The sequence below is a fragment of the Phyllobates terribilis genome, unplaced genomic scaffold (assembly GCF_046119375.1).
Source record: "Phyllobates terribilis strain yellow unplaced genomic scaffold, ASM4611937v1 Scaffold_9__5_contigs__length_417890890, whole genome shotgun sequence".
Taxonomy (NCBI): domain Eukaryota; kingdom Metazoa; phylum Chordata; class Amphibia; order Anura; family Dendrobatidae; genus Phyllobates; species Phyllobates terribilis.
Window position 1 is genome coordinate 379,205,774 of NW_027362769.1, and position 72,089 is coordinate 379,277,862.

Consider the following 72,089-nt stretch of genomic DNA (forward strand, 5'->3'; position numbering starts at 1 on the left):
ACTGGTGCCTGAGTGTGAGGAGTAGTGCCACACCAGAGTGTGAGGAGACGTATGTCTGAGTGTGAGGAGGAGTGCCACGCCAGAGAGAGCGAGGATACTGGTGCCTGGGTGTGAGGAAGAGTGCCACACCAGAGAGTGTGAGGACACTGGTGTCTGAGTGTCAGGAGTGTCACACCAGAGAGAGCAAGAAGACTGGTTCCTGAGTGTGAGGAGGAGTGCCACACCAGAGTGTGTGAGGATACTGGTTCCTAGGTGTGAGGAGGAGTGCCACACCAGACTGTGTGAGGAGACTGGTGGTTGAGTGTGAGGAGGAGTGCCACATTAGAGTGTGAGGAGACGTATGTCTGAGTGTGAGGAGGAGTGCCACACCAGAGAGTGTGAGGAGACTGGTCTCTGAGTGTGAGGAGGAGTGCCACACCAGAGTGTGAGGAGACTGGTGCCTGAGTGTGAGGAGGAGTGCCACACCAGAGAGTGTGAGGAGACTGGTGCCTGAGTGTGAGGAGGAGTGCCACACCAGAGAATGTGAGGAGACTGATGCCTGAGTGTGAGGAGGAAGGAGGAGTGCCACACCAGAGAGGGTGAGTAGACTGATGCCTGAGTGTGAGGAGGAGTGCCACATCACAGCCTGGTACATTAGTGTGAAGAAGAGTGCCACACAATGAGAGCAAGGAGACTGGTCCCTGAGTGTGAATAGTGACACACGAGAGGAAGCGAGGAGACTGGTGCCTGAGTGTGAGGAGGAGTGCCACATCTGCGAGTGTGAGGAGACTGGTGCCTGAGTGTGAAGAAGAGTGCCACACCAGAGAGGCCGAGGACACTGGTGCCTGAGTGTCAGGAGTGCCGCACCAGAGAGTGTGAGGAGACATATGTCTGAGTGCGAAGAGGAGTGTCACACCAGAGAGCGCAAGAAGACTGGTGCCTGAGTGTGCGGAGGAGTGCCACATCTGCGAGTGTGATTAGACTGGTGCATTAGTGTGAAGAGGAGTGCCACACCAGAGAGAGCAAGAAGATTGGTCCCTGAGTGTGAGGAGGAGTGCCACACCAGAGAGTGTGAGGAGACTGTTGCCTAAGTGTGAGGAGGAGTGCCACACCAGAGAGTGTGAGGAGACTGGTGTCTGAGTGCAAAGAGGAGTTTCACACCAGAGAGTGTGAGGAGACTGGTGCCTGAGTGTGAGGAGGAGTACCACACCAGAGAGTGTGAGGAGACGTATGTATGAGTGTGAGGAGGAGTGCCACACTAGAGAGTGTGAGGAGACATATGTCTGAGTGTGAGGAGCAGTGCCACGCCAGAGAGAGCGAGGACACTGGTGCCTGAGTGTGAGGAGGAGTGCCACACCAGAGAGGACGAGCACACTGGTGCCTGAGTGTGAGGAGTGCCACACCAGAGATTGTGATGAGACTGTTGCCTAAGTGTGAGGAGGAGTGTCACACCAGAGAGTGTGAGGAGACTGGTGTCTGAGTGTGAGGAGGAGTTCCACACTAGAGAGTGTGAGGAGACTAGTGTCTGAGTGTAAGGAGGAGTGCCACACCAAAGAGGACGAGGTGCCTGACTGTGAGGAGTGTTACACCAGAGAGGGTGAGGAGAGGGAACAGGCTGCCACGAGAGGTGGTGAGTTCCCCTTCAATGGACGTCTTCAAACAGAGGCTGGACAGACATCTGTCTGAGATGATCTAGTGAATCCTGCTTTGAGCAGGGGGTTGGACCAGATGACCCAGGAGGTCCCTTCCAACTCTACCATTCTATGATTCTATGATTCTATGACTTGTGTCTGAGTGTGAGGAGGAGTGCCACATCAGAGAGTGTGAGGAGACTAGTGCCTGAGTGTGAGGAGTGCCGCATCAGAGAGTGAGAGGAGACTGGTGCCTGAGTGTGAGGAGGAGTGCCACAGCAGAGAGTGTGAGGAGACTAGTGCCTGAGTGTGAGGAGTGCCGCATCAGAGAGTTTGAGGAGACTGGTGACTGAGTGTGAGGAGGAGTGCCACACCAGAGAGTGTGAGGAGACTGGTGCCTGAGTGTGAGGAGGAGCGCCACACCAGAGAGTGTGAGGAGACTGGTGTCTGAGTCTGAGGAGGAGTGTCACAGCAGAGAGAGCAAGGAGACTGGTGCTTGAGTGTGAGGAGTGCTACACCAGAGAGGGCGAGGAGACTGGTGTCTGAGCGTGAGGAGGAGTGCCACACCAGAGTGTGAGGAGACTGTTGTTGGAGTGTGAGGAGGAAGGAGGAGTGCCACACCAGAGAGGGTGAGTAGACTGATGCCTGAGTGTGAGGAGGAGTGCCACATCAGAGAGTGTGCGGAGCCTGGTGCATTAGTGTGAAGAAGAGTGCCACACAATGAGAGCAAGGAGACTGGTCCCAGAGTGTGAATAGTGACACACCAGAGGAAGCGAGGAGACTGGTGCCTGAGTGTGTGGAGGAGTTCCACATCTGCGAGTGTGAGGAGACTGGTGCTTGAGTGTGAGGAGGAGTGCCACATTAGAGTGTGAGGAGACGTATTTCTGAGTGTGAGGAGGAGTGCCACTCCAGAGAGAGCGAGGACACTGGAGCCTGAGTGTGAGGAAGAGTGCCACACCAGAGAGGCTGAGGACACTGGTGCCTGAGTGTCAGGAGTGCCGCACCAGAGAGTGTGAGGAGACTGGTGCATGAGTGTGAGGAGGAGCGCCTCACCAGAGAGTGTGAGGAGACGTATGTCTGAGTGTGAGGAGTGCCACACCAGAGAGTGTGAGGAGACTGGTGTTTGAGTGCGAAGAGGAGTGCGACACCAGATAGTGTGAGGAGACTGGTGTCTGGGTGGTGAGGAGTAGTGCCACACCAGAGATGGTGAGGAGACTGGTGTCTGAGTGTGAGGAGGAGTGCAACATCAGATAGTGTGAGGAGACTGGTGCCTGAGTGTGAAGAGGATTGCCACACCAGAGACAGCTAGGAGACTGGTGCCTGAGTGTGAGGAGGAGTGCCACAACAGACAGTGTGAGGAGACTAGTGTCTGAGTGTGAGGATGAGTGGCACACCAGAGAGGCTGAGGACACTGGTGCCTGAGTGTCAGGAGTGCCGCACCAGAGAGTGTGACGAGACTAGTGCCTAAGTGTGAGGAGAAATGCCATATCTGAGAGTGCGAGAAGACTGGTGACTGAATGTGAGGGTTTGTGATGTGGTAAGTGTAAGTGTGGGCAGCAGGAGGGCACAGATGCCAGAGAGGCTTTTGAAGGACATTCCTGCTGTGGATGTGACATAGACACGAGCTTGTGCGGAGCGTGTGCTGTGCCGAACACGGAGTGTGTGCTGTGTCGAAAGCAGAATGTGTGCTGTGCCGAACGCGGAGTGTGTGCTGTGCCGAACGCGGAGTGTGTGCTGTGCCGAACGCGGAGTGTGTGCTGTGCCGAACGCGGAGTGTGTGCTGTGCCGAACGCGGAGTGTGTGCTGTGCCAAGCGCGGAGTGTGTGCTGTGCCAAGCGCGGAGTGTGTGCTGTGCCAAGCGCGGAGTGTGTGCTGTGCCAAGCGCGGAGTGTGTGCTGTGCCGAACGCGGAGTGTGTGCTGTGCCAAGTGCGGAGTGTGTGCTGTGCCAAGCGCGGAGTGTGTGCTGTGCCAAGCGCGGAGTGTGTGCTGTGCCAAGCGCGGAGTGTGTGCTGTGCCGAGTGCGGAGTGTCTGCTGTGCTGTGTGTGACACTGTAAGTGTTCGCTGTTTCAGATATTAACCCCTAACAACACACACATCAGGGGGGTTTTACCCACCTGAAAAAGTCCAATCTGTGAAAATATAAAATGAATGTGCAGTAAATATAGTAAAAAAAATGAAAAATCAACAGAAAAATAAATCAGAAAATGGCGATAGAAATCCATTTTTTTTTTTACTTCTGCTTATTTTTTTCACCTCTTAAATAATTTAAAAACCTGGATGTGATTTTGTTGCGGCTCTAATGGTACCGACCGGCAGGATCACGTTACCGGGTCATTATTACCCTACAATAAACATTGTAAAAAAAAACAAAATAAAAAAAAGAAGATGCAATTGTGTTTTTTTGGTGTTTTACCACCTCCCTCCCCCAACTGAAATTTTTTTGCATTACATGGAAAAAAAATGGCGGCGTTCAGTACAATAACGGGCAAGAAAACGATGCCAGCAATGGGGTGCCTTTCGCAGTGTTTTTTTTGGGGGGGGAGGGGGGGGTGACACATGACTTATCTGTGATTATACCTGCACACTATGTACTGCTTTCCTGGCAGTGAATGGTTACATAGTTGATTAATGAACGCGCTGCAAGAAGTTTGCCTCTTCCTTTCGCCGTAGTTACTGGTTACTATGGTCGGCGCGTCCCTTAGCAACGCCCAGCACAAAGCAGAATCTCCGCCACAGTCCGGGCCTCAGACCTTCCTCTCTTCCAGGGGTCTCCGGTTACGGTGCTGGAAATGGCTTCTAATCCGAGCATCTTCCTCCTGAACGTGAACGGACAGATTGAGAGCGGCGAGGTGAGGCCTAGTAGTAGTGACGAGCCGGGCCGTGGAGTAGCTCTCTGCTAGCGCGCAGCACAGGGCATGCTGGGAGTTGTAATTCTACAACTGCTGGAGGTCACCTATTGGGGTCCTGGCCCCGCCGTGTGTGGCGTTTTGCGCCATGTCCGCCATCTTTAATGTGTCTTTCGCTTTTTTCCCCACAGTTCCCGGAGTTTGACGATCTCTACTGCAAGTACTGCTTCGTGTATGGCCACGACTGGGCCCCCACCTCTGTAAGTGTCCACGGGTACGGGGTCACCGCTGTCCACCCCGCCACGTACGTGACCGCCATCATCCTCGCGATACAAGACGTCGTGTTTATCGTCAACGATTTGGGGTCCGTACGACTTTGTTATGGGGGGACGCTGCGGTTATCTCTGTTATGGGGGGGACGCTGCGGTTATCTCTGTTATGGGGGGGACGCTGCGGTTATCTCTGTTATGGGGGGGACGCTGCGGTTATCTCTGTTATGGGGGGGACGCTGCGGTTATCTCTGTTATGGGGGGGGGACGCTGCGGTTATCTCTTATGGGGGGGGACGCTGCGGTTATCTCTTATGGGGGGGGACGCTGCGGTTATCTCTGTTATGGGGGGGGGACGCTGCGGTTATCTCTTATGGGGGGGGACGCTGCGGTTATCTCTTATGGGGGGGGACGCTGCGGTTATCTCTTATGGGGGGGGACGCTGCGGTTATCTCTTATGGGGGGGGACGCTGCGGTTATCTCTTATGGGGGGGGACGCTGCGGTTATCGCTGTTATGGGGGGGGGACGCTGCGGTTATCGCTGTTATGGGGGGGGGGACGCTGCGGTTATCGCTGTTATGGGGGGGGGGGACGCTGCGGTTATCGCTGTTATGGGGGGGGGGACGCTGCGGTTATCGCTGTTATGGGGGACGCTGCGGTTATGGGGGGGACGCTGCGGTTATCTCTGTTATGGGGGGACGCTGCGGTTATCGCTGTTATGGGAGGGGGACGCTGCGGTTATCGCTGTTATGGGAGGGGGACGCTGCGGTTATCGCTGTTATGGGAGGGGGACGCTGCGGTTATCGCTGTTATGGGGGATGCTGCGGTTATCGCTGTTATGGGGGGGACGCTGCGGTTATCGCTGTTATGGGGGGGGACGCTGCGGTTATCGCTGTTATGGGAGGGGGACACTGCGGTTATCGCTGTTATGGGGGACGCTGCGGTTATGGGGGGGGACGCTGCGGTTATCTCTTATCTGGGGACGCTGCGGTTATCTCTTATGGGGGGGGGGACGCTGCGGTTATCGCTGTTATGGGGGGGGGACGCTGCGGTTATCGCTGTTATGGGGGGGGACGCTGCGGTTATCTCTTATGGGGGGGGACGCTGCGGTTATCTCTTATGGGGGGGACGCTGCGGTTATCGCTGTTATGGGGGGGGCGCTGCTGTTATCGCTGTTATGGGGGATGTAATGCTCAGTTCTACCACCAGGTGTCGCGTCGTTAACAGTTTTTCACTTGTCTTTTTTAGGGGGTGGAGGAAGGAATATCCCAAATCGCTTCTAAAAACCGATCGGTGACGCAGAACATCGTGTGGAACTTCCCTGTGGAGATCACGTTCAAAAGCACCAACCCGTTCGGCTGTAAGTACCGCCATGACACGCCAGAGACGCAAGGAATTACGTTTTCTCTCTCTGGTCGCGCCACAATTCTACCACCAGGTGGCGCACACTCTTCACTTTTCTCATTGACTTTATAGTAAAAACTTGTCCTTACCAGTAATTGTGGAGGACAGCAAGGAGCAGAATGTACATGGACATTAACCCCTTAATGGCAAGGCCTTGTTTGGCTTTAATCACTTCCATCATGCCACTGTGATATTTCTATACCGCAATGTATTTTGCAGGGTCTAATAGGTTCTGGTACATGGCAGGAATTTAGGCTCTAGAAATACATTATGTTGTCTTTGATGCCTCTCGGGGGTGGCGCAGAAGTTGGGGAGAGCCTGAACCCCTGCTGGCAGACAATATATTGATACAGACAGGACTCGACGCGTTTTAGGCTAATGTCAGAATTCCTTATTTTATCTCTTGAGAGGATGCATCACGTCACCCTGATGATCTGTACGAGTCCTTGTTCCTACTTATCCGCACTCACTACTTCACATCCCGCTGCAGTTTACGCTTCCTCTTCGCTGTCATTAGGATGCGTAGACTCCTCCGCTGCTCGAATTTATAGACTGCAGATTAAACATGTCGTCTGCATCAGCTGCAGACATTAACTCTTCCTAGATGGTTGTTAGTTCTTTTTTTTTTTTTTTGTCCCATCAGTCCTGACCTAGTCATGTTCGCACAGCTGAAGGCTTGTGACAGTGTACCAGTATTTTTTACGGCTCACTAACAATATTTATGTACTATCTCTGGGGGGTCTGGCGGTTGGGACCCCCGTCGATCCTGAGAGTTCCCATTATCTATGGGAATTGTGGTCACGCTTGCACCAGCGATCGTACAGTTATCACCTATCCTATGAGTAGGTACTGAATGTATTTAGTGGGTAAGCCCTGACCAGTAGGACCCCCACCAATCCTGATAATGAAGGGGCTGCAGCGTTATACTCCTTCCCTGAAAGTGATACCCAGGTAAATGGAGCCGTGGTGCAGTTCCCTGCACAGCCAGGTGACCGGGGTGGCACTGTGCAAGATCAGTGGGGGTCCCAGATGTCATATGCAATAGTATTTCCATGTCCTAAAGACAGGGCACACAAAACCTGTGCTCCGTAGTGATAGTGATCAGATCTGCTCAGATCCATATTAACAGTTTTTTGGGGTTCAGGGGGGTGGATTTTGGTCCCTTATTTCATACTTTCTCCCTCCTTTATGTTTCAGGGCCTCAGATTGTGATCAGCGTCTACGGACCGGACGTCTTTGGGAATGACGTAGTGAGGGGCTACGGAGCAGTTCACCTCCCCTTTACACCCGGCAGGTAAACGTATCCGTCCATCATAATCGCATCCATCTATGAATACGATTTGGGTAGAGTTGCCCTTTAAAAGAGGCACATTGTCAGGAGGGATAGGAGGAAGACGGCCGAGTCAGGAGGGATAGGAGGAAGACGGCCGAGTCAGGAGGGATAGGAGGAAGACGGCCGAGTCAGGAGGGATAGGAGGAAGACGGCCGAGTCAGGAGGGATAGGAGGAAGACGGCCGAGTCAGGAGGGATAGGAGGAAGACGGCCGAGTGAACAATTATTTTCTCAATGCGCATTAAAAGAGAAATGAAGCAACTTTGCACCAGGTCCGTTTTTGTGTCTTCAGCTCCTATACGGAACTATGCGTCTCCATGGTAACATACCCGGTATAGAATAATCCTGCCGGCATGTGCCCTTTTTATTTGTCCAAAATAAAATGTTAGAAAGAAAAAGGCTGCTGACTAGACACGGCGTGTTTGTAGTCTGTTACCATGGAGATGCATCAATCTGCATAGGAGCTGTAGAAACAAAATATTTTTTTTTTGTAAAATCTTATTTCATCATCTTACATAGTCTTATTGATCGGATATAGTATGAACGTCTTATTAGTGATGGTCAATACGTCTTAAGTCTGCGGGGCGAGAACCATCCATCGTCTTCTGCTATTACGTTCCCTTCATTCATAACGACATCCGCCACCGGAGAAGACGGCAGATCGAACCTTTCTCGCTGCTGACCGTATGGAAGGAGACGGCGCGGGGCGAGGAAACCTCCCATTATACGCGGTTAATGACATTTCCATCCAGAGGGAAAGAGATTATTACTTTCCCTTATTAAGATCTACCAGGAGAGAAGTATCCGGAGTCTAGACAGGCGGTGGACAATTATTCACACCACACACCGACGCTGCTCTTTGCCTTTCCTCTGTTATTCCTCTTGGAAATGCACATGTAAAGTTTTGCAATCCCCCTCTGTCAGTGCACAGGACAATTATTAATATAGGGAATGGGATCGCACACATTTATTGTGTTTGTTTAGTTATTCATTTACAGGAGGAATAACGGGGAGAACACAAGACAAAGGTCTAAAAAAGATGTACAGGCGGAATTTTTTTAATAAATAAATGAGACATGCCTTGATAATTGAGGGAGATTCCTCAGAAAAACAAAAGTAGACAATTATTTTAAGGGCCTGCTTAGCGATGGACACTCTGTATGACTTGTCAGAAGACACAAGCAAAGGGAATGTAATGCTACATAATTACTCTAAGTAACTGCCATTAAGGATTCAAGAACATGAGTAGTAGTCCCTATGCCGGAGGACAGGTTGGTTGGAGAAGTCACTATGTACATACATTACTGATCCTGTGCTGATCATGAGTTACATCCTGTATTATACTCCAGAGCTGCACTCACTATTCTGCTGGTGCAGTCACTGTGTACATACATTACATTACTGATCCTGAGTTAGGGGGCATAAGCTGACCCTAAGCTGGGGCCCTGACTAATCCCTCAACCTGGAGGTACTGTTAAAGGTACAGAGGTCCAGGCCGCCAGCGTAACCCCTACCTCCTGAGGATCCCTGCACCAAAGTAATCTAGTCCTGAGAAGGACCCCGATCACAACAAAAGAGGACAAGTAATAATATGCCCACACACAGTACTTAGACGAACGAGACAGTACAAGGGAAAAACCAAAACCACCTTGCATACAAAAACTACACAACTACAACAGAGGGAACACGAACGGGAAAGGAGATAAATGATAAAGCGAGGAAGGGAAAATACACTCCAAATACACTTATCTCAGAAACTCCAAATACCACGATCCGCTCTGTAAGTCTGTATGAAATGCTTTCACCGACACTTCCCAAACAGACCAGCAGGCATTTGAAGGAGACTCACTACAGCAGCATTGATTGCAGCTGGGCGAGGCTGGACCTCGTCTAGCACAGAGAGAGAGAGAATTAACTCCCTCACTGCCGAAAACACAAAGCACCAAAAAGTCAGCTGCGAGAAGTCAGGCTGTGTAATCGTGACGATCTTCGTGGCGACACACCCGTGACAGTATTATGCTCCAGAGCTGCACTCACTATTCTGCTGGTGCAGTCACTGTGTACATACATTACATTACTGATCCTGTGTTACATCCTGTATTATACTTCAGAGCTGCACTCACTCTTCTGCTGGTGCAGTCACTGTGTACATACATTACATTACTGATCCTGAGTTACATCCTGTATTATACTCCAGAGCTGCACTCACTATTCTGCTGGTGCAGTCACTGTGTACATACATTACATTACTGATCCTGAGTTACATCCTGTATTATACTCCAGAGCTGCACTCACTATTCTGCTGGTGCAGTCACTGTGTACATACATTACATTACTGGTCCTGTTGTTACATCCTGTATTATACTCCAGAGCTGCGCTCACTATTCTGCTGGTGCAGTCACTGTGTACATACATTACATTACTGACCCTGAGTTACATCCTGTATTATACTCCAGAGCTGCACTCACTATTCTGCTGGTGCAGTCACTGTGTACATACATTACATTACTGATCCTGTTGTTACATCCTGTATTATACTCCAGAGCTGCACTCACTATTCTGCTGGTGCAGTCACTGTGCACATACATTACATTACTGATCCTGTACTGATCCTGAGTTACATCCTGTAGATCTTTTATTATAAAAATGAAAAACAACAATAATAATAACAGAAACATAACAAAATAAATAACCACAAAATAATGTAATGAACTGGTCCAGACGCTCCCTCTCTCCTCACACACATATACATATATACACAATAAACAACTACTTACACTATGACATCTGGTCCGGTTACCAAACAAATAATAACAATATAATAAGTAAAATAAACAATAGCCGACAAAATTATATACAAACTAATATATACAAGACAAAACAAAACCCCCCACACTCGAGCCCACCAGTCCCTCCCCGGCACTGACCTGAGAGCTGGTCCTGCGCCTCATGCCTCAGTCAATATCCAACGTCCATAGGCCAGATCAGGCAGTGCAAGTTTTTCACCCAAATAACCAGTGTCCCACAAGATGAACCCACCTCCCCCCTTTTCCCACCACCCAACCTAACACCTCCACCCAAACCCATATATACAATATATACAGAAACAAACAATACAATAACCACAACTGACAAAGCCCAAGTTCGGCGCCTGCAGCCCTACATCACTGTCTGCTGATCCATAGGCCCATTCCGCATAAGAGAGACCGGCCAGCCGGGGCCAACCAATGGAGGCACCCACCCTGTTGTACACCTCTGTGTTAAAGGGACAACGAAGCAGGAAGTGGTCCATGCTTTCAAGCATGGTACCACAATGCTCCCGAGGACAGTTCCTGTCCTCAGAGCTCCTACACTTCAGATTGTCCCTCACACACAGTTTCCCATGGAAGCAATGCCAAGCCAAGTCCCAAAACTCCGAGGGGATCCTGATACAATTCAAAAGATGCAGACCCACCCCAAGATCCCGACTTGGGCAATCCCTGAGCGCCAGAGGCCTCTGAAAATGGGTCAACAGAACCCTTTTGTCAAGGAGCTTCCTTGGCAGAGTCCTGACCTCCCACATTCCCAGACCCCACCGGCGAATTACCTTCAGAACCACGGCAGCGTAAGCCGGGAGATGTCCATGCGGTGTGCGGAGATCCTTCAATTGCCCTCCTGTCTTCCATTCCTGGAAGAAAGGCTGAAACCATCCCTTACAGGAGAATACCCACGGAGGAGCCCTCTCTTTCCAGAGGTTTGCTATATTGATCTTAATGAAGGTATTCACAAGGAATACCACAGGGTTGACCATACCCAACCCTCCTAGTCTCCTCGTACGGTAAGTAACCTACCTCTTGACCAGGTTCAGTCTATTCCCCCATAACAGTTGGAAGAACAAACTGTAGACCCGAGTCCAGAGAGGCTCCGGCAAGATGCACACACTGCCCAGATAGATCAGCAAAGGGAGCAGGTAAGTTTTGATCAGGTTTACCCTTTCCCTTACGGTCAAAGACCAACCCTTCCACTGGTACAACTTCTGAGTGGCGATCTCCAGCCTGCTGTCCCAATTTTCTTTGGGGTAATCCCCCTGGCCAAATTCGATGCCAAGAACTTTTGCAGAGACTTTGGGTCCTGGAACGGTGTCCGGGAGATCAAAACCAGGATCTCCCCCTCCCAGCCAGAGACTCTCACACTTATCCTGGTTGATCTTGGACCCGGATGCCTCCGAGTAGCGATTTACCTCTGACATCAGCCATTCTGCCTCCCCATCAGAGGAAACAAAAACGGCGACGTCATCGGCATACGCCACCACTCTGATTGGCTTCCGGTGCTGCCCAGTCCATCCCGATCCCAGCCAACGGTCCACGCTCCACCCTCCTAAGAAGCGGGTCAATCGCAAACACGTACAGCAGCGGGCTCAAGGGACAACCCTGGAGAACAACACACCCAACCTCAAAAGAGCTGCCAAACCAACCATTCACAAGCGGGAAACTCTGCCCCAGCGTACAAGGTCTTAAGCCAATCAACAAACCCCTCTGGCAGGCCATACCTCAGAAGGACAGACCAGAGGTACTCATGATTAACCCGATCAAACGCTTTTGCCTGGTCCAATGACAGCATGTACCCCTTCCAGTGACCAGCCCTACCCTGCTCCACCGCCTCTCGGACACAGAGTACAGCACTAATTGTACTGCGGCCCGGAACAGAGCAATGCTGGGCTCCCGAAAGGAGTCGGGGCACAAATTTCACCAGCCGATTAAACAGCACCTTTGCCAAAACCTTCCTGTCTGCATTGAGAAGCGCTATGGGATGCCAATTCTCAATGCAAGATGAGTCCTTACCCTTTGACAAGATGATCAGGGCAGACCTCCTCATTGACTTTGGCAGAGTGCCCGAGGAAAGACACTCATTGAATACCTCAGTCAAGAGGGGAACCAAGGCGTCCTTAAAGGTCTCATAGAATTCAGATGTTAAGCCACCTGGACCGAGAGATTTCTTTAGGGCAAGCCCTTCAGTCGCCAACTTAACTTCCTCTTCCCTGATCATCTCTGTCAAAACGCCAAGAGAGGGGTCTACCCCTGGTTCGGGGACGGCTTCAGCCAATAAAGCCGACATCTCTTCCCCAAGAGGTGCGAGTAGAAGGATCTGACGAGCTCCAGAATCCCTGATCTGGATCTTTTCAGGGACCCCGCAGTGTCAACCAGTCCTGTAACAACTTTACTATTCACTGACATCTTGCAGTTTCTGTAAGGGTCGGGCGAGCGGTACTTCCCATAATCCCTCTCAAAACCCAAAGATGCATGTCTATCATACTGACACCTCATTAGCAAAGATTTCACTCTGGAGATCTCCTCTCGGCTACCTCCAGTTGAGACAAGATGCTCGAGTTTCCTGCTCAGGCCCTGATACAGGCGATACCTGTCCAGGCTCCTGAGGCTCGAGAGCTGGCGGAAGAATCTCGCCACCCTTTTCTTAAACATCTCCCACCACTCTGACTTACTACTACAAAGATCCAGTAAGGGTACCTGGCTCTGAAGAAAATCCTCAAAGGACTGTCTTATCTCCGCTTCTTCCAAGAGAGACGAATTGAGCCTCCAAAAGCCTCTTCCCATCCGGGGGGTCTCTGTAACATTCAGGGAAAACAAAATCAAACAGTGATCGGAGAACTCCACCTCAACAACAGATACTGCTGAAGAGACAGCTTCCTCCTTTAAATAAAACCTGTCTATCCTGGACCTACAGTTACCTCTATGATAGGTGAACCCCTCGTGGCCTGCGGTGTGCCGGATGTGGACATCCACCAGGCGAGCCTCACTAGCTATACTATTAAGGGCGACGCTATCATAAGTCAGCTTGTCTCTGGAACCTCCTCTATCCCGGGGCCTCGTGACAGTGTTGAAGTCCCCTCCAAAAACGACCTGCCGACTCGTAAAAAGGTAGGGCTTGATCCTCATAAAGAGACACTTACGGTCCCACTTAGATTGGGGACCATAGATTTTAATGAGCGAAGCTCCTGTCCCTTCATGAGGACATCTAATCTCAGGCACCTCCCCATTTCTAACTCAATAACCCGTCGGCATTCTACCGGTGCGGTAAAAAGGACCGCCACTCCGCTATACGGCTCAGCCACAAGAGACCAATAGGAGGGCCCGAGTCTCCACTCCCTCTTAGCTATAAATACCTGCCATATTTGGCAGCCTGGTCTCTTGCAAAAAGAAAATGTCAGCTTCAACCCGGCTGAGAAAATCAAAGGCCGCAAATCTAGCCATATTTGACTTAATGCTGGCGACATTAATGGACGCCAGTGTCAACGGAGTGGGTACCGCCATCATTGGTGATTGAGTTAGATGGCTTTCTTCTTCCCACGCCCCTTATCCTCTGCCTCAGACGAGGAATCCTTCCCCCTCTTTAATGATACAGACATGTCCATTCCCACATTTTTTCCTTCTTTTTTCGTCCTCGTCTCCGGATTCTTGGCCAGTCCCTCCCACCCAAGGACCTTGCATCCCCAGGAGAAGGAGACTCGGCGCCCCCTGTAAGCTCCGCCAAAGCCGGAACCTCACCCTCGGCCTTCTCTTCAGAGGAAGAGATGTTATCAAGGGCTTGGAACCGGTTAGAAAGACCAACTAGAGGGGAGTCAGTTTTACCTTCCTTAGGTACCTTGGTCAGAGCGGGAGAAGATGTTTTATCTCCCTTCTTTCTCTTCTTTTTGGTGCCGAGCTTACGCTTGTCCTCTAGCCACCGCTTATTATCCTCATCCATACTTTCATAATGGGAGGATTCTGAGGCAGAGGCGGTTTCCTCCCTGAGGATCCTCCTGACCTCCTCATCCAACTCATCATCCCTCGGGGCCTCAGCAGCAAGACTGGCATCCAGGACTGGGGCCTCCCCCGGTAGTCTGGGGCTCGCCCCACTCCCTCTCCTGTCTGCGCTTGTCTAGACGCCTCAGCTGGGCAGGCGTCTTTTTATTGCTTTTCTTCCCTGGCCCCTCAGCTCCCCCATCCCTGCTAGTCCCCTCCCCAGAATCGGCTCACGGCTTTCTCCCACCGGGGTCTCGACTGCATTAGCGAAGGAGCGAGGACAACGGCTGAATGGGTGACCTAACTCACCACCCAGGTGGCACCTAATCTCCACACAAGAGGCATTAAGATGGCCGACACCCCCACACAACGCACATTTCTGCACAGTGCAATTTGCACTGAAGTGTGTGGGGTCGCCGCACCTGTGACAGAGCTTCGGTTGCCCATGGTAGAAGACCAGGATACGATCCCTACCCAGGAAGGCAGATGGTGGAATGTGGGCAACCATACCACCTGAACGCTTAAGTTTTACCATAAACGTCCAGGCCCCTGACCAGATACCAAACTCGTCGCGGTTTTTCTTTGGCATCTCCACCACCTCTCCATACCGACCAAGCCACGTCATGATGTCATAACAAGAAAGCGACTCGGTACGAGTCATCACGGTCACTTTCTTGATTTGGTTTTGGCGAGACACTGCCTGAACGGCAAAGTCTCACCAGCCGGGCTTCGCCAATGGCCAAACAAAGCTGACATCAAACTCAGGCGTGGAATAGGGATGTATCAAGGCGTAGATGTCAATCCCCTTGAATCCCATCCTCAGCAGGAGCTCCACAACTTTAGACCTTGGAGGACATGCATCACTGCCCTTCCACCGAAGACGGACCACATTCCTACGCACACTGCCTGGCCCAGCTGTTGGGAGGGACCACACTGTATCCCCCCCTTTTTTCTCTCTGAAGGCCTCGAGGCCATGCCTCTCTATCCAGAAGGATAGATCAACCTCTCGAACCTCTACCATTAGTGATCTCTCCCCCTTTTTTAGAGCCTCCAGAAGGCGCCGTTGCAACATGCCATCCCCAAAGCCCGGAGACGCAGAGGAGGATGCCCTATTTGCCCCGGAGGTGACACTGGCATAACTCTGGACAGGCGTTGCCACCACTGGGGGGGCAACCGGTCCAGTGACTACATCAGCCCCAACAGCATCACCATTACCCACCTTCATCTCACCCTCCACCAAACCAGCAACCACAACACTAGACAATGAATTGGCCTCATTCACACCCACCAACTGGAGGCAACCTCACCCCTGGTCTTGTGTGTGCCCTCCACATCATCAGTCGGTAATTTCCGCTGTTTTGCATTTGTAGCGATGCACCGCTGATCTTTAGCTGTTGTGAGGCTCCGCTGATCTTTAGCATCAGGATCTTCCTGACCAGTGGCGCCAACACAAAATAACACTTTGGGAGGACTGAAACGCGCTTTCCCACAGTCCCCTCACACTGCCTCCTCAACTAAGTGATCAGCGGCAACAGCATTCAGAGGCGCCGAGGCTACCGGAGCTGCCCCCGACACCGTGCTGCTCCCCCCTTCCACTGAGGAGTGCACCACAGCATCGTGGCCTGACCGAACGCCCGCCGCCGGGCCGCCCTCACTGTCCAGCCTCTCGGCTGATGCACCTCCTGCTGCCTCCCCGCTTCTACAAGCAGAGACGGAGCTCTGCGCCTCACTACCACGCTGTGTAATCTCCCCGCGCCTTTGCACCGATCCACAGCAGAACCCAGGCTGGGCCGGGCAATGGGGCTTATACAGCGAGCTGACCCTGCAGCCGACTCAGCGGGTACAGGAAGGGAGGCGTATACATAGCTTACCGCTTCCTGCAGCTTTGGCTTGTTCTTCTTAGTCTTTTTGTGGCCCCCAGGTGCCTCTTCTGGTAGATCGTCACCAAGATGGAAGTTTTGGAGGCACACTGGGGACTCCAGAAGCTTTATTTCCACCATTAGCGCCCCTCCTTGGCCGCTGCTGTCACTGTCCTCACCAAAGCCGGCAGAACTGTCATGTCATTGTCGCCTGTCCTGTAGGGAGCTCGCTGCACGTGGCCTGCGGGTGACTTTGCAGGCTGCCAGGTGGGGCTTTCTGCTTGTCATCATCCACCTGGCTCTCAGGCTGCAGCCCCATCTGCCTTTGCTCTCTGTTATCAGCCATTTCTCTGAATCGGTCTTCATTAATTAGTTTTTCCTTTTGAATGGACCACTCTGCTCCCTGATGATGGCTTTCCTTCGTTCCAGCGCATTAATTTCACTTGTGAGCCTCTTTACCTCCGCCTGGAGTTTAGTCTTCCTCGGTTTGGAGGCACCTGCAGCTTTGGCGCTTGTGCAGCGCAGCTCCTCCCAGAGTTTCCTGACGAGCTTACTTGCATCTTCATACTCACGGAGGTGGCTCATGACCCAGGAGGCATAGGTGGACACAGACTCCTGGGGACTTTAAATCGCCCAACCTTCCTCAGTGAGGTCGGCCTCACCTCCGTGAGCACTCAGCTTTCCTCCGGAAGGAACGCCATCATGCACGCTATGAGACTTACCCTCCATGCTGGAAGCCTTGCGGCTTCTCTGGGTCTCCACAAACCCAGGGGGAGTAGGAGCCACATTGCTGCGACTCCTGGTGGAGTTTCTCACCCCCTAGTCCTCCGATATTCAGGCCGGTTGCTTGTTTCTCCTGCCCACCTGCCGGCCTGGTTCGGGAAGCAGTAGCCTGAGATTTGGCTCCATCACTCATCCCAGGAAACCCACTCCCTCCCTGGGTAGGAGAGAGAGCAGATCCCCAGGTGGAGAGGAGTTAGTTCTCAGGAGCACACAGCAGGATCTGCAGCTACCACACCCACAATCACCACAGTGAGCAACAGCTGATCAGAGCTGCACTCACTATTCTGCTGGTGCACTCACTGTGTACATACATTACATTACTTATCCTGTACTGATCCGGAGTTACCTCCTGTATTATACTCCAGAGTTGCACTCACTATTCTGCTGGTGCAGTCACTGTGTACATACATTACATTACTGATCCTGTATTATACTCCAGAGCTGCACTCACTATTCTTCTTTTCCAGACATAAGAAGACTATTCCCATGTTTGTCCCGGAGTCGTCATCGAAGCTGCAGAAGTTCACCAGGTTTGTGCTGTCTCCTTCTCTTACATCAGATGATGTGCGGCTCGGGTGCTCGGCGTCTTTGTGATTTCTGTGAATTTTCTATGACCCCTTTCCCTCCATGTCTGTTGTGGTCTTCACCTTATTCCGGCACTAACCCCAAATTGATCCACGTTGCCCAATCCCTGTGCTGAGAAGCCGGGTATGTAACGTTCACATTCTACTGGGGGTCTCTGGATATGAAATCGGGGGTGACACAAACCATGAGCGTTCCCCACTGTATAGGTGTAAAATTGCTGTACCCCATAGATATTGGCTGCACCAGATCTATACCCCAGAAACAAATAGCTGCAAGGTGTGTACCCCACAAATGTATTCTGCAGGAGGACAGTATCCCAGTGTTATTCCCTGCACCCAGACTGTATCCTATAGGTATAAGCTGCATCATTGTAGAGTGTGCGGACTGTTGGGGGTTATAGCCCGCAGACATACAGGACTCAGACTGTAATTACATGTTTGTATCACCAGCGTAGTACCAGTACCATTGCCCCCCACAGGCCCCGCAGTGCGAGGGTCTCATTAATACCTCGCAGACGGCCTGTGTTATTCATCACCCAGCGCTTTTATCTTCTGCCTCCGGGAACGTTTCCTTCTTGTTGTTTCTATTATTGATCCTTCCATAAATGAAAAGTAATGTAATTATCAGGACCGGCAACAGAACAAGGGGGCACCATCGGGGGCCAGATGATGGCCTTCTACATCTGCTCCGCCACTTGTGAGACCACACAACAATTTAACTAAACCAGGGGAGACCCCCTACAGGGATGACTCCTTAAGAACCAAACTAGGGCTGTGATAAGGTGATGGCAGGTCCTAGGAACGGGCTAGTGGGAGTCAAAGTGAAGGTTCTCATCACCTCAAACTGAGCCCTTTGAGGGTCCTTCCCCCTCTGAAATACAGACATAAGAGCTGCCGAAGTACCTGAGTAATGTCAGGGGTTCTCGGATATTGCTTAGTACTTCTGTCATGTCACTCATTTCCAGATGTTCGCTAGTACCTTCATGATGTCACAGGTCCCCAGACATTGGATAGCACCTTAGTGATGTCACTCGTTCCCAGATTTTGGAATATTACCACCATGATGTCACAAGTTCCTATTCGTCTGATGGCACCTCAGTGATGTCACTGGTTTACAGAAGTTGCTTAGTACCCCCGTGATAACTCTGGTTCCCAGACATCAGATCCTTGACTACGTCACTGGATAGTACTTCAGTGATGTCACCAGTTTCCAGACACCCAAAGGTTAGCCTGTAATGTCACTGGTTCCCATGCGTCGGACGGCACCTCTGTGATGTCACTGGTTCCCATGTGTCGGACGGCACCTCTGTGATGTCACTGGTTCCCATGTGTCGGACGGCACCTCTGTGATGTCACTGGTTCCCATGTGTCGGACGGCACCTCTGTGATGTCGCTGGTTCCCGGGCAGCACTTCTGTGATGTCGCTGGTTCCCGGGCGGCTCCTCTGTGATGTCACTGGTTCCCGGGCGGCACCTCTGTGATGTCACTGGTTTCCATGTGTCGAACTGCACCTCTGTGATGTCACTGTTTCCCGGACTGCTCCTCTGTGATGTCACTGTTTCCCGGACTGCTCCTCTCTGATGTCACTGTTTCCCGGACTGCTCCTCTGTGATGTCACTGGTTCCCATGTGTCGGATGGCACCTCTGTGATGTCACTGGTTCCCATTTGTCGGACGGCACCTCTGTGATGTCGCTGGTTTCCATGTGTTGGACGGCACCTCTGTGATGTCGCTGGTTCCCATGTGTTGGACGGCACCTCTGTGATGTCGCTGGTTCCCATGTGTCGGACGGCACCTCTGTGCTGTCGCTGGTTCCCATGTGTCGGGTGGCACATCTGTGATGTCGCTGGTTCCCATGTGTCGGGTGGCACCTCTGTGATGTCACTGGTTCCCGGACGGCACCTCTGTGATGTCGCTGGTTCCCGGACGGCACCTCTGTGATGTCGCTGGTTCCCGGTCGGCACCTCTGTGATGTCGCTGGTTCCCGGGCGGCTCCTCTGTGATGTCGCTGGGTCCCGGGCGGCACCTCCGTGATGATGTCGCTGGGTCCCGGGCGGCACCTCCGTGATGATGTCGCTGGGTCCCGGGCGGCACCTCCGTGATGATGTCGCTGGGTCCCGGGCGGCACCTCCGTGATGATGTCGCTGGGTCCCGGGCGGCACCTCCGTGATGATGTCGCTGGGTCCCGGGCGGCACCTCCGTGATGATGTCGCTGGGTCCCGGGCGGCACCTCCGTGATGATGTCGCTGGGTCCCGGGCGGCACCTCCGTGATGATGTCGCTGGGTCCCGGGCGGCACCTCCGTGATGATGTCGCTGGGTCCCGGGCGGCACCTCCGTGATGATGTCGCTGGGTCCCGGGCGGCACCTCCGTGATGATGTCGCTGGGTCCCGGGCGGCACCTCCGTGATGATGTCGCTGGGTCCCGGGCGGCACCTCCGTGATGATGTCGCTGGGTCCTGGGCGGCACCTCCGTGATGATGTCGCTGGGTCCCGGGCGGCACCTCCGTGATGATGTCGCTGGGTCCCGGGCGGCACCTCCGTGATGATGTCGCTGGGTCCCGGGCGGCTCCTCTGTGATGTCTCTGGTTCCCGTTTGTCGGGCGGCACCTCTGTGATGTCGCTGGTTCCCGGGCGGCTCCTCTGTGATGTCGCTGGTTCCCGTTTGTCGGGCGGCTCCTCTGTGATGTCGCTGGTTCCCGGGCGGCTCCTCTGTGATGTCGCTGGTTCCCGGGCGGCTCCTCTGTGATGTCGCTGGTTCCCGGGCGGCTCCTCTGTGATGTCGCTGGTTCCCGGGCGGCTCCTCTGTGATGTCGCTGGTTCCCGGGCGGCTCCTCCGTGTTGTCGCTGGTTCCCGGGCGGCACCTCCGTGTTGTCGCTGGTTCCCGGGCGGCACCTCCGTGTTGTCGCTGGGTCCCGGGCGGCTCCTCTGTGTTGTCGCTGGGTCCCGGGCGGCTCCTCTGTGATGTCGCTGGTTCCCGGGCGGCTCCTCTGTGATGTCGCTGGTTCCCGGGCGGCTCCTCTGTGATGTCGCTGGTTCCCGGGCGGCTCCTCTGTGATGTCGCTGGTTCCCGGGCTGCTCCTCTGTGATGTCGCTGGTTCCCGTTTGTCGGGCGGCTCCTCTGTGATGTCGCTGGTTCCCGGGCGGCTCCTCTGTGATGTCGCTGGTTCCCGTTTGTCGGGCGGCTCCTCTGTGATGTCACTGGTTCCCGGGCGGCTCCTCTGTGTTGTCGCTGGTTCCCGGGCGGCTCCTCTGTGATGTCGCTGGTTCCCGTTTGTCGGGCGGCTCCTCTGTGATGTCGCTGGTTCCCGGCGGCTCCTCTGTGATGTCGCTGGTTCCCGGGCGGCTCCTCTGTGGTGTCGCTGGTTCCCGGGCAGCACTTCTGTGATGTCGCTGGTTCCCGGGCGGCTCCTCTGTGATGTCGCTGGTTCCCGTTTGTCGGGCGGCTCCTCTGTGATGTCACTGGTTCCCGTTTGTCGGGCGGCTCCTCTGTGATGTCACTGGTTCCCGGGCGGCTCCTCTGTGATGTCGCTGGTTCCCGTTTGTCGGGCGGCTCCTCTGTGATGTCGCTGGTTCCCGGGCGGCTCCTCTGTGATGTTGCTGGTTCCCGGGCGGCACCTCTGTGATGTTGCTGGTTCCCGGGCGGCACCTCTGTGATGTTGCTGGTTCCCGGGCGGCACCTCTGTGATGTTGCTGGTTCCCGGGCGGCTCCTCTGTGATGTCTCTGGTTCCCGTTTGTCGGGCGGCTCCTCTGTGATGTCGCTGGTTCCCGTTTGTCGGACGGCTCCTCTGTGATGTCGCTGGTTCCCGGGCGGCTCCTCTGTGATGTCTCTGGTACCCGTTTGTCGGGCGGCTCCTCTGTGATGTCGCTGGTTCCCGGGCGGCTCCTCTGTGATGTCGCTGGTTCCCGGGTGGCACCTCTGTGATGTTGCTGGTTCCCGGGCGGCTCCTCTGTGATGTCGCTGGTTCCCGTTTGTCGGACGGCTCCTCTGTGATGTCTCTGGTTCCTATATCTCCCAGGGTTTCCTTACTTTCTAATCCCTAATCAATTGATTGCCTCCTCTGTTGTATTTTCTTTAACACCTTGATGGCTGGCCAGCTTTAATCCCAGCGCTCCACCTCCTTATTAAACTATTTCCGTCACTATTTTAATTCCCGAGAGCTCCGCAGATGGGAATCTTCCTTATTTAGAAGAAAGTCTCAGATGACTAGAATGAAAAACTGCACTGACTCCTCTGTCGTGTGCGAGTGCACGACACCGAGCGCGGGATCCATCTCTTTATTACCAGGAGGGAGCGAGAAAAGACCTTTGTGGAGAGAGAAAACAGGACGGGGCCTTCATCATCTCCGTGCATTCACTGATCTCAAGGCGAAAGACACCTTGTGACACTCCTGAATAATACAGTACAGCGTGTTCTCCATATTCCACCCCCACGCTGTGGACTGGAGCTGACAGCCGGGCGAATGAATGCTGATTTATTATAAAAGGCCTGAGCACGGTATGAGGCGCAGAGGATATAGAAAGAGCTGCAAAACACTGCAAACTTTTAGGGGGAATTTTTTTATTTTCTTTATACAGAGAGTATACTGCACACTGATGATGAAAAATATGATATAAGATTTGAAAATGCACGCTGGTTTATAACTTTAATGTAAATTTACACGTTTTAGGCCAACTTTATATTGGAAGCAGTGCTTTTTTTAATATATGCATACATAAGCAAAGCATGATAAATATATATTATATGTATATATAAAAAAACAGCACTGCTTTTTTAATTTACATTAAAGTAATATAAATAGAGAGAGACGTATAAACTGTGTACAATCAGCTCCCTCTAGTGGTGACTGTAGGCAAGTAGAATTTTTACATTTTTCACTACATCTACCCTGGGGATTTGGAAAAAAAAGAGGTCCGATGACATAGGCTTTAAAGGGATTGTCTGGCTGATCAATTATTTTTTAATAAATAAAAGGTATTAAATAGGAGCATAAAAAGAAAAGAAGTAATCCTCCGATCCCTCGATTTTCATGTTCTGACGATTCTCAGACTCGCGACTTTTGTTCTGGTCCCTTTCAACCAATAGGAAATGCCTCTCAGCCAATCGCTGTCTGGGGCGTGTCACCACTGAGGCTTGTGATTGGCCACAGTGGTGACACATTTCCTGTGCGTCAAGAGGAAGCAGAAGTCAGCATGGATCCAGAGGGGTGTCAGAACAGGAACGGCGCGGGATCGGTGGAGGTATTGTTACTTCTTTTGTTTTTCTCTTTTTTTTCATAGCACTCTCACCCTTCTTGCAACAAAAATCGATCGGCCGACAAAACCTTTGATGTGATAATTCTTTGTGAAGAAGCCATGTGTGTCTTATATATTGCGGTATAGGGAACATTGTCACATTTTACTAGAAAACCGTACGGTGCAATGACAGACAGGTGGGTGCGAGGCGTGATCCTCATGTGCCTCCATGTTTTCCCTTTCTTTTTTAAGAGCTATTTCAGCAGTCTTCATAGATCAAGTCAAGAGGTATAAACCCATCATGTTTCCCTTTAACGGAGCTTTGTTCATCCTGAGATTCCTGGTTCATGAATGGAAAATCAATACTACAGTAAAGAGCTGTAATAGATGGTGACAACTCCTGCATTTACTGTACGGCCAACACTTGTAGTTGTCCAAGCCACAATAAGATCCGATGGCGGATAACCCTGCCTGTTGATGGTTTCCAGCAATGATTTCTTGGAGCAAAGTCATCATCTACAATGGTAGTTGACGAGTCTGTCCCTTTAGGTGATATAGATTTGCTATCAGGTTGACTCTTCCTCCAGCAGATGTATCCGCCCGCCTGACGCACGGATGCGCTGACTGCTTTATTACTGCTCGCTGACATCCCAGGGGGTCTTTTTGTAATACGGCAAATGAAGTCAGGACGGGAAGATGTTAAGAAGATTATCGGGAGCGTGGAGCGTGCCGAGCAGAGTCGTCTTGTGGTATTTAGGATGTGTGGGTGGACTTTGTAAAGGGCAGGCATGAAATCCCGCAGAGCAAAGCTCCTGATCTCAGGGAGCGGGAAATCTGACTGCGCACGTCGCGGACTCAGCTGGAGCTGTATTCATTCATTTACCAATCAGCACTCAATAAACCTGTCTGCGACAACCTTAAAAGAAAATTGCATATAATGGCTTCCAAACCTCTGCTTTTTCCCAGTCTCTGCCTGTCTTCAGGTGCATTGATATCAGTACGTACTCCTATGAAGTACTGATGATGGCAGGGATGGCTCAGCTCCGTGTCTCGCTAACTCTGGGGAGAAGCTTTTGCAGGAGATTGTTCTGAGAAGCACAAAATGCAGAGGAGAGGCAGCATTTCACCGCCATCATCTGTACTCCAAATCAGTGCATTCTGATATTGATGCAGCTGACAGCAGGCTAATAAACTGGGGAAAAGCTTTCCATGCGGGACAAACTCATAGAAAAACAAATGTCAAGTTTAATCACTCTTTAATGCACTGGACTATTTAGGAAAGAGCTGCAGACACAGGGAGAGGTCTGCTCTGGGTGACTTCTCCCTAGTGGATTGGTCTTGATTAACAGGTGTTTCCTTATATGCATATAGGGTAAAACTTGTCAATCAGAACCAGCGGTGTAACAAGAATCCAGATTGGGAGACGTCCAGCAAACTCTTCCTATCCCCCTGCATTTACTGTTCTTCCCCCTGTGTGGACAGTTCTTTCCCTGCCTGGACTCTTCCTCCTCCTGCCTGGATTTTTTTTTTCCTTCATGAACTCTTCTTCCTCCCTGGACTCATCTTACACCGGCCTGAATACTTTCTCTTGCCTGTGTTCTTCTTTCTTCCTACCTGAACTCCTCTTCTCCCCTTGCCTGGACTCTTCTTCTCCCTTCCCCAGGACTCTTCTTCTCCTTGCCCTGAGCTCTTCTTCCCCTCCTTGCCCTGAGCACTTCTTGCCCGGAGCTCTTCTTCCCCTCCTTGCCCGGAGCTCTTCTTCCCCTCCTTGCCCGGAGCTCTTCTTCCCCTCCTTGCCCGGAGCTCTTCTTCCCCTCCTTGCCCGGAGCTCTTCTTCCCCTCCTTGCCCGGAGCTCTTCTTCCCCTCCTTGCCCGGAGCTCTTCTTCCCCTCCTTGCCCGGAGCTCTTCTTCCCCTCCTTGCCCGGAGCTCTTCTTCCCCTCCTTGCCCGGAGCTCTTCTTCCCCTCCTTGCCCGGAGCTCTTCTTCCTCTCCGCCTTGCCCGGAGCTCTTCTTCCTCTCCGCCTTGCCCGGAGCTCTTCTTCCTCTCCGCCTTGCCCGGAGCTCTTCTTCCTCTCCGCCTTGCCCGGAGCTCTTCTTCCTCTCCGCCTTGCCCGGAGCTCTTCTTCCTCTCCGCCTTGCCCGGAGCTCTTCTTCCTCTCCGCCTTGCCCGGAGCTCTTCTTCCTCTCCGCCTTGCCCGGAGCTCTTCTTCCTCTCCGCCTTGCCCGGAGCTCTTCTTCCTCTCCGCCTTGCCCTGGGCTCTTCCTCTCCGCCTTGCCCTGGGCTCTTCCTCTCCGCCTTGCCCTGGGCTCTTCCTCTCCGCCTTGCCCTGGGCTCTTCCTCTCCGCCTTGCCCTGGGCTCTTCCTCTCCGCCTTGCCCTGGGCTCTTCCTCTCCGCCTTGCCCTGGGCTCTTCCTCTCCGCCTTGCCCTGGGCTCCTCCTCTCCGCCTTGCCCTGGGCTCTTCCTCTCCGCCTTGCCCTGGGCTCTTCCTCTCCGCCTTGCCCTGGGCTCTTCCTCTCCGCCTTGCCCTGGGCTCTTCTTCCTCGGACTCTTCTTCACCTCCTTGCCCAGAGCTCTTCTTCCCCTCCTTGCCCGGAGCTCTTCTTCCCCTCCTTGCCCGGAGCTCTTCTTCCCCTCCTTGCCCGGAGCTCTTCTTCCACTCCTTGCCCGGAGCTCTTCTTCCCCTCCTTGCCCGGAGCTCTTCTTCCCCTCCTTGCCCGGAGCTCTTCTTCCCCTCCTTGCCCGGAGCTCTCCTTGCCCGGAGCTCTTCTTCCCCTCTTTGCCCGGAGCTCTTCTTCCCCTCTTTGCCCGGAGCTCTTCGTCTCCTCTTTGCCCGGAGCTCTTCTTCCCCTCCTTGCCCGGAGCTCTTCTTCCCCTCCTTGCCCGGAGCTCTTCTTCCCCTCCTTGCCCGGAGCTCTTCTTCCCCTCCTTGCCCGGAGCTCTTCTTCCCCTCCTTGCCCGGAGCTCTTCTTCCCCTCCTTGCCCGGAGCTCTTCTTCCCCTCCTTGCCCGGAGCTCTTCTTCCCCTCCTTGCCCGGAGCTCTCCTTGCCCGGAGCTCTTCTTCCCCTCTTTGCCCGGAGCTCTTCTTCCCCTCTTTGCCCGGAGCTCTTCTTCCCCTCTTTGCCCGGAGCTCTTCGTCTCCTCTTTGCCCGGAGCTCTTCTTCCTCTCCGCCTTGCCCTGGGCTCTTCCTCTCCGCATTGCCCTGGGCTCTTCCTCTCCGCCTTGCCCTGGGCTCTTCCTCTCCGCCTTGCCCTGGGCTCTTCCTCTCCGCCTTGCCCTGGGCTCTTCCTCTCTGTCTGCCTTGCCCTGGGCTCTTCCTCTCTGTCTGCCTTGCCCTGGGCTCTTCCTCTCTGTCTGCCTTGCCCTGGGCTCTTCCTCTCTGCCTTGCCCTGGGCTCTTCCTCTCTGCCTTGCCCTGGGCTCTTCCTCTCTGCCTTGCCCTGGGCTCTTCCTCTCTGCCTTGCCCTGGGCTCTTCCTCTCTGCCTTGCCCTGGGCTCTTCCTCTCTGCCTTGCCCTGGGCTCTTCCTCTCTGCCTTGCCCTGGGCTCTTCCTCTCTGCCTTGCCCTGGGCTCTTCCTCTCTGCCTTGCCCTGGGCTCTTCCTCTCTGCCTTGCCCTGGGCTCTTCCTCTCTGCCTTGCCCTGGGCTCTTCCTCTCTGCCTTGCCCTGGGCTCTTCCTCTCTGCCTTGCCCTGGGCTCTTCCTCTCTGCCTTGCCCTGGGCTCTTCCTCTCTGCCTTGCCCTGGGCTCTTCCTCTCTGCCTTGCCCTGGGCTCTTCCTCTCTGCCTTGCCCTGGGCTCTTCCTCTCTGCCTTGCCCTGGGCTCTTCCTCTCTGCCTTGCCCTGGGCTCTTCCTCTCTGCCTTGCCCTGGGCTCTTCCTCTCTGCCTTGCCCTGGGCTCTTCCTCTCTGCCTTGCCCTGGGCTCTTCCTCTCTGCCTTGCCCTGGGCTCTTCCTCTCTGCCTTGCCCTGGGCTCTTCCTCTCCGCCTTGCCCTGGGCTCTTCTTCCTCGGACTCTTCTTCACCTACCGGGACTCCTTAGGCCACATTCACACGTGCAGTATTTGGTCAGTATCTTACATCAGTATTTGTAAGCTAAAACCTGGAGTGGAACAATCAGAGTAAAAGTATAATAGAAACACGTCTCCACTTCTGTATTTATCACCCACTCCTGGTTTTGGCTTACACAAACTGATGTAAAATACTGACCAAATACTGAACGTGTGAACGTGGCCTTAAGCTTGGAACTCAAATCAGGCATAGAGAAGCAGATGAAGAGACGCCCAGCAGACTTTTCCCTCCTTCCTGCCTGGTCAGGTCTTCCTCTGCTTGGACTCTTCTCACACTCCTTGGACTCTTCTTTCCAAGCCAACTCAAATTCACACCATGTTTTCTCTAAAACACCACAGTTTTCAAAGTAGCCACCGTCACACCAGTAAATTTCACAAGACCGGCCAAGTGGATAACAGACACCACCTCACTGGCGCCTCTTTCCTCCCTATGGGGAAGTGACAGGCGCTGGATAACCTCTGTAAGTCATTGATATTAACTCATTCCAAATATCTTCAAAACTGGGCAAAGTTCCCGCCGCTGCCACCTGCAGTCGGGGGGGAGACGACACCTCCAACTGCTTCTCCCTTGTGTCTTATCCAAGGCCACTTATTAGAGATGATATAAAGACAAGGTTAATAAGCTCGGAGGACCTCTCATTGGCCCCTAGAAATGTCTACACAAGACCTCTCAATTACTGCAGGTTTCTGGTGCTTCCGGGAGCTGCCGGCAAAGAGCAATGAAGCAGAAATCAGCAGCTGAGCCCCGCTGGGCTTATCTCACATTGTCTCGCTTTTTAACAAGCATCTGGTCAACGTTTTCTTGTCTCAGTGAGGAAATTGCTGAGCACGCCACACTTTGCAGAGCATTTAGCACCCAGCATGAAAACCATCAGCACAGGAAACACACCAAAGAATGGGAGCCAGAAAAGTTGTCATTAGTGTTATCTTACTCGTCGCCTTGTCCGCCAAGCTCAAGCGCTAATAACCGCCAGAAAGCGAGGCCGTAAAAAAAAAAATAAAATAAAGTTTATCTGTAAAATTCCACATCTTTTAAGATTTTTATTTGAAGCTCCCAGCAGCGAACGATAAAACAGATGTCGCGGTGTTTCACCGATCGTTTCCACCTACAGGTCAGGGAAACAAGGTTGGCATCGCGGGACACTACTGTTGTCCATGTGCTCACCAAGGGCATCCTCTAGATAGCCAGATCCACTTTTGAGCAGCTTATCTTTTTATAAGAAGTAGAGAAAACTTTGGTACTAGTGATCTCGAGTTACTTAATCTGTACTACGTTCTCTGCTAAAGCTGAATGAGAAATTCTGAATCCAGTACATTACGGATGACTGTGAGAGGAGGTGATTGTCTGATGCCACATTACTAAATCTGCAATTTTTAAAAAGCTTTGGATGTGAATGGGAGAAGAAAACATTATTCAACTGGAAATCAACATCTAGTTTCCCCACCCCTGTTTTTCCCACTTGCTCTTGATATACTGATCCTACTAATCCTACCTGATGTTGTTCATCCCCTACTGATCCTACCCAATTTAGCAGTCCTACTCCTGCTGTTTCTACCTGATCTAGTGGTTCCACCCCTGCAGTTCCTATCCAATGTGATGGTTCTACACCTGTTGTTCCTATCTGATTTAGGGATTCTGATCTAATTATTCCTATCTGATCTAGTGGTTCCGCCCCTGGTGTTCTTAAGTGATCTAGTGGTTCCATCCCCGCAGTTCCTATATGATGTAATGGTTCTGCCCCTGTTCTTTCCTGATTTAGGAATTCTGATCTAATTATTCTTATCTGATCTAGTGGTTCCGCCCATGCAGTTCCTACTCGATCTAGTGGCTCCACCTCTGCAGTTCCTACTCGATCTAGTGGCTCCACCTCTGCAGTTCCTACTCGATCTAGTGGCTCCACCTCTGCAGTTCCTACTCGATCTAGTGGCTCCACCTCTGCAGTTCCTACTCGATCTAGTGGCTCCACGTCTGCATTTCCTACTCGATCTAGTGGCTCCACCTCTGCAGTTCCTTCTCGATCTAGTGGTTCGACCTCTGCAGTTCCTACTCGATCTAGTAGTTCCACCCCTGCAGTTCCTAACTTATTTATGGGTTCAGCCCCTACCCCTTCCTTTTTTATCTAGTGGTTCCTCTTCTGCTGCTTCTACCTGATTTAGTGGTTATGATCGTGCTATTTTTACCTGATATAGTTATTCCACCCCTGCTGTTCCTACTCGATCTAGTTATTCCACCCCTGCTGTTCCTTCTCGATTTAGTTATTCCACCCCTGCTGTTCCTACTCGATCTAGTCATTCCGCCCCTGCTATTCCTACTCGATCTAGTTATTCCACCCCTGCTGTTCCTACTCGATCTAGTCATTCCGCCCCTGCTATTCCTACTCGATCTAGTCATCCCACCCCTGCTGTTCCTACCTGATGTAGGGGTTCTGCCCCTTCTCTTACTACCTGATCTAGGGGTTCTGTTCTCGCTACTTGATGTTTTGGGATCGGCCCCTGCTGATCCTACTTGATGTAGGAGTTCCTCCCCTGCTACTCCTACCAGATTGAGAGGTTCCACCCCTGCTGCTCCTATCTTATTGAGGTATTCTGCCTCTGCCACTCCTACCTGAACAAGGGGCCTCGGAGGAACCCATGAAAAGGTGAGGCGTCCCAGGAGAGGTGGCACATTTCCTGATGGCCATAGAATCCTTCAGGAAATTATCGGTTTCGGATGGTTTCTTGTGCTTGACGCCGGGATGCTTTATCTTTACACATACAATGGCACTTTCAGGGGGAGCAAAACTGAACGAGGACGGTGCTTGGAAAGGCAGAGGAGAAAGGAACATGACCTTGGAAAGGGGCCTGGTTAAGGAAAATGATTCTTCACACAAGTTCTGCATAGCGGCTACATACAGAGGATATAAATGATGATTAATCAGACAGTCCCAGCGACAGGCGTTGTATGCAATGACCGTCCATTCGATGACTGCCAGGTTACCAGTCACATCGCCCTGGGGGCACCATGGGTTCCCTCACCATCTTGTGTGCTCTCGTAATAATGAACGATATTACAGGGAAACTCCTGTGAAATTTCTTCATTCCAGCCTAACAGATTAAATCCCAGCGGGGGAGGCTCCGAGTGCCCGATACTTCAGTTTTCAGAATATTTTTCCATTTATGCTTCGAGCTGAATATGATATACCCACCAGCATTGAACTGAATCAGGTTTCTTTTTAATATAACGACTAGTAGTTTATTACGGCCTCTATTCTGTCAATTAGGGATGGATATCGTTCAGGCCGGCAAGTTGGTTCTCAGTGTCAGGGTGAGGCATGTAAAGCCATTGGTGTTCTCAGTCATAGCTCCCATAATTTGAGGTTCCCATAACTTGCATCCAATATATGTAATTCTGTTGTCGGGACAAGACCATTCTCACATTTGGATACCTCCATGGCAGCGAATCACATCCACTAATCACAATTTTGGAGGGATGTACCATGATCCCTCATCTTTATCAAATACCAGTTTTTCCCAGTGAGAAGCAATTATCCAAGTCCCCGGGGACAGGTCGTGTAATGCTAGATCAGGATCTAATACTATATTATTCCTGAGCTGTGATTATTTTTGTCAGGAGTTGGCACATCACACAATCAGCAATGACAAGGCTCAAATCCACCCATCAAACAAACGCGACCGGGACATGGCTCGCATTAATAGGTGGATTAGCGGGCTTAGCAGATGTAGGCTTCTCAATTAGCCAAAAATTTGCTGCTAATAAGCAATGGGATAATTATTTACGTCCAAGAACTGGAACCACAAATGGCGAGTGTCAAGGATTCCAGCGTGTGGTGTCATTACAGACCGTCCCCACGGGGAAAGACAGGGAACAAGTAACCGAGACACGTAGCAAGGGCCGACTGTGTATGACTGCAAACATCAGACCTATCTCCCGATATACGCTGAGCCTACAGAGATAGGCAATTGTATAGTTGGTAATACATGATACTAGGTTGGTTTATACTTGAGCTAAAGCATCCATCACAAATTGTCTTACATTTTTCTTGAAGAGTATTAGGAGTTCATGCTAAAACCAATGGGACTTATTATGAATCAGTGGAGTCCATGTCACACCCTTGGCAAAACTCAACAGGACCCATTATGAATCTGAATAGTCCAATTGTTGCCCATGGTAACAGTCTGAGGCCCATGACAAAACCCAACGAGACTCGGTATAAATCAGTAGAGTCCCTAAAAACGCTTGTGTAATGGCTCAGAGTCCATGACAAAGACCAATAGGACCTATTATGAATCAGTAGGGGTCACACCCGTGGTAAGTCTCGAAATCAGTGTCAAAACCTAATAGGACCCATTATAAATTTGAATAGTCCAATTTCCACCCCTGATAACAGTCCAGAGTCCATGCCAAAAACCAATGGGACCTTTTAGGAATCAGTAGAGTCCATGTGATGGACATGGTAACAATTCGTAGTTTGACAAAACCCACTTGTATGTGACCAACTGTGGCCACCTGTGACCATAAATGACCCATTAGTTTCTTGATAGACTTCACTGTCTATGGGTACACCAATCCAGTCCATATATCGGCCCACAGCAGAGTATTTCACACACACATTGTACTGAAATAAATTACCATTACGCAGCCGAAGTATCGTAAGATTTTACAGCCGTTGTCCTTTAGCACAAGCTAACAATCTGTCTACTCATTATATAAACTTAATGAAGCAATTAGCGGAAAAACGCTGCGATCCGATTATTACATTCCAGAACAAAAAATACATTTCAGTAATAGACGCTCCGGGGAAACGAGGACTAATCAGCAAATGTAATCATCTACCGTATATTCCGGCGTATAAGACGACTTTTGAAGACTGAAAAATCTTCTGTCTAGTCTGGGGTCGTCTTATACGCCGGTAATGCTTTTGAACTTTCAGAAATTGACATGCGGGGATACTCTGCGGGTGTTAATAAGCTGCCGTGGCCGTATCCCTGCCATGTCGGAGTTAATATAAGGTGGAGGGAGTTAAAATACGGCGGCGGTACGTCCAGACAGTCAGCGCTTCTGTGCTGAAACTGACACATCGCTGCGTATTCCCAGCTCCGGACACAGCGCAGGGCTTCTGTGCCGACAGCTTTCACTTGTCACAGAAGTGGTGCGCTGTGTCCGGAGCAGGGAAGTTCGCATCGCTTCTGTGACAATATATAAAAAGCCGGCAATTCAGCAGCGGCATAAGCCGGCACCCGACAATTTAGAATAGAAAGAATAGAGCTTCACACATAGATTAGATAGATAGAAACATGTCGGTCACATATATATGAAGTACAGTGACAGTATTGCTTACTGTACTTGTCATTTAGTGTAAAGGATTTATTAAAACAAATAATAGTGTTTTCATGCACTGTCTCTTTAAAAAAGCCGGCCGGCAATTCAGCATCTGTACCCGACAATTTATAACAGACAGAATAGAGCTTCACACATAGATTAGATAGATAGAAACATGTCAGTCACATATATAATAAGTACAGTGACAGTGTTGATTACTGTACTTGTCATTTAGTATTAAAATAAAGGATTTATTATTAAAAAAATTGGCGTGGGGTTCCCCTTAATTTTAGGCTCTAGCGGAGGTTAAGCAGACGACTGGGGCAGATGTTTGAAGCCTGGGAAGGGGGTAATACCCACAGAGCTTCCCAGGCTACTAATATCAGCCCCCAGCTGAATACCTAGTCTTTACTAGCTATTAAAATGGGGAACCCCCCCAAAAAAATGACGTGGGGTCCCCCCTAATTTAATAGCTAGCAAAGGCTAGGCAGACAGCTGGGGGCTGATATTAATAGCCCAGGAAGGGAGCCATGAATATTGGCCCCCTCCCAGGCTAGAAACACCAGCCGTCAGCCGCCCCAGAAATGGCGCATTCATAGGATGCGCCAATTCTGGCACTTAGCCTCGCTCTTCCACACTGCCCTGGTGCGGTGGCAGGGGGTAATAGGGCTGGGGTTGATGTCAGCTTATAATGCCAGCTGACATCAAGCCCAGGTTAGTAATGGAGAGGCGTCTATAAGACACCCCCATTACTAACCCCATAGTCAAAGTTAAAAAAAACACAAACACCCAGAATAAAGTCCTTTAATTGAAATAAAGACACAATCCTTTATTGTTCTAAATTAAACCATACTTACCATCACGCCCATTCCAGCTGAAGCCAACGATCTCCTGCAATAAAAGAAAAATAATAAACCAACCTCATCCTTACCTTTCCATGGTTCCCACGACAGCTCCAGCTCTGCTACATCGAGATGACAGGCTGGACCGCAGCAGAACGCCGCCATCCAGCCTGTCATCCCGCAGACACTGAGAAGCGCAGGCATGCTTGCGCTCCTCAGTGTCTCTCTGTGACGGCATCCAGATGAGCCGACAATGAACTCAGCTCACCTCCTGGACGTCCGTCACTGACAGCGTGGGAAACTTCTACTGCGCATGCGGGGAGCAGGAGAATTTTCCCACGCTGTCAGTGACGTGCATGAGGTGAGCCGAGTTCATTGGACATGATCTCGGCTCATCTGGATGCCGTCACAGTCAGACACTGAGGAGCACAAGCATGCCTGCGCTTCTCAGTGTCTGCCGCATGGCAAGCTGAACGGCAGCGTTCTGCTGCGGTCCAGCCTGTCATGTGAATGTAGCAGAGCTGGACCGGTCCTGGGAACCATGGAGAGGTAAGGATGAGGTTGCTTTATTATTTTACTTTTATTGCAGGAGATCGTTGGCTTCAGCTGGAATGGGCGTGATGGTAAGTATGGTTTAATTTAGAACATTAAAAAATTGTGTCTTTATTTCAATTAAAGGACTTTATTCTGGGTGTTGTGTTTTTTTTAATTACTTTACTAGAAATTCATGGCGGTCATGTCTAATATTGGCGTGACCCCATGAATTTCGGGCTTAGGGCCAGCTGATAATGCCAAGCTGGCCTTAACCCCTTTATTACCCAGTGAGCCACCGCACCAGGGCCCTGGATGAGTTGGGTACAGCGCCAGAAGATGGCGCTTCTATGAACGCGCCATTTTCCGGGGTGGCTGCGGACTGCAATTTGCAGCAGGGGGGGCCCAGAAAGCTTGGGCCTCCCTGCGCTGCAGATTCCAGCCCCCAGCTGCCTAGTTGTACCTGGCTGGACACAAAAATAGGGCGAAGCCCCACGTATTTTTTTTTTTTATTATTTCATGAAATAATTAAAAAAAAAAGGGCTTCCCTATATTGTTGTGTCCGGCCAGGTACAAATAGGCAGCTGGTGGTTGGGGGCAGCCCGTTCCTGCCTGCTGTACCTGGCTGGACACAAAAATATGGCGAAGCCCCACGTCAACATTTTTGGGAAAAATTAATTACAAAATTAATAATTTAGGGACTGCATCTTTATTAACCCCTGAATTGTCATTTAGTGTTAAAATAAAGGATTTTTTAAAAAGAAAATTGGCGTGGGATCCACCATCATTATAGTCTCTAGCGGAGGTTAAGCAGACGGCTGGGGCAGATGTTTGAAGTCTGGGAAGGGGGTAATACCCACGGAGCTTCCCAGGCTACTAATATCAGCCCCCAGCTGAATACCTAGCCTTTACTAGCTATTAGAATGGGGGACCCCCCCAAAAAATGACGTGGGGTCCCCCCTATTTTAATATGTTTATGAGTGACAGTTTTCCTGCTATATACCTGCATGTCATAAGAATTTAAATTAAAAAAGGACCATGTTAAATTCAAATCTGTTTTTTTTTAATTTTTACCGGTGTTTGGTATGCGTTGGAAAAGGGGTAGTCTTATACGGTGAATATATCCTAAACTCTATATTTTAACAGGAAAGTAGGGGGGTCGTCTTATACACCAGGTCGTCTTATACGCCGGAATATACGGTACCACTAATTCAGAAATATAGTTATCACTTACAAAAATAATCTTCAGAGTTTCTCTTTAACCCATTGCAAGAATGGCATTTGTCATGTTAAACTAGTGCTATCCAGGTACACAGAAGCTTACCCATCCATTCACACACAGCTTATAGGAAAGCATGGTATTGCCTGCCCTCATCACCCTCAGCAAGGTAAAACTGCTCTTAATGTCTAATACAACCCCTGGCAAAAATTATGGAATCACCGGGCTCGGAGGATGTTCATTCAGTTGTTTAATGTTGTTGAAAAAAAGCCAATCACAAACATGGCACAAAACTAAAGTCATTTCAAATGGCAACTTCAGGGCTTTAAGAAGCACTAAAAGAAATCAAGATTAAAAATGTGGTACTCAGTAAGGGTAATTTTTTTCTCAGACCAAGCAGAGGGAAAAAATTATGGAATCACTCAATTCTGAGGAAAAAAATTATGGAATCATGAAAAACAAACACACAAAAGAACACTCCAATACATCACTAGTATTTTGTTGCACCACCTCTGACTTTCATAACAGCTTGCAGTCTCTGAGGCATGGACTTAATGAGTGACAAACAGTACTCTTCATCAATCTGGCTCCAACTTTCTCTGATTGCTGTTGCCAGATCAGCTTTGCAGGTTGGAACCTTGTCATGGACCATTTTCTTCAACTTCCACCAAAGATTTTCAATTGGATTGAGATCCGGACTATTTGCAGGTCATGACATTGACCTTATGTGTCTTCTTTCAAGGAATGTTTTCACAGTTTTTGCTCTATGGCAGGATGCATTATCATCTTGAAAAATGATGTCATCACCCCCAAACATCCTTTCAATTGATGGGATAAGAAAACTGTCCAAAATATCAATGTAAACTTGGGCATTTATTGAAGATGTAATGACAGCCATCTTCCCAGTGCCTTTACCTGACATGCAGCCCCATATCATCAATGACTGTGGAAATTTGCATGTTCTCTTCATGCAGGCATCTTTATAAATCTCATTGGAACGGCACCAAACAAAAGTTCCAGCATCATCACGTTGCCCAATGCAGATTCGCGATTCATCACTGAATATGACTTTCATCCAGTCATCCACAGTCCACGATTGCTTTTCCTTAGCCCATTGTAACCTTGCTTTTTTCTGTTTAGGTGTTAATGATGGCTTATGTTTAGCTTTTCTATATGTAAATCCCATTTCCTTTAGGCGGTTTCTTACAGTTCGGTCACAGACATTGACTCCAGTTTCCTCCCATTATTTCCTCATTTGTTTTGTTGTGCATTTCCTGTTTTGGAGACATATTGCTTTAAGTTTCCGGTCTTGACGCTTTGATGTCTTCCTTGGTCTACCAGTATGTTTGCCTTTAACAACCTTCCCATGTTGTTTGCATTTGGTCCAGATTTTAGACACAGCTGACTGTGAACAACCAACATCTTTTGCAACATTGCGTGATGATTTACCTTCTTTTAAGAGTTTGATAATCCTCTCCTTTGTTTCAATTGACATCTCTCATGTTGGAGCCATGATTCATGTCAGTCCACTTTGTGCAACAGCTCTCCAAGGTGTGATCACTCTTTTTTAGATGCAGACTAACGAGCAGATCTAATTTGATGAGGGTGTTAGTTTTGGAAATGAAAATTTACAGGGTGATTCCATAATTTTTTTCCTCAGAATTGAGTGATTCGATTCCATAATTTTTTCCCTCTGCTTGGTCTGAAAAAAATTACCCTTACTGAGTACCACATTTTTAATCTTGATTTCTTTTAGTGTCTGTGATCTGTTTTTTTTCAACAACATTAAACAACTGAATGAACATCCTCCGAGCCCTGTGATTCCATCATTTGTGCCAGGGGTTGTATGTCCAGGAACTGTCCTGATTCTCCTGCTCTGTAATTTGCCATCCACTCTTTTTTTTAGTAGGTGGTGGTGGTGCTCTTCATTGTCATTCTGTCAGCACTGTAGGTTCTGGAACTTTCGCTTCCTCAGTTCACAGCGTCTATTGTCTCTACCATTATTTAATGGCTTTCTTGCCCTAAACTGAAAGCCTCTATCACTTTTATGCCTGTATACAATTTGATAGGAAAGCAGGAGCAGACAGACCAATACCTGCCCCACTTCCTGTAAAGAGACAAAGACCCTCGTCCACTTCCTGTAGAGAAGCAAAGACCCTCGTCCACTTCCTGTAGAGAAGCAAAGACCCTCGTCCACTTCCTGTAGAGAAGCAAAGACCCTCGTCCACTTCCTGTAGAGAAGCAAAGACCCTCGTCCACTTCCTGTAGAGAAGCAAAGACCCTCGTCCACTTCTTTTAGAGCAGGGATGTCAAACTCAAATACACAGACGGCCAAAATTAAAAGCTTGGACAAAGTCGCCGGCCAACCATGATATTTATTTAAGAAAATGTCTACAATTGAGGAAATTTTTCCTTATCGTTAAATATAATGATGAACTTTTTCATATGGAAACAAACTTAAAGAGGTTGTCCCATGAACAAAGTACATTGTAATTAATAGATCTAAGAATAAAATGTTGGAATAATATAATATGTTATGTAAGAGCAGTAAAAAGCATATGCCCCAATGGCCTAATTTAACAATTTAAAAACAAAGGATAAAAAAAAACTTGAATAATATAGATAAAGTATGATGCAAACAAATGTGCCCCCCGAACACAGTATGATGCCCATGCAATGAATTCCTCCACAGTACCCGCCAAACTCATAGTATGATGACCTTACTGTACCACCCCTCAACCTCCCCCACAAAGAATGGCGACCCTTTCACAGTATGATTCTCCAACTGTAATCCCCACATAGTCCTCTATACAGTATAATGGGCCCCATATAGTCCTCCATACAATATAACGGCCCCACATAGTCCTCCACACAGTATAATGGCCCCACAGTGCTCCATACAGAATAATGGACTCCACACAGTGAAATGGCCCCACAGTGCTCCATACAGAATAATAGGCCCCACATAGTCCTCCATACAGACTAATGGCCCCCCATAGTCCTCCATACAGTATAATGGGCCTTCATACATAGTCCTCCATACAGTATAATGGGCCCCACATAGTCCTCCATACAGACTAATGGCCCCCCATAGTCCTCCATACAGTATAATGGGCCTCCATACATAGTCCTCCATACAGTATAATGGGCCCCACATAGTCCTCCACACAGTATAATGGCCCCACATAGTCCTCCACACAGCATAATGGCCCCACATAGTCCTCCATACAGAATAATGGGCCCCGCATAGTCCTCCATACAGAATAATGGGCCCCGCATAGTCCTCCATACAGTATAATGGGCCCCACATAGTCCTCCATGCAGTATAATGGCCCCACATAGTCCTTCATACAGTATACAGGGCCCCACATAGTCCTCCATACAGAATAATGGGCCCCGCATAGTCCTCCATACAGAATAATGGGCCCCGCATAGTCCTCCATACAGAATAATGGGCCCCGCATAGTCCTCCATACAGAATAATGGGCCCCATAGTCCTCCATACAGTATAATGGGCCCCACATAGTCCTCCATACAGTATAATGGCCCCACATAGTCCTCCATACAGTATACAGGGCCCCACATAGTCCTCCATACAGAATAATGGGCCCCGCATAGTCCTCCATACAGAATAATGGGCCCCACAGTCCTCCATACAGAATAATGGGCCCCACATAGTCCTCCATACAGTATAATGGCCCCACATAGTCCTCCATACAGTATACAGGGCCCCACATAGTCCTCCATACAGTATACTGGGCCCTACATAGTCCTCCATACAGTATAATGGCCCCACATAGTCCTGCATACAGTATACTGGGCCCCACATAGTCCTCCATACAGTATAATGGGCACATTGAAAAAATAAATACTCACCTCTGCAGTTCCCCCCCCTCTGCTCTAGTCTCTTCATGGTGTCTTCAGATCCTCTCCCTACTTCTGTTGAATGGGCGCCTTGTAATGATGTCATCACGCCTGCTGCTCTGAGACATCAGATGCAGAGGGGGAATGATGGGAAAGGGAGCGTCAGCTGACGCTCCTTCCTCCATCATTGCTTTATACCGATAGATATACCAATCTAGGATGCCGATATAGTTGAAAGTGCGATGTTGGTCGTGTGACCCGTTCAGCATCGTGGGCCAAATATACTCGGGGGACCCACCTGGCGTTGCGGGCTGAATATACTCACCCTGTGGGCCAGAGTTTGACATATGTGCTATAGAGAGACAAAGACCCAACCTCACCTCATGTGGAGAAACAAACAAAACCCTGACCTCACTTCCTATAGAGAGACAAAGATCTGACCTCACTTCCTGTAGAGAGACAAAGATCCGACCTCACTTCCTGTAGAGAGACAAAGATCCGACCTCACTCTCACGTCTGTAGAGAGACAAAGATCCAACCTCACTTCCTGTAGAGAGACAAAGATCTGACTTCACTTCCTGTAGAGAGACAAAGATCTGACTTCACTTCCTGTAGAGAGACAAAGATCCGACCTCACTTCCTGTAAAGAGACAAAGATCCGACCTCACTTCCTGTAGAGAGACAAAGATCTGACCTCACTTCCTGTAGAGAGACAAAGATCCGACCTCACTTCCTGTAGAGAGACAAAGATCCGACCTCACTTCCTGTAGAGACAAAGATCTGACCTCACTTCCTGTAGAGACAAAGATCCGACCTCACTTCCTGTAGAGAGACAAAGATCCGACCTCACTTCCTGTAGAGAGACAAAGATCCGACCTCACTTCCTGTAGAGAGACAAAGATCCGACCTCACTTCCTGTAGAGAGACAAAGATCTGACCTCACTTCCTGTAGAGAGACAAAGACCCACCCCATTGTGGTCGGCACTTTAAGGAGATTTTTCAGGGGTAAGACAACAAAATTATTACATGAAGTGATTTGCAGATTATCTGTTTATCGTATTATTAATCGCATCAGATCAAGTTTTCTAAAGGAACAGTGAACATTTCAAGGAACTGTCCACTGTGTTCGGTTATGCCTTCCTCTCTACTGCAAGCTGATTGTTGCTACTGGTGCGCAATGGTTTTTCCGCTTTGCCTGCAGCGCCTCTACTGGTAGAACAGACCTTTACAATAGTTAAAAGGAGAATTCAGTATAAATACTTCTAGAAAAAACTTTACAAAACTCCGGATCGTTCTACTATTTGTGCTGTGCCAGTCCTGGAGGCTGAAGACTCCTAGAAATCCATCCAGCTGTTATCAAGTGACGTCTGTGACGTTTTCATTGATGCCGGAGAGCCGTTATCTGCCTGTAAGCTGCAGACCGGCTGGCGAAGCATTTTCCTCTTTCCCCCTTAGGTTTTTCCGTCGGTTTTATCGCGGCCGTGCCGATTCATTGTTTGAGGACAGAATAATTCAGTGAATTTTGTTTTGTGCCCTCTAAACCAGTCAGCGACCCGCAGGACGGCCTGATAACGATGCTGACAGGTAATTACTGGCATTGCCCTCTATACAGCATGACGCCGCCTGCTTCATCCCATTCTGAGTGCTGACGCATTGCAGCCTTCCTGCTGATTTCCCACCGAAACGCGCGTGGATGTAAATGAGATTAGTCAGTAAAGGTAAAATCATGGATCTCTTAATTTTTCACTTACATTTTTTTTTTACTTATTCTTTGCGGCAAAAAATATTTGCTGCTACATGGAAACCATAAGCAAGTTGCTGTTGACAGATCAGATATTCTTTTTGTCTCTAGTTTGCATTTTTGAGTGCAAAATATCAGCCTGACTTGAGTGAACCGTGATCGGCCCGACGTATAAAGACCGTTATTAATAAATAATGTTATAAAAATGTCTGCTACGCAGCCTCCTACACGTCTCTTCAGCCTCCCAGCCAATATATTCATCCCAGGAAAGCTTTAGAGAAGCTTAGCCTATCCATAAACCAGGTTATGGGCACATAAAGTCAGTTTTTGCTCGTACTTTACAATGAATTACACTTCCCCACTACTTCTGGGGAAGAGACCCTCACCCAATTTCCTGGGGGAAAAAAAACCCTTCTTTTCCCATCATCACAAGTAATCCTTATTCTTTAACTTCCTCAGGATTCATATCACTCTGTCTTGAGGATCTGCCCTTCATGATTCTTCTCTTTGTGCACCACTGATGTCACAACAGCTTTTAGGACATCACTTTTGACTTTTCAGTCTGTATTAGATCTTATCAATGGAAATGAATGAACAGAGACTCAAGGGGCATGGCTATCTTCCATTTAACTAGCCTATATAACTAAGTAGGACCAGGACTCTTCACCTTCTGAAACCTCTTACATATGTTGTATGTAATTTCCGAGACTTCAAAAGAGAAATTTTACTGTGTCCCCCTCCCCCATTTTGACCAATTGTTGGTATATTGGACCTCAGTGATTTCACTTCTTCCTGCACCTCAGTGCTGTCGCTTCCTCTGCACCTCAGTGCTGTCGCTTCCTCTGCGCCTCAGTGCTGTCGCTTCCTCTGCGCCTCAGTGCTGTCGCTTCCTCTGCGCCTCAGTGCTGTCGCTTCCTCTGCGCCTCAGTGCTGTCGCTTCCTCTGCGCCTCAGTGCTGTCGCTTCCTCTGCGCCTCAGTGCTGTCGCTTCCTCTGCGCCTCAGTGCTGTCACTTCCTCTGCGCCTCAGTGCTGTCACTTCCTCTGCGCCTCAGTGACGTCACTTCCTCTTGCGCCTCATTGTCACTTCCTCTTGAGCCTCAGTGACGTCACTTCCTCTGCTCCTCAGTGACGTCACTTCCTCTGCTCCTCAGTGCTGTCACTTCCTCTTGCACCTCAGTGCTGTCACTTCCTCTTGCACCTCAGTGCTGTCACATCCTCTTGCTCCTCAGTGACGTCACTTCCTCTTGCTCCTCAGTGACGCCACTTCCTCTTGCTCCTCAGTGACGTCGCTTCCTCTTGCTCGTCAGTGACGTCACTTCCTCTTGCTCCTCAGTGACGTCACTTCCTCTTGCTCGTCAGTGACGTCACTTCCTCTTGCTCCTCAGTGACGTCACTTCCTCTTGCTCCTCAGTGACGTCACTTCCTCTTGCGCCTCAGTGACGTCACTTCCTCTTGCTCCTCAGTGACGTCACTTCCTCTTGCTCCTCAGTGACCTCACTTCCTCTTGCGCCTCAGTGATAATCTCATTATAAAGGGTTTTCTTCCAATTCACTTTATCTCCTTTTGAATACATTCATCTATCTAACCATCTTGTTTGCTTTGATAATATTTCGGCATTTTGCCGTCTCTTTGAGCTGATGGCAGGAGGCGGCCTCGTGTCCTCTAATCCTCTCTTTTCTCGCATCTCGTTATGTTGGTAACATGAAGATTATCAAAAACAGATTTTGCAAAAAACTGTTCACTGCCTGAACTCCCCCATTAAATCTAAAAGCGCTGCCATTCTGAATATGTAAATACCTGCAAAAAGGTCCTGTGATTAAAGGGACGGTCGTTTTCATGTGTATCATTAGACTTTCTGCAATTGATGCAATTAACAGAAGATTCTTCCCGAGAGATCATTCAACTTCTTATGAAATTGGCCTTAATGTGCTTTCCTGACATCGGGATATTATATTATGGGTACCGCTGGTAAAGACTATATAGACCGAGGAACAGTCATCTCTCTAACCTGTGACTCCCTCCGTTGTCCCATCTTACCCCCCTGGCCTTGAGAAACTACAAATTCCAAGGGAGTTGGGGTTTTGGAACCACTAGAGTACATTTTTTAAACATTTTTTTTCCATGTTTTTGTTTTCCCCTATTAAGATCTGTATTAAAAATGAGAACTGTTTTCACACAGGCCACCAGAGCTTTTAAGGCTTTAACTTCCTGTTGTTTCAGAAAATGCACACGTACATTAGTAGCAACATACAGACTCAGACCCGGCCTCTTGTATTGAAGCATCTAATGAGTGTGTGCAAAGGTCATTATGCAGGGATAGGGAGCTGTGACATCACTTATTGTGATTGGTGGATGCTGTGTATAGAGGCGTTATCAGTGATTATAATCCCACCTCTGTTGATAAGGAAACTGCTGTAAACTCTTCATGAAAAGACAGGAAGTATGAAATAGCCATAGTGTAAAAAATACAAGATGACTAATTTTTTTTATTTTTCTATAAAGATTGTGATGGAAAACAAAGTAAATAAGGACTCAAAATACAATTATCATGTTGGTTTATGCTTGATTTTCCATATATATTATATACATAATATATATATATATATATATATATATATATATATATATATATATTATACCTATATATATATATATATATATATATATATATATATATATATATATATATATATATATATATATATATATATATATATAATGCCCTTCTTACCAAAAGGTATTTTACCTTCTTACAAAAAGGTATAGTCATGTACATGGCATGTCTTCTAAAGCGAGAAACGCTGTGCTCAGTAGATCAAAGTCCTGAATGAAAGACCTCATAGGGTATTTGAAAAAACAGACAATGAAGAGTTTAATTTCCTTACTGCTCCCCCGCAGGGCAATTGAAGTATTACACAGTTTTAATTTGAAATCAGTGGGCTTTAGGCGTAACTTATATACATGTCTTGTCCTCCAGAGGAAGAGATGCTCTCTGGATCCACTTTGGCTAATAGATGAGAGTCCTGAACAGAGGACTTAAAAGGGCTACTTGGAAGCCAGACAACCCCTTTAAATATTTTCTTGCTCACTGCCTGTGGTTTACAGTTTATATGGAAGGTTTTATTTTTTGTGTATGACACAGGTCCTCTGTCCACGTCTTGACTGCAGTGGTAATCTGGTATCAGTAGGGTTGATGCCCAGGTCAGGGAGTACCGGTACTCCTTCTGAGGCCATAGGTGACAGGTCTTTCCCAAATATCGCCTTATTGTACCCTTTGTTTATATTATATGTCTTTGCCTTCCCTTCACAGCTGGCTCACAGGTCACCGGCCAGAATTCACAGACCCAAAAGTCGTGGCTCAAGGGGATGGTCGAGAAGGTAAGGCTGTTTCAGTCTTTGTCTGGACTTCCTGATCACCAAGAGTCTGGCCCCCTGGGCGCCCAATGATCCCGGGAACAGGGTCCTATAATCCCCCATTAGCAGATAGCGGTGACTTTACTTCAAGAGGGGCAAGAAAACATGTCAATTTCTCATTGTGTGGGCTCAGGTCTGTGAAACGCGTCAGCCTTGGATTCTGTGCATGCACTTAAGTAGCTCAGATGGCATGGACCTTTCTCAGGAGTTCTTGGTATTTCCTTTTAATCCTGGGATCGGGTTCAGTTCTGGGAATCACATTGTGGCGTTGGCTGAGGATTTAGTCTGATTATTTCTGAGTACACAATAGGAATTGCATCTTATGCCGAGTACATAATTGGCGAGCTTGTGCAGGAGGAGAGTTCCTAATGTCTTGTGTTCTCTTAGCACGGTGCACACAGTGTTACAGATCAGGAGCCGACTCTGATCCTGATCGCTGTCATTCTCTGCCCGCTAGAAATAGCTCATCGGTGTAGCTAAATCTGGAGGGTTCCTTTAACTATTTGGTCCAGCAATAGACGGTGATCTTTAATTATGATCCTCGCCCCTTTATTACTCTCAGTAAGGCATCACATCAAATAGGGTCCCTTTAAATCTGTAGCAGAAAAAAAATATTCATGAATTTCCACCCTACGTAGAAAAAAATGTTCCTACCTGGAAACCACCAGCAAGCAGGATAACTGTTGTTGATGGATTTCGCTATGTCACATTTTTATTCAAATTATCCAAGATTTTTCTGATCATTAAAGGTTTTTTTTTCTGGACTGATGTATTGATAAGCTATCCTCAGCGGTGCTCTGACATCTGATACCCCATCCAATCAGCTTTGACAGTATGAAAAGCCTGAGCTGGGCACTGTTTAGTGGTCATTCCGGGGTATTACAGTTCAGATCCCATTTGTAGTGAATGTGATTTGAGTTGCAGTACCGAGAACAGCCACTACACTGTGTATGGAGCTGTGCCGTTTTGGCTCCATACACTGTTTATATCCAGCTGATTATTGGTGGAAGCTGCCAGGTATCATGACGCCACCAAACCCGAGGATCAGTCCTGGACAACCCCTTTAAATCATTAAAGGGGATTGTACCAGCAATAAAATTGAAAACCTAAACGAAGAGGTTGGACCCCACCAATCACGAGAACATGGGTGCCACGTAACCGTGTGATTGCGAGACCACCACTGTCTGACATATGTCAAGAACAAAACAAGGGTAATCATCTCCTTGTGGTCCAGAGTAAAGGTCACCTTCATCAGCCATGAAGTGCCCACTGGAGATTAGAGCGCCCGCCTGAACAGCGCTCCTTAATTTGTCCAATCCATTAGTGCCGAGACAAAGCTGCATTATAAGTGAATTAAACACGTCTTTAATTACACAACGTCAAGCTGCTAAGTCATTTACCGCAGTCTCGCTTACCCACCACAGATGGTAAACCCGGCAGACGGGAAGCAGCTACGGCCCCCCAACCCAACGTCAATATGATAGATGCGACAGCGCGCGTCACGGGAGCATCCATCTCCATACACGACGGTCAGATGGAGGCAGAACCATCACTCGGTCTATGCTGAGGGTCGGGGAGGTCATAAAGTCGGAATATAATGACAATAAGTATATTAATATTCTATTGAAAATATAATTTATTCATATACCAGGGGCAGTATTGCATCAAAAACTAAGTACACCCTCTATGAATAAAAAAAAAAAATCTAGTCCTTAGAAGTAGGACTACAAAAGATGAGAAATTTCACCATGTATTATAATAGTTATATTCTTGTACATAGAGGGCAGTATTATAGTAGTTCTATTCTTGTACATAGGAGCAGTATTATAGTAGTTATATTCTTGTACATAGGGGGCAGTATTATAGTAGTTATATTCTTGTACATAGGGGGCAGTATTATAGTAGTTATATTCTTGTACATAGGAGGCAGTATTATAGTAGTTATATTCTTGTACATAGGGGGCAGTATTATAGTAGTTATATTCTTGTACATAGGGGGGCAGTATTATAGTAGTTATATTCTTGTACATAGGGGGGCAGTATTATAGTAGTTATATTCCTGTACATAGGAGCAGTATTATAGTAGTTATATTCTTGTACATAGGGGACAGTATTATAGTAGTTATATTCTTGTACATAGGGGGCAGTATTATGGTAGTTATATTCTTGTACATAGGAGCAGTATTATAGTAGTTATATTCTTGTACATAGAGGGCAGTATTATAGTAGTTATATTCTTGTACATAGGGGGCGGTATTATAGTAGTTATATTCTTGTACATAGGAGCAGTATTATAGTAGTTATATTCTTGTACATAGGAGCAGTATTATAGTAGTTATATTCTTGTACATAGGGGACACTATTATAGTAGTTATATTCTTGCACATAGGGGCAGTATTATAGTAGTTATATTCTTGTAAACAGGAGCAGTATTATAGTAGTTATATTCTTGTACATAGTGGGCAGTATTATAGTAGTTATATTCTTGTACATAGGGGGCAGTATTATGGTAGTTATATTCTTGTACATAGGTGGTAGTATTATAGTAGTTATATTATACATAGGGGCAGTATTATAGTAGTTATATTCTTGTACATAGGGGCAGTATTATAGTAGTTATATTCTTATACATGGGGGCAGTATTATAGTAGTTATATTCTTGTACATAGGTAGCAGTATTATAGTAGTTATATTCCTGTACATAGGGGGCAGTATTATAGTAGTTATATTCTTGTACATAGGGGGCAGTATTATAGTAGTTATATTCCTGTACATAGGGGGCAGTATTATAGTAGTTATATTCCTGTACATAGGGGGCAGTATTATAGTAGTTATATTCTTGTACATAGGGGCAGTATTATAGTAGTTATATTCTTGTACATAGGGGGGCAGTATTATAGTAGTTATATTCCTGTACATAGGAGCAGTATTATAGTAGTTATATTCTTGTACATAGGGGACAGTATTATAGTAGTTATATTCTTGTACATAGGGGGCAGTATTATGGTAGTTATATTCTTGTACATAGGAGCAGTATTATAGTAGTTATATTCTTGTACATAGAGGGCAGTATTATAGTAGTTATATTCTTGTACATAGGGGGCGGTATTATAGTAGTTATATTCTTGTACATAGGAGCAGTATTATAGTAGTTATATTCTTGTACATAGGAGCAGTATTATAGTAGTTATATTCTTGTACATAGGGGACACTATTATAGTAGTTATATTCTTGCACATAGGGGCAGTATTATAGTAGTTATATTCTTGTACATAGTGGGCAGTATTATAATAGTTATATTCTTGTACATAGGGGGCAGTATTATGGTAGTTATATTCTTGTACATAGGTGGTAGTATTATAGTAGTTATATTATACATAGGGGCAGTATTATAGTAGTTATATTCTTGTACATAGGGGCAGTATTATAGTAGTTATATTCTTATACATGGGGGCAGTATTATAGTAGTTATATTCTTGTACATAGGTAGCAGTATTATAGTAGTTATATTCCTGTACATAGGGGGCAGTATTATAGTAGTTATATACATGTACATAGGGGGCAGAATTATAGTAGTTATATTCTTGTACATAGGGGGCAGTATTATAGTAGTTATATTCTTGTATATAGGGGCAGTATTATAGTAGTTATATTCTTGTACATAGGGGGCAGTATTATAGTAGTTATATTCCTGTACATAGGGGGCAGTATTATAGTAGTTATATTCCTGTACATAGGGGGCAGTATTATAGTAGTTATATTCTTGTACAGTCATATGAAAAAGTTTGGGCACCCCTATTAATCTTAAGCTTAATGTTTTATAAAAATTGGTGTTTTTGCAACAGCTATTTCAGTTTGATATATGTAATAACTGTTGGACACAGTAATGTTTCTGCCTTGAAATGAGGTTTATTGTACTAACAGAAAATGTGCAATCTGCATTCAAACAAAATTTGACAGGTGCATAAGTATGGGCACCTCACCAGAAAAGTGACATTAATATTTAGTAGATCCTCCTTTTGCAAAAATAACAGCCTCTAGTCGCTTCCTGTAGCTTTTAATGAGTTCCTGGATCCTGGATGAAGGTATTTTTGACCATTCCTCTTTACAAAACAATTCCAGTTCAGTTAAGTTTGATGGTCGCCGAGCATGGACAGCCTCTTCAAATGATCCCACAGATGTTCAATGATATTCAGGTCTGGGGACTGGGATGGCCATTCCAGAACATTGTAATTGTTCCTCTGCATGAATGCCTGAGTAGATTTGGAGCGGTGTTTTGGATCATTGTCTTGCTGAAAGATCCATCCACTGCGTAACTTCAACTTTATCACTGATTCTTGAACACTATTGCCAAGAATCTGCTGATACTGAGTGGAATCCATGCGTCCCTCAACTTTAACAAGATTCCCAGTGCCGGCATTGACCACACAGCCCCAAAGCATGATGGAACCTCCACCAAATTTTACTGTGGGTAGCAAGTGTTTTTCTTGGAATGCTGTGTTTTTTTGCCACCATGCATAACGCCTTTTTGTATGACCAAACAACTCAATCTTGGTTTCATCAGTCCACAGGACCTTCTTCCAAAAAGAAATAGGCTTCTTCAAATGTGCTTTTGCATACCTCAGCCGACTCTGTTTGTGCGTACTTGCAGAAACGGCTTCTTTCGCATCACTCTCCCATACAGCTTCTCCTTGTGCAAAGTGCGTTGTATAGTTGACCGATGCACAGTGACACCATCTGCAGCAAGTTGATGCTGCAGCTCTCTGGAGGTGGTCTGAGGATTGTCCTTGACTGATCTCACCATTCTTCTTCTCTGCCTTTCTGATGTTTTTCTTGTCCTGATACTTCTGGCCTTAACAAGAACTGTCCCTATGTTCTTCCATTTCCTTACTATGTTCCTCACAGTGGAAACTGACAGGTTAAATCTCTGAGACAGCTTTTTGTATCCTTCCCCTGAACAACTATGTTGAATAATCTTTGTTTTCAGATCATTTGACAGTTGTTTTGAGGAGCCCATGATGCCACTCTTCAGAGGAGATTCAAACAGGAGAACAACTTGCAAGTGGCCACTTTAAGTAGCTTTTCTCATGATTGCATACACCTGGCTATAAAGTTCAAAGCTCAATGAGGTTACAAAACCAAAAAAAGTGCTTTAGTAAGTCAGTAAAAAGTAGGCAGGAGTATTTAAAACAAGAAAATGATAAGGGTGCCCATACTTATGCACTGGTCAAATTTTGTTTGAATGCAGATTGCACATTTTCTGTTAGCACAATAAACCTCATTTCAAGGCAGAAACATTACTGTGTCCAACAGTTATTACATATATCAAACTGAAATAGCTGTTGCAAAAACACCAATTTTTATAAAACATTAAGCTTAAGATTAATAGGGGTGCCCAAACTTTTTCATATGACTGTACATAGGGGCAGTATTATAGTAGTTATATTCTTGTACATAGGGGGTAGTATTATAGTAGTTATATCCTTGTACATGCAAATATCTATCCCGGATAATCCTGTTTTCTCCTCTTTCCTGTGGATCTTACATAAGATGTGACATCAGCACGTTCTGGGCCCAGGGTTGTACATTTCCTCCTTATTTAGTAGTACAGAGCGGAGCCCGATCTGTGTGACATCAGACATACAATGTGGCTGAGCTGCTCTGTGATTAAGAGCCGAGGACGTTGGCGTCTCCGTCTTGGCTCTCTGTACTGGCAGACGCTGGTGTTGAGCTGTAAGCTGGTATGATTTACCTCTTTGCATCACTGCTGGGCTTGTAATCAAGATCTCCTACATAAAAGAATACAGATTTCTGGGGAATACTTGATAATGGGGAATTGCACGTGGAGCAGTTCCCTGCAGTTTGCCATAGAGAGGAAGAAACCATGACAAGACTCCTCCCTGTATTTCTATACGCCTTTACACAGATTAACCCCAGCGTTCAGCTCCTCCGTCCAATCTCCGTATTGACTTCTCTTCTTTGTATCTCTGCAGTCACACGGGTCCGTTCACAAGGTTTTCTCACTCTATCCTTCAGCGTTGTGACCAAGGACCTGAAGAAACTCGGCTACAGCACCAGTTCTAGCGAGACTCCAACCTCAACGGTGACTTCTATCCCATAATGCACACACGGAGCCAAGTCTGAAGCCTAGCCTGCAGAGCCCATCAGGTGGGGCACGCTCAGTACAGACATTCGATCTGCAGTTGGGCAGGCTGTTAATATTTGGGTCTACTGCCTCTCTTGTCCATAAATTTAAGGCAACCAAGTTGCAAAACTCTGTAGGCCCGTATGCATCTGCATGCTCTTTATTTACCTGTGAGGGAAAGCACAACAGACTGTGTTGCTCTCAGAGGTAAAACATTTCCTTGCCTGTTTTATCACAGGAGCGAGTGTTTCTTCCACGTCTCCAGTCCTCTGAGCTCATCATAAAACAAGTCAGTGAGGTAGGAGCTCCAGCTGCCGCTGAGCTCATAAGTCACTGAATTGATTTATGATGAGCTCTGGGGACACGGCAGAAACACTGGCTCCTGTGATAAAACAGGCAGGGAAATGTTTTACCTCACAGAAAGAATTAGCTGAGATCCTATGCTGTAATGTCTGTATACTATTTGAGTCCCCCCCCCCCCCCCCCCCTGCCCAAGTGATGTGGTATGATCAGACCATGTTCCTGCACTGTCAGACACAGCCATTACACAGTACACAGCAGGGGCACATTTATAAGATTATCTCAGCACAGGAACTTTTTTTTTTAACACATCCAATTGTGGAACTTATTTTTATTCCAAGATCTGTTGATTAAAATGTACTTGCAGAATGCCAAAATCATGACATGCAACTTAGGAGAAATGCAAACCTGTGGTCATGGGAGCTTGTGGGTCTTAACGTGACCACATTCACGTTCCACTACTGGATCAGCGGATGACAGTCAGTTTCGGCCTTCACTTTTCCATCAGAGCAGAAAAAAGACACGAGGATCTGGAGCTGTCAGCCGCGCTCTAGACACCAGCATGTTTGGCAGGAGCTGGAGCTGCGGTGCCAACTCTACCTGTGCCGCGTATACCGGGTGCCAAGTCCTGATGTGTCATTGGCTTTTGCAGCCTAGTGTTTCCTTTTGCGCAGTGAGTGAATTAATTACCCTCTAATTAATCATAATAATGAAGTCGTCTTTATGTCTAATTCAGAACATGGCACACCGACTCTGTTCCAGCATGCAGTTCAGACATGAGGTCATTGCCAATATCGCTGGCATCGATGACATCAGTTTCTTGCCAAGACCTTTTTGAAATCCCGGCTGGTGCCCGACCAGTGACCCTGAGCAGCTGCCATCTCTGACTTCCTAAACATCTACATTTGGTTTTCCGGCATAAAATTTTGCAGGTTAAAATGCAGCCGGCTCCTGACAGACGCCACAGACATCGGGTTGTGAGAGGATCCTGAAAAAAATCGAAAGAATTGTCCAGTCGACATCAACAAGCAAAAAACATTTAATTCAATTTTACTTTTTCACGAACTCATAGTTTTTTCCCCGTCTAAAATTAAAAATAAATAGTGATGAGCGAGTATGTTCTATGCGTTTTTCAAGCGTTTTTGCCGCGGAATTTCCACAGCGAAAACGCTTAAAAAACTCTTGGTAATACGTGCCCCATGGTCCTCAATGATAATCCGCATGTGCTGTGCACATCCTGTGGAAATTTCCACTGCGGATTATCATTGCAGAAATATACGCAACATGTCCATTAATTTTGCGGACACGCAGAGTAATTGCCGCCGTTGACTTGCATTGAAACGCATAATATCCGTGTCAGTATATTTGTACACACGGATATTAAGCGTTTCTATGTGCGGATGGTACCCGGGTTTGGAGAAGATGAGAGCCTCCAGACCCGGGTACCATAGAACCTGTTAAAAAAAAGAATTTAAAATAAAAAATAAAGATTATACTTGCCTTCTGATGGAGCGGAGAAAACACCGGGAGGACTTCTGGTCTGCTGTATGGGTCGCGGTGTTGTGAAGGACCTGCCATGACGTCATTGAGTCATGTGACCTGACACATGACTCAATGACGTCACCGCATGTCCTTCACACCACCACGAGCCGCCCAAGACACCGGACGGAGCGGAGAAAACACCGGGAGGACACCGGAAGGTGAGTATAATCTTTATTTTTTACCATTCTTATTCTTTCTTTTTTTTTTAACTATTACTTGGTCACACTATATATGCCGGTTGCATGGATTTATATAGTGTGAACAAGTTGTCAAGCACTTTCCAAGTGATGCTAAAATCGCTTGGAAAAGAGCTTGATAACCCGCATGCAGAAATGCTGCAAAAACGCTTGACAAACGCTTCTACCTGGCGGGAAAAAGGCATGTAAAATCCGCATTCGTTTTTCCTGCCAGGGAGAAGCAGAAAAAATATGCAGCATTTCTGCATCGTGGGCACATAGCCTAACACTTTCAGCGAGTATGCTCGGGCCGAGCTCCGAGTATTTACAGCTGCTCGGTGATATGTTTGAATCACTCCCGTGTGCATGATTTGCAACGGTTTGACAGTTTTAATACATGTGAAGAATGCCTGCTTCTTAAACGGGTATTTAAGGCATTGCAGGACCTTAGGTATCCATGGTTATGTCCACTGATAAAGTGACAGTTAGTTAGCTAGCTGCTAGTGGTTGTAACCGTGGATACCTAAGGTCCTGCAATGCCTGCCTCAATGCCTATGAGGAAAGAGCCATATCGAATCAAAAATACTATACTACATTTCTAATTGGAGGTATTTGCTAATATTATTATTATTACACCTACTATATATTGGGATAGGATCTTGGAGATGGGAATATCCCTTTTAAGCATTCCTCACATGTATTAAAGCTGTCAAACAGTCGCAAATCATGCACACGGGAGTGATTTGAACATAACACAGAGCATACTGAAGATACTCAGTACTCACCTGAGCATACTGAAGATAGTAGGTACTCGCCCGAGCATACTGAAGATAGTAGGTGCTCGGCGCGAGCATGCTGAAGATACTAGGTGCTTGGGCCGAGCATGCTCATAAATCTCGAGTAACGAGCATGCTCGGTTCATCACTAAAAAATAAAGCAACTTTTCTAATTGTCCTTAATAAAAAAAAAAAATACTGTTTTCTGCTTAGAGTGACTAGGCAGACTAATGTGTCTCCATGGTAACAGACTACAAACATCCCCAGTGTAGTCTGACCCCTGCAGTCATACAGCCTTTCTATCTATCGGTTTGTTTGTTGTCTGCGAGTGTGTAGGCACAAAACGGAAGGATATTTTTAATAAATTCTGTTCGCAAAGTTGCTTAATTTTTTTCATTTTTAATAAACAAAAAAAACATTGTAAAGCTGTAAACAGCCTTTGAGAAAGGCTGCCTCCTTGTTATAGGGATACCAGGCATTCTGTGGGGTGCGTAGTTTTGCACCATACGGATTAGGAGGGTAATGTAGGGGCTCGTGCACTAGTGGGAATTATTTTTGTAATATTTTTGTTTGTGTTTTTATTAAACTTTTTATTGTATATTTTATAAATATTTTCTTTTATATTATCCGATAAACCAAAGCAAATGTATTTTTTATGTAATTAAAGATGATTATGCCTGAACAGTCTTGTCTACTTTATATCATGTTCATGAAGCCGGACAGTGATCATCAGTGAGCAGTCGCATTGATGGACGCCGGACATTCTCCTATCACTAATTGATTGTCGCCCTATTTTTTACTAGTGACCACAATTCTACTGTTCATAGAAATCACTGAGCAATTGTCATCTGAACTACAGTTGCAATTACAATTTTCTAACCCCCATTACAAATTTAAATTAATAACATTTACAACCCTCGCCATGCCTCCATGTAGACCTCACTGAGACACTGCCTTGCTTCATTATAAGCATCACTGAGCCATCAAAATGCTTCATATAAGCATCACTAAGCCATCGCCATGCTTCATTATAGGCATCGCCGAGCCACCGCTTTGCTTCACTGTAGACATCGCCAAGCCCCCGCCGTGCTTCACTGTAGACATCACCAAGCTCTCGTTATGCTTTCCTGTAGACATCACAGAGCCCTCGTCATGCTTTCCTCTAGACATCACCAAGCCATCGCTGTGCTTCACTGTAGGCATGAATGAGCCCCCGTCATGCTTCACTCTAGACTGGGTGTTCTCTTCAAAATATGCTTAATTCTTGATCCTCCAGACACACCAATGATCCATGGACCAAAAAAGTGCTAACTTTGTTTAATTTTTTCTTTCATTGCGCCGAAGGACAGAATCCCAGAACTTCTGTGACTTATTTATAAGATTTTGTGCATATTGGAGGCAACTTTTCTTGTGTATTTGGGTCAGTAGAGGTGATGTCTTAGTACCTAGACATGGACACCTTCCACGTTTATTACATGCTTTCCTGTGCGAACTGAAAGCTAAATGCCTGTTGCCACCACATCATCTGCCGGTGTTCTGTAGTCACTTGAGGATTTTTGACCACCCGCCTCCTCAGGAATTTGGTGGCAGCTGGTGACAGACACCCTGTTCTTTCTGCCACGTCCAGGTCATGTGTTCATATAACTCTGAACATGTGATCTCTGCTTCCATCTGTATCTCTAGGAACATTTTATGCCTTTTGTATTTTCTGTGTAAGGGAATGATCCCTATTTTTAACTTTTTAGAACACTTTCTTAACAACCCAAGAATATTAGTGACCTGGAGGTCATTGCCCTTGACAAATCGACTAAGATTCCTTAGGAACGTTACCAGAAGCTGCGGTCTGGCTATGCATCTCATTTGCAGCAAGTCATAACAGCCAGAGAGGATATACTATGTACAAAAGATTGTTACGCTTGGACTGTTTAGCGTGAGTGTGGATCATGGTCCCACTGTATTGAGGAGAACCTGAAGGGGCTTGACTAAGTGGCAATCCAAGACTAACCTCTGATGCCCGGCAACTGACAGTGCCGCGATTCGAGGAGAGCCCAGGAGGGGTGGAACCAGGTGCTACACCAGGGCAGACCTCGGACACACGGCAGCTGACCCTGAGCGAGGTTTGCAGGTACTGGCAGGTTCGGCTGGTATACAGGTTAGCATTTGCAGGTGAGGGCAGGTCCGGCTGGTATATATAATAGCACTGACAGGTGCGGACAGGTCCGGTTGATATACAGGCAGGCGCTGGCGAGCACAGCTGATATACAGGCAGTGTTAGAACCCTCCTGTTTGTTTTTTCCATCTTGTGTTTTGTTGTCACGTGACCATCTGCCTTTATATTCCAGCTCCGCCTTTTTGGCTGTGCTGGACTTCAGTGTTGTTTGACTGTTTTGCCATCCAGGTGCTTCTGTGTCAATATCTCTCAGTTCGCTTGGTCCTTTTGGGACCTCTAGTACCTTTTGTCGGTTTATCTTTTGTGTTCTGCAACAACCTTCTCTGTTAAGGAAGTGTCCCATTTTTGTTCCAGTCCTTAGTTCTTTTAGGGACCCCTTCCCTTTATTCTATAGGTCTTCGTTCAGACTAGCCTAGGACTAAGGCGGGTCTGTTCGCTAGGAACAGGCAGCCCGCTACATCGTAGGGATTCAGCTTAGTCTTACTGTAGGGAAAGCTTTCCCCTTCTTTCCTTAGTACTTGTTTGCAGATTGTAACAGTAAGTCCAGCCCCAAAAAAATAAAAAAAAAGGAAATATTAATACGGGGATCAGTATGGCTTCCATCCAGAATTTGGCTCAACGCTTGCAGGGGTTGACTCTGGAGGTGGCTGAGCTCCAGCAACACGTGAGTAGCTGTTCCTGAGCGCATTTTGTGGAACCCAAGGTAGGACTGCCGGATGTTTTTTATGGTAAACAGCAAGATTTTTTTTTTCCTTTAAAAATGCTTGTTTGTTATATTTTCGTTTGAGACCAAGGTCCTCTGGGAATGAATCACAGCGCATTGGTTTTATTATGTCACTTTTGCGCAATGAACCACAAGGGTGGGCCTTTTCTCTTCAACCTAATGATCCATGTTTGAGGTCGGTAGAAGAGTTTTTTTCTGCTATGGGTCTATTATATGACGATCCTGATCGAATCTCAGCTGCTGAGGCAGAACTCAGGTGTTTGAATCAGGGGTCAGATGATGCTGAGATTTATTGCACACACTTTAGAAGGTGGGCTTCTGAAGTCAGATGGAATGATCCTACTCTGAAATGTCTTTCTTGCTGGTCTGAGTGAAAGAGTTAAGGATTTGCTAATTGCATTCCCTGCACCTGAGACTCTGCAGGATGCCATGCAATTAGCTGTTCGTGTGGATAGGAGGCTGAGATCTAGGCAGAATGAGGTAAAGATTCCTATAATGCCAGGTCCTAGTCCACAGAAATCTGCTCAGACGATGGAGAACCGATGGAGGTTGGGGCGATGTCGCTCTGCTCTCAGGAAAGAGACCGGAGGTTTACCAAGGGATTGTGTCTTTATTGTGGTAAAGCTGACCATTTGATTAAGTATTGTGAACGTCGTTTAAGTAAAGAAAAAATAAAGGTCACGTACGCCCGTATAGCTTGTTTACGCTCTGCAGGAGTATTTCTTTCAGGGAGTACTACTTTGCAGGAAAATTTGATTGAATTTCAGGTATTTGTGGATTGTGGTTCAACACTTTAATGTGATTGATAAAGGGTTTTTGGAAAAACTTAAATTGAAATCCAAACCTTTGTCATCACCTATTTCTGTGATTGCAATTGATAACACTCCCTTGAAATGTATTACTCACAAGGTTGCTGCATTTCCCCTCACTATCAATGGTCTTCACCAAGAAATTTTGGACTTGGTTGTATTAGATAATTTACCCTCTCCGGTCGTTTTAGGTTTGCCTTGGTTAAAACTGCACAATCCTTTGCTGGACTAGTCTACTAATGTGATTAAGTCTTGGAGTCCGAAGTGCTATGATAAATGTTGTAATGGTCGCATTGCGGCTGTGGGAAAAGGGGAATTACCTGTACCTATTCAAGATTTTTGGAAGGTTTTTCCAGAGGAGGAGTCGCAAGTTTTACCTCCTCATAGGGATTATGATTGCACCCTTGAGTTTGTTCCGGGTGCTACTCTTCCCAAAAGTCGCTTGTTTAATCTGACTATCCCTGAGAGAAAGGCCTTGGAGGAGTACATACAGACTAGCCTGGCTGCTGGTCACATTAGACCTTCTAAGTCGCCTGTGGCAGTCGGATTTTTCTTTGTTAAAAAAAAGGACGGCGGTTTACGTCCATGTCTGGATTTTTGTGAAATTAATAAGATTACCGTACGCAATTCCTACCCACTGCCGTTAATTCCTGACTTGTTTAACCAGTTAGTGGGAGCCAAGTGGTTCTCCAAAATTGATCTCCGGGGGGCATACAATTTGTTACGTGTGAAGGAAGGCGATGAATGGAAAACTGCTTTTAACACTCCGGTAGGTCATTTTGAGAATCTGGTGATGCCTTTTGGTCTTACCAATGCACCTGCATTTTTTCAGAACCTTACTAATGACATCCTGAGACCTTTGATTGGTAAGAATGTGGTTGTGTATTTGGATGACATTTTGATTTATTCACCAGATCTGGGGTCCCATTGGCAGAGTGTACGTGAAGTTTTGCAGTTATTGGGTGATAATTCACTCTTTGCTAAGCTGGAGAAATGTGAGTTCGCTGTGCAGAGAATTAGTTTTTTGGGCTACATTGTCTCCAGCGAGGGCTTTGAGATGGACCCGGTGAAGGTTCAGGCTGTGCAGGAATGGCCTAGGCCTATGGTTTGAAATCTATACAGAGATTTTTGGGTTTTGCCAATTATTACAGGAAATTCATTAAGAATTTTTCTGTAATTGTTAAGCCTATGACCAATCTCACCAGAAAAGGTGCGAATACTGTCCAGTGGACTACTGAGGCCATTGAAGCTTTTGTGTATGTCAAGGAGAGGTTCAGTTCTGCCCCTAACCTTATACAGCCTGATGAGACCAAGCCTTTTTTGGTCGAGGTCGATGCTTCATCGGTGGGGGTCGGAGCAGTTTTGTCTAAGGAGAACAAGGGTGGAGTACATCCATGTGCCTTCTTTTCGAAAAAAAATTCGGATTGAATTATGATGTTGGAAATCGGGAGTTGCTGGCTATTAAACTCGCGTTTGAACATTGGCGTCATTTTTTGGAAGGCACTAGATTTCCTATTCAGGTTTTCACAGATCATAAGAATTTGATCTATCTGGATGCTGCCAAGTGCTTGAATGCCCGTCAAGCTAGGTGGGCACTTTTTTTTCTCGGTTTCATTTTTCTGTTACCTATATCCCTGGTACTAAGAATGTAAAAGCCAATGCTTTATCTCACAGCTTCTCTCCTACGGTCGGTGCTGAGGAGGAGGAGAGCATTTTACAGAAAGGAGTTGTGGTGGCGGCATTGGACTACGTTTTGGAGAATGGGATTCTGAAAGCTCAAGATGATGCTCCATCTAACACTCTCCATGGGAGGTTGTTCGTGCCTAGAGCCTTTAGGAGACATTTGTTTGTGGAGTGTCATGAGTCTCGGTTGGCAGGTCATCCAGGAATTTGTGAGACTTATCAGTCGCTGTTTTTGGTGGCCTGGATGGCAGAAAGAAGTCATCAAGTGGGTGCGTCAATGTACGGTGTGTGCTAGGTCAAAGGCTTCACATACCCCTGCTGCGGGGTTGCTTTGCCCTCTGGAGGTTCCTAGTGCGCCTTGGACGCATCTCACAATGGATTTTATTACTGATCTGCCCATATCCGAGGGTTTTACTGTCATCTGGGTGGACCTTTTTAGTAAGATGTGTCATTTGGTTCCATTCATTAAGTTGCCCTGCGCCAAGACACTCGCTAAGGCTTTTGTTAAGGAGATTGTCAAGCTTCATGGCGTTCCCACGGATATGGTTTCTGATAGAGGACCTCAGTTTGTGGCTCGCTTTTGGCGTGCTTTTTGTGACCGGTTTGCAGTCCAATTGTCATTTTCGTCTGGGTATCATCCTGAGTCTAATGGACAGACTGAAAGAAAGAACCAGGATGTAGAACAGTTTTTGCGTTGTTTTGTGGCGGACAATCAAGAGGTGTGGTCTGAGTTTCTGCCTCTCGCGGAATTTGCTCTTAACAATCATACATCCTCCTCTGCTGGGTGTTCTGCTTTTTTTTTGTTCTACTGGGAGACATCCGTCTTTTCGTTTGTTCTCCAAATTGGGGTCGGCGGTCCCGGAGGAGGAGAATTTTTCCGGTGATTTGGAGAGAGTTTGGACTAATGTACGTTGCAACCTTCAAGAGGCTAACAAGAAGTCCAAGAAGTATTTTGACAGGATACGAAAGGAGGTTTTGTTTACTGTGGGTGACATGGTTTGGTTGTCCTCGAGGAACCTGCGGTTGAGGAGTCCCTCTAAGGCTATGTGCCCACGTTGCGGACCTGAAGCATATTTTTTACGCTTCTCCCTGGCGGGAAAATCGCATGCGGATATTACATGCGGTTTTCCCGCCAGGTAGAAGCGTTTGTGAGGCGTCTTTGCATGCATTTCCGCATGCGGGTTATCAAGCACTTCTCCAAGCATCACTTGGAAAAGTGCTTGACAACTTGTTCAGAATGGTAAAAAATAAAAAAATAAACTTTATACTCACCTTCTGATGCATTCTCTGCCCCGTCCGGAGTCTTGAGCGGCTCACGCTGTTGTGTGCAGGACCTGCGGTGACGTCATTGAGTCATGTGGTGGGTCACATGACTCAATGACGTGGCAGGTCCTTCAGACAACAGCGCGACGGAGGGAAAACATCAGAAGATAAGTATAAACTTTATTTTATTCTTTTTTTTACAGGTTCTTTGGTACCCAGGTCTGGAGGAGAGTCTCCTCTCCTCCAGACTTGGGTACCATCCGCACATTGATTCCGCAGCGCTTCCGCAAAATTAATGAACATGCTGCGGATTTTTGACTGCAGCATATACGCTGCGGAAAAATCCGCAGCATGGGCATTGACATTGCGGAATGCCATTGGGGACCATGGGGTGCGGATCTACATGCGTTTTTCAAGCGTTTACGCTGCGGAAATTCCGCAGCATATACGCTTGAAAAACGCTACGTGGGCACACAGCCTTAAAAACAGGGTCCTAAGTTTGTGGGTCCATTTAAGGTGCTTCAGGTTGTTAACCCGTCTGCTGTTAGGTTGGATGTCCCTACTTCCTGGAAGATTAATCCTGTGTTTCATGTTTCCTTGTTGAAAAAGGCTGACGTATCTGATAGGGACGCCACTGTCTCAGTTCCTCCTGTGGTGGAAGACGGCGAATATGAAATTTCTCGTATCTTGAATTCTAGATGGCATAGAGGGAGATTACAGTATCTTGTCTCCTGGAAGGGTTTCGGTCCCGAATATAACTCCTGGGTAAGGACGGATGATGTCTCTGCTCCTAGGCTTGTTAAAGCTTTCCACAGGAGGTTTCTGGATAGGCCTGGGCCTGGAGGATCCTTATAAAAGAGGGAGTACTGTTAGGACCCTCCTGTTTGTTTTTTCCATCTTGTGTTTTGCGGTCACGTGACCATCTGCCTTTACATTACAGCTCCACCTTTTTGGCTGTACTGGACTTCAGTGTTGTTTGACTGTTTTACTAGCCAGGTGCTTCTGTGCCAATATCTTTCAGTTCGCTTGGTCCTTTTGGGACCTCTAGTACCTTTTGTCAGTTTATCTTTTGTGTTCTGCAACAACGTTCTCTGTTCAGGAGGTGTCCCATTTTTGTTCCAGTCCTTAGTTCTTTTAGGGACTCCTTCCCTTTATTCTATAGGTTTTCGTTCAGACTAGCCTAGGACTAAGGTGGGTCTGTTCGCTAGGAACAGGCAGCCCGCTACATTGTAGGGATTCAGCTTAGTCTTACTGTAGGGAAAGCTTTCCCCTTCTTTCCTTAGTACTTGTTTGCAGATCATAACATGCAGGGACTAGCGGGCCCGGTTGATATACAGACACAGGTAGGACCAAGTTCAGACTGGACGGACAGGAACACTTCAGAGAGAACTAGGTTACTGGTATGAGAGGTTCCAGTCCGCGGACAGGCAGGGAGCCGAAGGAGCAGCCAGACAGGAAACAACAGGTGCGGTCAAGCTGGGAATCGCAGGTGCGGTCAAGCGGGGAACCGCAGGTGCGGTCAAGCGGGGAACCGCAGGTGCGGTCAGACAAGGTACCGCAGATGCTGACAGGCAGGGAACTGCAGATTCCCACAGGAAAGACAGGAGCAGGTTCACACAGGACACTTACAAGGATAGCTACAGACTGGACCAAGTTCGCACAAGACCAATACAAGGACAGGGTCACAAGTAAAGATGAGCGGTGTTCGACTCGAACTGTTCGCCAATCTCAAATTTGAGCTGTTTTGGGCGGTGTTCGAGCCGTTCGGCGAACACGAACGATTTGAAAAAAATTCGGCTGTTCGAGGTTATGTTCGATAACTGTTCATGCACCAAAATCATAACTGGATTTTTTCTCAGTAATGCTGAAAATTAATGTTAATACGCAGTTTGAGTGTACAGCGGGGTGGGGGGAGGGGCAGGGGATGGATCTCTGCAGGAATAATGAAGATCTCCATTTTTTTTTTCTCTTTCCCGCATTTACAGTGGGGAGGTGCAATCTGTCAGCCTATCAGCAGCGCACACATGGAGCGAAGTGCTTTTTTTTCACACAAGCAAGGGCATGTGTCATTGGCAGTGTATGTCACATGTCCTTGCCCTATAAGACCAAGCCATTTTCCCCGTCGCCACCATTTTCTCACTGCTGCAGCTGCGTGTTAGACGGCACCGCTGTTGCTGTGTGCGCTATACTTTGTTAATTTCAAGCCAATTTTCGCACAAATATACAGACAGCTTGGGAGTAGGGAATAGTTGTGATTGCAGTCCTTTTAAGGACTAGGTTACAGCATTTCCTACGACTTTTATCAGGCAGGTCTGTGCTCTTAAATAGATAGGTTGGGAGTAAAGACTAATTGTAATTGCAGTCCTTTTCAGGGCTAGGTTACATCAGTTCCTATCACTTTTTGCCAGGCAGGTCTGTGCCAGTGCTGTGCAAGTTTTTTCACAGCATTTGGCTAAATCTAGCAAAGCAAATCCTTTTTGGCCTCTTGCAGAGTGTGTTAGTCAGTGGAGTAGCCTATCTGTGTTGCAAGCTACACATAGAATACAAATTTTTTTACTGCACCTAGTGAAGTAAAACCTTTTGGGCATAGCATCACTCTATTAGTCCATCTATACTGACCTCCATCAGGTTGCAAATTCAATATCATTTTTATCTGCATCTAACCCAGCCAATAGTTTTGGCCTAATACCACAGTTTGGCCACTCAGCTCTGCTCGGTTCCCATCCATTGTTTTTTTGTGCAAACAACTCCAGAGTTGTGAATTAGTTAACCACCAAAATGAGTGGAAAAAGGCCTGCTGCTGGTGGAAAGGGGAATAGGCGTGTTGGGAAGGGGAAAAAAGGTTGTGTCCGTGGGGTAGGTGTTAAAGCAACAGTAACATCTGCAGAAGAAAGACCATCTTCCAGCCAAACTAAAATGTCTACTTCTTTTAGCGGACAATGTGATAAGATCCCTTTCTTACGGCCACGCCAATCGCTACAAATTCCAGATGAGGCACAAAAACAGCAGGTGCTTCAACGGATATCAAGTGCTCCTTTAAGTGGGCTCTCCTCCACATCAACTTCAACATCACAAATACTCCAGTCCTCAGAGGTGTCACCCCAATCGCACTTGCTTCCTCACAGCTCCCAAATCTCCAGCTGCCCGTCTGAGTATGAGGTAGAACAGATGGTTGAGTCTGCAGAGCTGTTTACTCATACTATAGCCTGGGAATCAGAGGTCGACTCCAGCGCTTCTGTGAATCCAGACGAGGAAATGATCTGCACTGATGCCCAGAATCTTTATGAGTCGGATCCAGGACCAGACGCAGAAGGTTCTGACCATAATGTAGACCCTCATTCCCAAACTGTAACTCCTGTTGGTGGAGACAATGAGGAAGACGATGATGAGACTCAAATACCTGATTGGAGCGACAACTTTAGTTTTTTGTCAGGGCAGGAACAGGTTGGCTCTGAGGACAACGGGTGTGATAACACACAGGGTGATGATGATGAGGTTGGAGATCCCACTTACTGTCAACCCACAGTCAGCCAAGAGATGAGGTCAGCAGAGGAGGTGGAGGAAGATGCTAGTGACGACGAGGTCAGGTTGCGCCTTCCTGGACAGAGACGTAGTACTGGAAGCACGTCAACAACTGCATCCTCAAACACAACTCTGCCTCTCACCACAAGTCGTGGTGGCTCTTCAGGTTTCATGGGTGCTAAGCCTTGCATAGCCTGGGCATTTTTTCAGATCGATAAAGATGACCCAACTCGTGTTATCTGTAACATTTGTCAGCAAAAGCTAAGTAGAGGCCAAAAAATACATAGTTTGAGTACTTCATGCATGAACCGGCACATGGACATGAAGCATAAGTTGCAGTAGGAAGCTCAGTGTGCTACAATGCGGCCTAGCCGGCCGGGCCAACCACCGTCTGCCACATCTTGTGCATCTGCGGCCTCTTCATCCTCTGTGACTGGGGGGAGGGACAGCAGTCACACCTGTTTTGGGACGGAGACCTGCCACCTCTTTACCCGCAACAGCCAGCGTGATTGGCAGGTCATCATTTTCTTTGGAGGTGGTAACACCAGCTGGTGTTGAGCGCTGTCCGACATCGATAGCACCACCTTTGGATCAAGGCAACCTAACATGTCCACCTGCATCTTCCTCACAGACCGGCAGTTTGCCGGGGACACCCTTATCAACCCCGTCTAAGCACAACAGCCAGCCCTCGGTCCCTCAGATCTGGACAAGTAAAAGACTATTTCCTTCTAGCCATGAGAAAGCTAAGAGGTTGAATTTCACCATCTGCAAGTTCTTGGCTACAGAAATGCTGCCTTTCTGCCTGGTGGACACAGAGGATTTTTGAGACCTTATGTCCGTCGCAGTGCCCCAGTACCAGATGCCCAGTCGGCACTACTTCTCAAAGAAAGGTGTGCCTGCGCTCCACCAGCATGTCGCACACAACATCACCGCTTCTTTGAGAAACTCTGTGTGTGACAGGGTGCATTTCACCACAGACACTTGGACGAGTAGGCATGGACAGGGGCGTTACATGTCGCTGACTGGGCACTGGGTAACTATGGTGACAGCAGGACAAGGGGCTGCTGTCCAAGTCTTGCCGTCCCCACCAGTTGTGCGTCAATCCTCTTTATGTCAAAGTTCCTCCACTGCTTCTGCCTCCTCAACCTCCTCTCGGTCTTCCACCTGCACCCAAAGCCTGTCTGGTCATGCCACAAGCTTTCTAACTGCGCAGAAGGCATCCTGCACACCTCCTTACTATGCTGGCAGCAGGGCTCAACGTCATCAGGCGGTTTTTACTTTGAAATGTCTGGGAAATGTGAGTCACACAGCTGAGGAGTTGTGGTCAGCTCTGGAGAACCAATTTCATGAATGGTTGTCTCCACTGGACCTGAAACCAGGGAAGGCCATGTGCGACAATGCTGCAAACCTGGGTGCGGCCCTTCGCCGGGGCAATGTCACACACGTGCCTTGTATGGCTCACGTGTTGAACCTGGTTGTCCAGCAATTTTTAGCCCACTATCCCGGACTAGATGGCCTTCTGCAGAGGGCACGGTCGCTGTGTGCTCACTTCCGCCGCTCTCATCCCGCAGCTCAGCGACTTACATCTCTACAGAAGTCGTTGGGCCTGCCACTTCACCGGCTAAAATTCGATGTGCCTACCCGGTGGAATACAACTCTGCACATGTTGCAGCGACTGTGGCAGCACCGACAAGCCCTGGTGCAATACGTTCTGACGTATAGCCTGGGCCAACGAGATCCAGAGGTGGGGCAAATCACGCTGGAGGAGTGGTCTCAGATCAGGGACCTATGCACCCTTCTGTACAGTTTTGAAATGGCGACGAAGATGTTTAGTGCTGACGATGCCATTATCAGCATGACTATTCCGGTGATTTACATGCTGGAGCACATGTTAAACAGAATTCGGAGTCAGGTGGTGGCACAAGAGGAGGTGGAGGAAGTAGAGGAGGAGGAGTTGTATGCGGAAGGGCTAACATCTGCAAGGTCCAGACGGTCGGCAGCACCAAGGTGGCAGGCATGTGAGGGTGGGGGAGATGGTTTTACCAGGGCGCATGGTAGCAGCCAAACTAGTGAGGAAGGTGCAGGAGCCCAGGAAGAAGTGGAGGACGAATTGATGGAAGACTCATCAGATGAGGGAGACCTTGAACACATTTCTGTTGTGCGAGGTTGGGGGGAGAGGACAGAGGAAGGAAGCATGATTGTTACCTCGCCACCAACACAACAGGGACTTGTTGCTCCTGGATTCAGCAAGACACATGAGTGCCTTCTTGCTGCACTAACTGCAACATGACCCTCGAATTGTGAGAATTAGAAATAATCCTGACTACTGGGTTGCCACACTGTTAGATCCCCGGTACAAAAGTAAATTTGCAGAAATTATTCCTGCCATAGAAAGGGATGCACGCATGCAGGAGTATCAGCAGAGACTGTTGCAGAATCTTACATGTGCTTTTCCACAAAACACCAGTGGTGCACGTAGTGAATCTTAAAGTTCCAACCTGCCAACCGTGGGACCGTCGAGTGTTCAGCACTCAAACCGTAACAGAAACACAGTATCTGCTGGTAACATCAATTTTGCGGAATCATTTCACCACTTTTTTAGCCCATCCTTTGCAAGGCCACAGGAGACAAGAAGTCTGACACATAGTCAACGCCTAGAGACGATGGTACAGGAGTATCTCCAAGTAAACATTGAAGCCATGACTGTGTCACTAGACCCTTGCTCTATTTGGGCTTCCAGTCTGGATAAATGGCCGGAGCTCGCCACTTACGCCTTGGAGATCTTGTCATGCCCCGCAGCCAGTGTTCTGTCTGAACGTGTGTTCAGCGCCGCTGGTGGTGTGCTGACAGATAAGCGCACGCGGCTCTCCACTGATAATGTAGACAGACTCACGTTCATAAAGATGAACAAATCATGGATCCGAAATGACTTTTCTACCCCTGTGTCATCCTGGGGAGAGTAAAAGCTTGATGATTTGTTAAAATCACCTCACCAACCTTTTTAAGCTTTCAAATTACTAATCATGTTTATCTGTATCTTGGCTGGAAAATAATTTGGGCTTTGTAGCAGTGTGCAGTACTGATTCTGTTAGGCCATCTATACTAAGCTCCACCAGATTTAAAATTACTAATCATGTTTATCTATATCTTGGCTGGAAAATAATTTGGGCTTTGTAGCAGTGTGCAGTACTGATTCTGTTAGGCCATCTATACTAAGCTCCACCAGATTTAAAATTACTAATCATGTTTATCTGTATCTTGGCTGGAAAATAATTTGGGCTTTGTAGCAGTGTGCAGTACTGATTCTATTAGGCCATCTATCATAAGCTCCACCAGATTTAAAATTACTAATCATGTTTATCTGTATCTTGGCTGGAAAATAATTTGGGCTTTGTAGCAGTGTGCAGTACTGATTCTATTAGGCCATCTATACTAAGCTCTACCAGCTTTCAAATTAATAATAATTTTTAGCTGCATCTAGCCCGGAAAATAATTTTGGGTCTCCTAGATGCGCAAGACACATGAGTGCCTTCTTGCTGCACTACCTGCAACATGACCCTCAGATTGTCAGAATTCGAAGTAATCCTGACTACTGGGTTGCCACACTCTTTGATCCCCCACACTCTTCGATCAACCTTTTCATTTTAATAAAGAACAAAAAAATGGTCATTTTTGAAATTATAAGCATTAGCTGGTTATTAGAAACTGAAATCAAACAGTTTTCAACTCAAAACTTTATTCTAGGTGATGTTACATTTGCACATAGGACCCCTTGTTCGAAAGGAACTTCTGAACTGTCTCATCCATTGAATTTGTCAGGTTTTGGATGGTTTCTGCTTCAATTGTTTTGCATGAGGACAGAATACCGTCCCAGAGATGTTGCTTAGATGTGAACTGCCTCCCGCCATCATAGACACTCCTTTTGATGATGCTCCAGAGGTTCTGAATGGGGTTGAGTTCAGGGGAGCATGGGGTCACACCATAAGTTTGTCCCCTTTTATGCCCATATCAACCAGAGATGCAGATGTGTTATGTGCAGCATGAGACGGTGCATTATCATGCATGAAAATGATCTTGCTGTGGAATACACGGTTCTTCTTCTTGAACCATGGCAGGAAGTGCTGTTTGAGAAACTCCTCATACATTATGGTGTTCATCTTTACCCCTTCAGGGATCCTAAAGGGGTCGACAATCTCTCTCCCCATGATTCCAGCCCAAAACATTACTCCACCTCCTCCTTGTTGGCGCCATAGCCGTGTTTGCGTGGGGTGTCTATCAACCAGCCATCCTCCACTCTATCCATCTGGACCATCGAGCGTTGCACGGCACTCATCGGTGAACAAAACAGTTTTGAAGTCAGTCTTCATGTATTGTTTGGCCCACTGGAGCCGTTTCTGCTTGTGTGCAGTGGATAGAGGAGGTCGACAGGATGGCTTACGCACAGCTGCAAACCTCTGAAGGACCCTGCATCTTGTTGTTCGGGGGACGTTGGAGGCACCAGCAGCTTAAAAAACTTGTCTGCTGCTATGACACGGCTTTTTTGCCGCTGCTCTTTTAACCTGACGTAATTGCCTGGAGGAAAGAGTCCTCAATTAACACACATCACCATCAATGAGTTTAACTGACAAACAAACAAATTCTTCCCTTATCACTCCTAAACACTTTTTGCGTAATAATTTGGAACGCGGTGTACATGTGCTTTTCCACAAAACACCAGTGGTTCACGTAGTGAATCTTACAGTTCTAACTTTCCAACCGTGGTCTGTATGGAGTTGTTCAATAAAGGGCCCAGAATTAAGATAACATAGATGGGAGAGGTCTCTATGAATAGGAATTCCTAAGTATTTGATACCCTGTGAGGGCCAGGCAAAGGGAAAGTTGGACTGGATGGAATCCTGTATGGATTTGGGGAGGGAGACATCGAGGGCCTCAGACTTCGCTGCATTGATTTTAAAATTTGACCATGTAACAAAGTGATCTATTTCAGCCATAACAGCATGGATGGATATGTGTGATTGAGTGATATTTACTAGGACATCATCAGCAAATAGAGAGCACTTGTACTCGGTGCCTCCCACCTCAATCCACCTAATATTGGGGTTATGGCGAATTGATGAGAGCAGGTGCTCCGTCACTAGGATGTATAAGAGAGGGGACAGAGGACATCCCTGCCTTGTCCCATTGGTGATTATGAAAGGTGATGAAAATGTTCTGACGCACCCCCTGGGCCTTGGGACACCCGGAGCCGGACCCTTTTTGGTGGATGCTGGTGGTTGTAGTCTCCGTGGCGGCGACCCGGTTCCATGGCTCAGGGCGGTCAAACCAGTGGAGGAACTATTTATGTGGTTTTGATGTTTAAATGTCCGACTACGCCACCCGTGGATTGCGGTCAGAGTGAACCGCCGCTCCAGGGCAGACCGCTGAGGCTGGTGTTGTGGGTGCAGCAGAGCGTAGCATAACTCCCCACGGGAGGAGTATAGCCTCAGGGCAGTGTATGCGGAGGATGGGGGTGATGGTGCAGGGCAGCAGCAGTAACGACACGGAGTCAGTAATGCAGTCCAGGGCCTTTACTCACAGTTCTTATTATCCAGACCACTTCTGCAGGTAACGGCTGCCCACGTCGTACTGTGCTCACCAGGTGAGGGGCTTAGACAACTTCCAGATAACTTTGGAGCGCTTCACAGGACCCCCTTTGTGTGTCCTTTGTCTGGCCTTTCTTACCAACGCCTCTGTCCGGCTGCCTCGGGCCTCCTCTTGGTAAACTTGGCGCCAGTTTCCCTGACCCTATGTGGTGCCTTCCTAGCGGGTGTAGTTAGGGGCTGCGCCACATAAAATGTCACAGCCTCCGGTTTCTAGCTGAGGGTCGTTTCCCGCCTCCACTAGTTTCGGGGACCGGTCTCCCCCTTTGGCCTGACCCCTCCATGCAGGTGGATTCGGGCGTGCGGTGGCGACTCGCCCGTCCGCACCCCTGGGATCCCTTCGTTCCTCGTTCCTGGAGCCTTCTCCGCTCCTCTTCCTTCCTTCTCCCTGGAGCCTTCGCCGCTCCTCTTCCTTCCTTCTCCCTCTTCCAGGCCTAGGCCTCTGTTACTAGGCCCGCCTCCGGAGCAGAGCTCATGCAGAGCCCCTGCTCCCTGTTACTTCTGCTCAGACTTCTCTGCACTGAACTAAGATGGTGCCCACCTTTTATACTCCCTTCTCAATGCACCCAGGAACTGCTTCCTCCCTGCTCCTGCACTACAGGGTTCCCCTTCCTCGGTGTTCCCTCCCCCCACTCCAGCCAGGGACAGGGACTGTCGTGCCCATCTCAAGGGCATATTGGTTGCCCTGCCCCACGGCAATATGGTGTAATGCATGCAGGTGTCGGGGTCCTGATCCACACTCCATCCTTACCTGAGAGTGAGATATCACACCTCTGGGTGAGGTGCAATACCTCTGTAGCAACCGAGCCCTCGGGGTGCTACAGTTCCATCTATCTTCAGCCTAGGTGACATATTGCGATACAGGGCCGTGATTTTGGCTATAAAAGGGTCCCCTAGACCCCTACCCCAAGCTTTTTAAGAGAATAATATATGGCGTGCCAGGAGACTCTATGGAATGCTTTCTCAGCATCCAACGAGAGTATCTAATTACAAATTTTTAACTGCATCTAGCCCAGGAAATACTTTGTGCATAGTAGCAGTGTCTGCTAGTCAGCGGATTATCCCGGCTGTTAAGCAAGCTACAACACCTGTAGTTTGGACACTTAATTTTTTCAAAGGAAATGCTTCGGGACCACGGGATACTCAGTGAAGAGCATCAGGAGGCACCCCAAGGCATAGGGGCTGGGACTGGCGGTAGGACGCCTTGCGGTGGACCGCCAAGCTCGATCCTTATAAAAGCTTTTTAACTGCAGCAGCTTTAGTGGACGCTACTGGAGCTGGAATTACCGTGGCTGCTGGCATGAGACTTGCCCTCCAATAGATCCTTGTAAAAGGATTTAAAGTGTATTCATTCAAATTAGAGAGACAATTTAAATTAAAAAGCTTAGACCTGCCTCCAACACAGGGGGGCTAATGTGGCACCCCAGGGGTCTGGTTTCCACAGTAACAGCAATGTTATGTCTGAGAGCAGGTGGGAGGTCTCTTGGTCAGGGATCCTATGCATGCCACACCTCCTGCCCAGTCCTGGGAGGGGAAGGACTTCCCCTATATAAACCTAGGGCTGAGGCAGGGTTAGTGAGTAGAGAAGAAGTAGAGACAGAGAAGAGCAGCAGATATAGGAGAAGAACATCAGGAGCTCTGTGGGAGCAGTGCTATAAGGAGTCAGGGGCTGGCAGCTGCAGAGCTCGCCCTGACTGAGAAGCTATCACCGGACCCGGAGTCCGAGGCTGTGGGGACTAATCTTTACCCAGCAGCAGAAACCGCCCGGCAGGGGATTTCAGGTCCTCTGGCCAAGAAACCCGAAGGCACGGTCACACGCGTGGGACCAGCACCGCCGTCGTGGAGCGGACGCCACTAGAAGGCCCCGAGTCACCGGCCATACGGGTGAGCACCACACGGTACACTCAAGGACGTGGGCTACTTATACCCGCCTCTAGCAAGGTAGCCAGAAGAGTACAGTCAGTTTGGGAGGCCTACAACTCCGCCTGGCCAGGGGAGATCCCATCTGCTCAAGGACTGACCAGGCCCCGATCGCTAGCCAGTACTCCGGGAGGGTCTATCTTTATCACCAGTAAAGACCCTGAACTACACCGCATCGTCTCTGAGTGATTCCTGATACCCCCATCATCCACGTCGGCTGCCCTGAGGCCATACCCCTCCCGTTGGGGGTGATACTACCACGCTGCACAATCCTACCACCGGCCTCAGCGGTCTGCCCTGCAGCGGCAGCTCCTTCGCTGCATTCAACGGGTGGCGTAGTCGTCCAACATCTACCGCTAATACAACGCCACTTAGTCTGACTCCCTGGGCACGGACCGGGTCACCGCCACGAGACTACAACCCTCAACAGATCCGGCTCCGGGTAAGCTCCTGCATGCGCAACGCTGTGCGACACAGGCCCAGGGGTGCGTCACTCGCTCGACCCACCAGCGGACAGGCACGAGTATTGGGAGAGGGGGGCTGGCCGTCAGGGTCCACCGCAGCTCTGGCACAAACCCGGCGATACGGAGGTCACACGGGCAGGAACGGACTGGCCGTGTCGGCTTCGCACTTTTTTTGGTTTTAGAAGGGCATGACATGCCTATATCTGTGTCTCCCCCTCCTTTTACTCCTCCACCTCTTTTCTTTTCGCATGACTATATGTACTTGTCACTTTTCCATGTGTTAGTTGTGTCTTCTGAGCAGTTTGTCAGGTTTTAGACACCTTTTGAAGGTGTTTTCTATGTGTTTCTATGTGTTTTTGTTTGCCTGCCATTGGTTTTAACGGTGTTTGAAGGTGTTTCGACGAACAGTTCGGCGAACATACGGGTGTTCGACGAACCGAACTCGAACACTACGGGGGTGGCTCAACACTAGTCACAACACAGACAAAGCCAGATTAACACAAGGTACTTACTATGAAGTAGCAAGTGTACATACAACTCATCAATGTTACACAGAGACAACAGATTAGAGATAGGTCCTGGTTCAGACAAAGGAGGGTAAAGGAAAGATCCGGACACCGATACAAACAGGTTCAGGAATAGGTCCTAATTCAGACAAGAACAGATACAGGTTCAGGATTCAGGCCTGGGCATTCAGCCCACAGGGTGGCTGAAACAGGACAGGACCTGGCAATAGTTGCACAAACACACTGATAGAGAATGTTGCTCAGGTACCTCCCCACCGGTGAAGGTGCCTTAAGTACTAAGTGCCTCCTAGGAATAGGCTGGGGACACCTTAGGAATGCATGCACTGTGTCTTTAAGAATCAGGGAGTGCAGGCGCAGCCACCCTAAGCATGCAGCCAGGAAATATGCACAGCAAGCAGAGGACTGGGAGCTCACTGGACACAGCAAGCGGAGGACCAGGAGCTCACTGCACACAGCAAGCGGAGGACCAGGAGCTCACTGCACACAGCAAGCAGAGGACCAGGAGCTCACTGGACACAGCAAGCGGAGGACCAGGAGCTCACTGCACACAGCAAGCGGAGGACCAGGAGCTCACTGCACACAGCAAGCGGAAGACCAGGAGCTCACTGCACACAGCAAGCGGAGGACCAGGAGCTCACTGCACACAGCAAGCGGAGGACCAGGAGCTCACTGCACACAGCAAGCGGAGGACCAGGAGCTCACTGCACACAGCAAGCGGAGGACCAGGAGC

General features: G+C 48.0%; 1 protein-coding gene across 3 annotated transcripts; it reads left to right on the forward strand.

Moving 5' to 3' along the window:
- Positions 1-4,263: 4,263 nt before the first annotated feature.
- On the forward strand, positions 4,264-53,314 carry B9D1 (B9 domain containing 1). 3 transcript variants are annotated; one of them, XR_012250768.1, is made up of 9 exons: positions 4,371-4,461; positions 4,650-4,718; positions 5,975-6,086; positions 7,328-7,424; positions 17,351-17,413; positions 43,596-43,663; positions 49,693-49,867; positions 50,881-52,296; positions 52,391-53,314. XR_012250768.1 is itself a non-coding variant. In XM_073648444.1 (8 exons), the coding sequence occupies exons 1-7, from the start codon at positions 4,402-4,404 to the stop codon at positions 49,818-49,820; spliced, it is 597 nt and encodes a 198-aa protein (XP_073504545.1). In that variant the 5' UTR covers positions 4,264-4,401; the 3' UTR covers positions 49,821-49,867; positions 50,881-53,314. The 3 variants fall into 3 exon arrangements, 2 of the variants coding, with proteins under 2 accessions (XP_073504545.1, XP_073504544.1); XM_073648444.1 differs by having other exon boundaries at positions 4,264-4,461; positions 50,881-53,314; XM_073648443.1 differs by having other exon boundaries at positions 4,370-4,461; positions 50,512-53,314.
- The last annotated feature ends 18,775 nt before the right edge of the window (positions 53,315-72,089 follow it).

Coding starts and splice junctions, on each gene's coding strand:
- B9D1 (XM_073648444.1), top strand. CDS start 4,402: ATGGCTTCTAATCCGAGCATCTTCCTCCTGAACGTGAACGGACAGATT. Junction 4,462..4,649: donor GACAGATTGAGAGCGGCGAG/GTGAGGCCTAGT, acceptor TTTTCCCCACAG/TTCCCGGAGTTTGACGATCT. Junction 7,425..17,350: donor CTCCCCTTTACACCCGGCAG/GTAAACGTATCC, acceptor CTTCTTTTCCAG/ACATAAGAAGACTATTCCCA.